Source organism: Grampus griseus, assembly GCF_964374135.1.
Source record: "Grampus griseus genome assembly, chromosome: 19".
Classification (NCBI taxonomy): Eukaryota; Metazoa; Chordata; class Mammalia; order Artiodactyla; family Delphinidae; genus Grampus; species Grampus griseus.
In genome coordinates this window covers 20,566,120-20,637,646 of record NC_139013.1, presented here as the reverse complement: position 1 = coordinate 20,637,646, position 71,527 = coordinate 20,566,120, and the positions used below count along the sequence as shown (strand labels likewise).

Below are 71,527 nucleotides of genomic sequence, written 5' to 3'. Positions count from 1 at the left end.
AGAGATGAGGGAGAGAGGAAGGAAAAGACTGAATGGAAATTCACCAAAATGTTTAGGGCAACTATCTCCTTAGAGCATTGTGGGGGATTTTAATTTTTTCTTTATACTTTTTCATATTTTCTAAATTATCCCCAGGAATCATGTATGACTTTTATAATCTGAACAAAACAATGCATGCTCTTTTAAAAGCACCTTGCTAAACTGTTGTGATTTAAAAGCCTGGATTGTGGAAGAGAGACTGGTATTTTGGACATCCAGGCTAGCTCTCATAGCGACTTGTGCAAGACAGGTTTCTGGGGGAACTGATAAGGGCACAAATGAATTAAATTCCACTATCAGAGCCACCTCTGGGTCTCAGGGGGTGAGGGTTCCAGAAGTCTTGATCCCTGTGCCAGCCTCTGGGGGACAGGGGCTGCAAGAAGAGATAAAAGCCAGCTTTATTGTTCTCTCTGAAAATCATTCTTGAGAATTGCGGTAACTGTCCCCATAGCCAGCTTATCAAGGGAAGGTCCCCTTGATGCCCTTTAAAACATGGCTGTGACCCCCTAGAGCTCCTAGCACATGAGCATGGTCCTATGATCCTATATGCAGCGTGTGGGCACCGTGCTCAAACTTAAAATTTACCTGGGGTGGCTTTTACATTTACTTCTCAAAACGACTCTGGGAAGTCTCAGTCTTGTCTCACAGTGGAAAAAGACCGAGACTCAGAGAAGGTAATTAACTTGGACAGGGCCACCCAGCTAATACATGGAGCAGAGTCAACAATCCAGGAGGCCACATAGAGCCCTAATAGTAGAATATTAGGCACCAGTGACAAACTAAGAAAAGAAAGAATTCTTGGATCAGGATGGAACGTTCCCAAAAGTCCTAAATCCACACCAAGAGAGCAGCCCCAAGTGTAGGGGCTGGGTGGGCCTATTCGGAGATTAGACTCTGGGCATTCCCATCCAGACACCAGTCCCCTGGTTCTAAGGGAGGGGTGGTCCATGTAAGTAAAAGCCCGCCCCCTGCTCCCATCTCCACCTCTTATGCTTAATTATCAGGCACTTAATGTTAATACATGAGATGTTGGAAAGGGCTAGATGAATGGGAATGAGAGAAATCCCAATGTGGTCTCCCATCAGTCTTTCTGGTTGCTCTTAACTCTATTTTCTGGAGAGGATCTGTTGTAGTCAAGCTCCAAACTAGTCATTTTTTACCACCATCAGCAAAAACACACAGTACTTAGAGGCCAGCATGGGCCCTTGTGCGATCCAGGCAGGAGGCAACCCATGGGGTGGCTATTCCCCAAAATTGAAAATGGCTCTGGAAAGCCCTGCGGGTTTCTGTATACCAGCCTAACTACCGAGGTCCCAAAAGGGAAGGGAGGAAGGCTGGAGCCTCTGGCCATCTCCTGACTTCCTTCCCAGGACCCCTGAACCTGCCAACACCAGGCCTTAGCCCAGTACCCATACTGGGTAACTTCATCTCCTCTCCCCATGGGGCAAGCTCCCTCTGTATACCAGGGTATCCTGGGGCCGAGAATATGCCCATGAAGCAGGTCTCACCCGCCACACAGGGGATTATCTCAAAGCAGCAGGAACAATTACTCATTGGCATGGAACTGGGAGCCTCTGGGGGCAGCACACACTGCTGTACACGTCTGAGGTTGCTCTCCAGATGGTCTGGGGTCCACTGTTCTCAGCAGAGCCTGATACCCCTAGGGCTGTAGTATCATCTTGACCCAAAACCAGGCTGCTTCTCCCTCCACTCCTCACACAGTCCTGCAGGGACCAGGCAGGAACAAACTGGGGACTCCAACTGGGGGTCCCTGGGGTGGTGGGGCAGCAGCCTAGAAAGCACATGCCCCTCTAAAAGGACAACTCCACTCAGGTTATAAGTGGGGTAGAAGCAACACCCCAGACAACTACATGTTACCCTAATGGTGGAATTCAGGCAGCAGCAGCAGGCTAAGGAGAGAGACAGTTGGGGGTAGGGGTGGCTGAGTTTTGACACATGAGAAGGAAGGACCCATCACGCCAGAACTTCCAATTTTTCAATTTTTATACGAAAGTACTCAAATTTGTAACAGTGGCAACTAATTTTAAAAGCTCTAAATCTGTCTGGACCAAATCAAACAAGTACACAAGTTGGACTTGTCCTCGGGGCTACCATCTGGCTTGTGGGCCGGCTAGTGGCAGGTCCAAGTAATATACAACCATCACCCCAATAATGATAATAGAAGACAAGTCTCACTTATTATTCACTTGCCGCCATTGACATCAGTTTATGCTAAATCAACCCAGTTAGGTAGGATCACTGGAACTTTCAGTGCCTCGCACCTGGTCCATCCCAGGTGTCAGCGGTGCTGGGGTGGGCGGGTCCACACATGCAGACACCCAGGGCTGCCCAGCCTCTCCACCCTCCTTCCAGAAGGCTGTCTTCTGGGGATGGAGGATGAAGTCTTCCAATGGGAAAGTTGAGCCAACTTTGGAGAGCCAACTGTCCAGAAGTGGGGTCCCCTGGAGACAAACTTCGGCCAAAGGGGGACAGGAATCAGTGGACAAATGCCTCAACCTGCTGGCTTTGGAGTGACAATTCTGAGGGCATTCTGCATGCTACTTTGCAGGGTCCCCAGCAGGAGGGAGCCTCGCTGCCCACAGCAGCAGCCAGCTCAACAGGACACTGTTCACTCCCTTTTCCTCTTCCTTCCTCTCACCCCCCCTCCACGCCCTCACACCTGCTTCCTGGCATCACCTCCAGGTGCTTGCCTGCACCCAAGTTCTTCAGTCAGTCTCTGCTTTCAGAGGAATCCAAATTAAGACAGATGGTTTGCAGATAAAGACGCTGAAGCTCGGGGAGGTTACGTAACTTGCCCAGAGCCACTAAGCTGAGAAAGGACAGAGCTGGGCTTGAATAAAGACAGGCTGGCTCTCAAGTCCTGCCCTTAACCACTGCCCACTGCCTCCTTAGAGAAAGTCAGCCAGTCCCTTTGGCCTCTCTCCCTCTAAGCCCATGGCCAGTTCTCACCTTGTGAATCTGAACCCCTTGGTATACCCAGGGGAAAGTGTCAAGAATGTAGCACACCCACCAAAAAGCAAGAGTGTCTACCCTGGAACTGGGCAGAACTGGTCCACTGCACACTCCAGAGGGTCCAGGAAGAGTCCAGTGGGAGACCCCACCCCCATGGGCTCAGGACACTGCCCCAGGCACCCTGGGAACTTACCTGCCTGCTCCCCCTTAGGAAGGGCCCACAGCACCCTCTAGGGACCAGCAAGACCCATTCGAGCCTGGAAAATCAGAGCTGAAAGAGGCCTGGAGGGCCTGAAAGCCTCTTTGCTCTACAGACAGGAAGGCTGAAGCCCAGACAGGGGCCCACTCTTCCCAAGACCGCCCCCCTCACCTCCACCCCAGGTTCTTGATGAACAGAAGGCACATAAAGAAGAATGAGTTCCAAAGGCTTTGCTTTCTCCACTACAGGGAGAGGCGGGTCTCCTGCTTCCCAGGACTGCACACTCTCTCAACTGGGAGGGAGGAGGCCAGGCAGGCCACAGCCTGATCGCCTCAGGGGCATGCCAGGGAAGCCAGGCAAAGTTGGAGAGACAGGGTCCTGGGCACAAGGAAGTCAGGGAGGGAAGCGAGGCTTCCCTCCCTGCAGCAGGACCCCGGCTAGGAGCCCAGGCCTGGCTGCAGGATTGGCTCTGGCACCCTCTGTGGAACCCTGGGCCCACGGGCTCCTCCTGCATCTGTTTCCCACGTACCCAGCAATAACCACAATACCAATTAAGCTTTCCCTTGATGCAGGCTTTTCCTGCATCACAACAGCCCAATGGCTCACTGCTGATTTCCCTATTTTAGAGCTGAGGAAACTCAGGTACAGAGTGGTTACGAAACTCGCCCAAGGTCACACATCCTACCCACAGCCCTGTGGGCTCTCTGATTCCAAAGGCCATGTGGGCTCCCTTTATTTTTAGAAAAGATGGTCTTAAAAGGAGCCTCAAGTCTAGCACTTTCAGGTTCCTTAATCTGCTGGATAATGGAAGAAGGAAAACCCTAAAATGTCTGTGTTGAGAGCCTGTGCAGACAAAACAGCCAACCCTGAGCAAAAGGGGCAGAACACAAGCTGAGGCATCCAAGGGGGCAGTGAGTGACAAGCAGCCAGGCCAGGTCCCAGGATGCACAGGTGGACACGTCACTGGGCTGGGAGCTAGGGGGGGGGCCTCAAACCTGGAATCCCTGGGCCTGAGCCCTGGGTTTGCCTGCAGACCCCAGGCCAAGCCACACCCTGAGGCCTAACGGGGTAAACCCACCTAAGGGCCTGAGCCCAAGCAATGAATTCTCGGCGGCATGAGAGCAGAAGAGTCGCTGTGGGCTGCGGAGCCTAGGGCCACACTCCACATCCCTAGGAAAGCAGAAGGTCATTGCCAGAGGGGCCTGCTCCTGGCCCCATACACAGCCACAGCAGAGCAGAACTGCTGTCGGCCACACCAGCCACCTCAGGGCTGTGAGTGACCTGCACGGCCTTTTCCCATGGGAGTGGAGACTTCTCCAGCTCTCCTACACATCCAACCCCTGCAGCCACGCCAGCCAGGGTCCACCATCCCTCAGGGCCCAAAACGCAGTCACTGACCTTAGTCAGGAGAGAAGTCAGCCCAGCCTCTGCTCTCTGCCCACCCTACTCCCCGCCCCCTGCCCCGCCCCCGCACACACAACCCGAGCATTTTAACCCCTTCACAAGACACACACCCCCAGCTCCTTTGGGGTCCAGCCCCTGGAGAGAGTGTCAGTCCTTCCCAGGCTTGACTGGCCCCTCCCCCACAGGGTGGGTGCAGATTCTAAGAAGGAGGGGAGGGGCTTGAGGCCTCACAGGCGCCCTCACCGTGGGACTGGAATCCCTCTTCTCTGCCTCCGGGCCTGGAGCTCTGTTAGCCAGGGCTCCGCATACCCCGCCCCACACCATTACCTGTTATCTTAGCCTTGGTCCAGAAAAAAGGAGGGGCAGACGAGGAAACTGTCAGCTCACACAAGTGAATCTCATCCATTTTGGTGAGGCCCTGTGAGTGGCCAGGATAGCTGTGCTGTCCCCGTGTTTCTAGCGAAAAGCCTGAGGTCAGACAGGGCCACGTTGCAAAGCTGGGCCTGGAGCCCAGGCTCCTGACACCCAGATGCTTTGTCCCTCCCTCCTGTGTGCCCCGGTCATCACTTGGTTGTTCACACATCCATTCAACAAATGCTTGCAGAGCACCCAGGCCAGACCCCATCGGGCACTGACCCGCACAGCTTGGATTCTAGCTGGGCCTCTGGACCGCCTTCTCCTTGGGGTCTCAGTGCCCAGAAAAGCATGCATGGTGCCTCTGGTCTGGGTCTTTCCCACTGGACCAGTCTCCCCACATGGCTCCATCTCAGAGCCAGCCCAGGGAGTTCTGGTTTGCAGAGACAAAGCCAAGGAGAACATCAGCTCCTCCATGTGAACAGGAGAAACCCTGATTTATTTCCCGGGTGGGGAGGATCTTGGAGGTGCCGTAGGAGCTCTCAGGAGGAAATGATTTCATGTCAGGGTGTTTCACTGGCTGGGCCACAGCACACAGATTTACTGTTCCAGGAAGAACGGGAACAAGGACTGTGATAAACTGTAGGCCGGAGGCGACCAGAAAAGGTATGTGGAGAGAGCTTGGCATCAGGAGAGATTTGTGGAAATTTCTTGAAAACAGAAAAGAGCCCTAGTTTAAAATATACTAAATAATTCCCACCAGCATATTCCCTTCCCACTGTGCTCCCAGGAACACTCTTCCACGTCCTCCCAAAATCTGGAGAAAGAGCAAGCCAGAGAGCCCGCCCTCCCAGGGGCCCCTCAGCACAGCGTTCCTGGCTGCTCCACAGCCTGGGGAAGCGACACTGACCATTATTTCACCGCAGAGCCTTTCCGTGTACCTAGCACATGCTTAGCGCTCCCACACACTAGTATTTATTGCCCACGTGGATGCTCTGAAGACGGCATCTCTATTACCTCCGTTTCCCAGGTGAGGAAACTGAGGTTGTGAGAAATTAAGGAATTTACTCAAGGTCACAGGACTTGGTTCATCTGACTGCAGATTGATTCTTCAAAGTGCTGTACCAGGCTGCCCCCAGCAGTGATTGAAGTGGCCCAGGATGAGGACCCTTACCTTTGAGAGTACTTAGGAGTCTCAGGATGGATGCTTGAGCGAGGGGGGCAGGCAGCCAACAGGCATCTTCTCTGTCCCTCAGAGCCCCTCAGTGTCATACCTAATCCTTCCCAAAGTCCATTCTAAGCCACCACTACATTTAATCCTGAGGAAGGAAAGAAGGTCTGTCCAGCCCCACTTTGTACATGATATGAGGGGGGAGGGCCAGGGCCTCCCGGCAGAGTGGACACCATGCCATGCCTCTGGTTCCAGGCAGTGGAGAGGAGGTATGGGGGGACTGCGTGGGCCCTGGCCTGGTGGAAAGTGGGATGGGGGCCCTAGGCCAGGCCACAGGCAGCAGAGGTGGGGATGCCTGGTGGGAGCCTGGCAGGTGGGGGCTCCAGGCGCTCCCAGCCTCTCTCCTGGCCTCATTTCCCCAGGTCGCAGCTGTGCTCCTTACATTCCTAGGGCCCGCTGACTGACTGATCTACCTGGTGCTGCCAATTCCAGCTCTCAGATGCCCCACAGGGAAGTGGAGTAGTGGGGAGGCCTCTCCTGGACCCATCATCCACTGAGCAGCTCACCCTTGCCTGCCCTGGGGCCTGGGTATTGAGGGAGGGCAGTGGGGCTGGGAGAAGCAGGGTGAACAGCCCGAGCCCATGGGCCTGGGCACTAGGAACCAGAGCTCTTATCCCTCCTGGACTGCCAGCTCTGGCTATACCCACTTCCACACCCACATGCTCCCTGCCAGTGCAGGGGCTGCCAGATGGGAGGTCCTGCCTGGCTCCCATCTGCAGGCTGGGTTTCCCGGGAGCAGACTGGAAGACTTGGCCCAGCCAGGCTGGCCTGAGCAGGACCCCCTAAGTCAGAGACCAGAGGAAAACATCCTGTCTGGTGGAATTTGAGAGGCCCTCCCAGAAAATCTCCAACAACCACTTAAATATGCCTGAAATGCACCATCTATGCATCATTTCTTTGAGTTATGCATGAGCCACCAGGCCCCCTCAAGCAGGAAGCCTCCGGTGGTGTCTCTTATCCAGCGAGATGGAAGGAGCAGCCCCCAGAGAGGCATGGGAGGAGGGACTATTCAGATGGGGAGAGAGGGAAGACACCTCAGCCTTCTTTCACCTGATCCTCCCTGCAGCCCTGCCAAGTCTGTGCTCATATTTTCACCCACAAATGGCCACGATGGAGAGGCAGCTGGAGTCAGAACTCAAATCTGGGTCATCTGACTTCTGAGCTCTTTTCCCACAAAGAACTGCAAGGAAGAAAGGATAAACAATACAGTAAAACTGGAAGTGAATAATAAATGTTTAATTTTTAAAACTTAATCCTTTGGAGCTTTTAAATTTTTTTAAATTTAAAACTCTCCCACAAAACTCTTGGATCAAATATTAATAGATTCTGCATGCTACTTAGAAAAGAACAACAAAGAGCTGTTCATATCACCATATCCCAAGCTATGGGATCCATCCAAAAGGAGACTCAGAGGAAAATTAATAGCTTTGCTTGGTTTCATTACTAAACAAGAATAAAAGTAAATGAACTGAGCATTCAATTCTATACATTAGAAAATAATAGATGAAATGTAGCATAAGAAAGGCAGAGACAGGAAGAGGCTTCAATAAGCAGGCTTCTGTCCTAACCTGAGAAGGAGGGATATCCAGGTTCCCACTTCATGTAAACATGGACGCTTTGCATAAAATAAAACAATATGGATGCTTGAGAGTATTTTGTAGATGATTTTACCAATAGAATCTGTTGAAATACACATTGTGGGATACTTCCTTAGATTAAAACTGTTTTCTCTGTAAAATATTAAATAGATGCAGCCCTTCAATATGAGGACCAGACCAGACCTTGTGAATGAAGGTTATCAACCCATATCCAGAATGACCCAGATCCAGCACTTTCTCTTGCTTACACTTTCTCTCTCTCTCTCTCCCCCCACACTTTAACTCCAGCTATCAGATGCAAAAACTAAAATGTCCTACATAAATGGTTCTTTATGACCAATACAGATTAATTGAAAAGGTGAATTGATGTTGATGAAAATGTTAAGGTTAATTCATGCTAGTAACTAATAATGATAAAATATTAACGTTATATTTTTTTTACAAAAATGTCTATGGGGCTTCCCTGGTGGCACAGTGGCTGAGAGTCCACCTGCCGATGCAGGGGACACGGGTTCGTGCCCCGGTCCGGGAAGATCCCACATGCCGCGGAGCGGCTGGGCCCGTGAGCCATGGCCGCTGAGCCTGTGCGTTCAGAGCCTGTGCTCTGCAATGGGAGAGGGCACAACAGTGAGAGGCCCGCAAAAAAAAAAAAAAAAAAAAAAGTCTATGGGCAGAAAAGACTATAATGAGGGCAGAAATTCTGAATCAGGTTCTACAGAAAGTCCAAAATGAGTGACTTTGAAGAACACAGCATGTTGCATGCGTGAGTTTGAGGAAGGACCTCGCCAAGTTAATGCCGCCTCCCCTGAGGGCATCCTGCACCTCCAGCACTAGCCCTGTCCTCAGGAAAGCAGAGCAAGCTGGCTCCCCGGCACCTGTGAGCATAAGTCACATGATTAAAGACCATGCATCTCCTCTTGGGCTTCAGTGTTTGTGATAACGGCTCCTCTTCCTGCAGCCTATGAACTGCCAAGGGCAGAGGCCAGAAACTGGGGCTCATAGGACCCTCCAGGAAGCCCACTATTATGTTTAGCCTAACGTAAGTACACATCAAAGAATAAATTCTGTAAAACTTTAGCACGACTGGAAAGATTCCACCCCTAGCATAAACAAGGCCAAAAACATAGGAGATGATGAGGAAGGAGGAGAGGAAGAGGAGGAAGAGATAAAGGGACAGAGGAAGGAAAGGAGGAAAGAAAGCAGCTCATTGTAGACAGATGGCTACCAGCGTTTACTTTGGACATCTCTGCCAATCAAATCTTAGGATCATTCAGTGTCCACCTCCACATTCCCAGGTCATTCTCATCCCATGAGATCTGGCCTGGGCCCACAGTAATGATTATCTCTATGATACATACATTTCCATATTTGACTATAATTAAATTAGTAACTATTTTATTTTTTACCAGTTTTATTGATGTGTAACTTACATACCATGAAATTCACAGAAATTACTTGTAAAGAATGCATAATGAGCAATTAGGAGCTGAGCAAAGTTATTGGGTGAAAAGGAGCTCTGTGAAGTTGCTTGGGGACGTGCGATTCAGACACACATGGAATCGGACCCTCACTGAGGAGCGGCTTCTGTGCACTGGACCCTTTGATGACCTTCCTGAGCAAGAGCAAGGGCATGTGGATTCCAGGAGGCAGATTCATGTTTCCAAGAATTCCAGACATTCCTGCAGGCTGAAGAGCCCCATTTCATTGCACAAATTATTTCTCTGAAAGCTGTTGAAAGGGATTGAGGGCTATAATTAGAATAATGCCCTGCAGGATTACATTCACAAATGTAATTGCATAACCGTTTAGAGGTAAATGGCGCCAAGAGAGGACAGAGTTTCTCAGGAACGCAGGGAGGGAAGGTACAGGCACTTCCTGTGGAGCAGCCCCTTCCTGATGCCAACTGAGCCAAGAGACAGTGGAAGATGAATCTGAAGATCCCTCACTCCTGAACCAGCTTGTCTTGGGCATCGGTCCACCACAGACTTCTCAGTGATGGTGTTATCGAACACAAGTTCACGTGCCCGATGCTCAGTGAGGCCAAACAAACCAAAATGATGGAATCTGGAGCAGAGAAAGGTTTATTGCAGGGCCGAGCAAGGAGAATAGGTGGCTGGTGCTCAAAAAACCCTGAACTTCCCAAAGGGTTTCAGCAAAGCATTTTTAAAGACCAGGTGAGGGAGGGGCATCCCAGGGTATGGGATCAGTTCATGTACAATTCTCTGATTGGTTGATGGTGAGGTAACAGAGTGGGTAACATTATCAATCCTTAGGCGCATGTAAGTCTGGCGGCTACGTGCTCATGATCATCAAATAGTTAATTTCTTCCATTTGATGGTGTTTTTTAGCAGCTGGAAAAGTCAGGAAATACACATGAGATACTATTATCTGGGTAAAGAGAGAAGCTACAGCAGAGGATATGGGGGAGGGGTCTGACCCAGGAAGCCCCAGAGGGTCCTGTTTGATTATAATGGGGAAACATTCAAATATGACCCAAACTGGAGTTTTCAACCAGCTCCCATTAAACACACCTCAAAAGAGATGATGGGTTTAGAATCCATCAGCTGCTTCTTATTGTGCTCATAGAAACCCCGTCTGTGGCACATACATGGTTGCAAGCACAGTGCACCTGGTCACATTGGGAAGGTACATAGAATCTGTTGTCTCTCCCCTGAAGCCTGGGGAGTATTCAACCCTTTGGAGATTCTCAAGCACTGTCTAGCTGAAGATAATGGATTGTTCCTATTTCATAACCGAGATCAACATGGTGACCACACACCTGGGCTTCCCAAGAAGTCCTGACCTCCTATCGCTTCATTCTATCTGCCGTGCATTATTCATATCTATTCAATGTGCCGTGATTTCCATAACTTTGTAAGGTAGTCCGTATGTTTAAATGTGCAACTAAGAAAAATACATTTTGTTGGTCCAAGTGTCCTAAATTTTGGCCCAGAAAAAAAAAAAAAAACATAGCTGTATAAGTAGACCATAGTTTTGAAAGCCATGACAATAAATCGCATTAATTTGGTCCCATTAATGTGGAGTATGTGTTAATCCCATAGGCCTAGGAGGAAGCTTAGCTTTGAAGAAAGAGTTTGCTTTCTAAGCAAAGAAGGATGTGAACAAACCACAGTAAGCATAACCTACTTAAAAGCAGATGTTTTTCTTAAAGAAAAAGGTGCACATTAAGTTGTACCTGCTTGGGAGTCCTAATCTCCCAGGTCACTCTTCACTTTAGACATCAACCGACCCTCCTACTGCGGAATTTGGAACTCCAGGTCCCTCACCCATTCCAGCAAGCAAGTGCTTCCTCCAATACTGAGTTAAGAAAAGGATGTGCCCCTGGAGATCCACTGAGGCCCAGAGAGGAGAAGGAACCAGCCCAAAGTCACACATCCTGCAGTTCCACCCAGTTGTTAGCACCTCAAGCTTTGCCTCACACAGATCATGGTTCTAATCTCAGCTCTGTCTCCTATGGTGTCTCTTAATGGCCTCCTTGTGCTCACCTATGTAAGGCAGATGAAGGCTGGAGCTCCCCTACCCTCTGAGGTCCAGATAAGACTGGTCCAAACTCCAACTCCACATTCTGTGAAGTGATCGCAACAAGATCTCTGCAAATCCTGTTCCACTGCACAGCCTCTGTTCCTACTGCATCAGCTCTGTCAACTTTAGTAATATAATAGTCAGATATTTTACCACCAAAAGCAAATTTATTTGGGAATAGCCAGAAGAATTGCAGTTGGGGATATGGAAACTATGGTAGACCATAGGCAAATCCAGAGAACAAGGAAAGGGAGCTGGCTTTTATAGGGAAAAGGAGGGAGTTGGGAGGGGCTGTAATAACCAGAGTCCATTGAAGGAAGCTGGGAGCCCAAAGTATGAAGGCTTCTCATTGGTTGGGCTGCTGCAGTCTCAGATTGGCTGGGCTGTCAGGGTGGAGAGAAGTTTCCTTCTTCCTGCTTGATAGTAAGGTGGGTTACACCTTCCTGTCAGGATGTAGGCATCCTGTGGGGGGGGGGGGGCGGCGGAGCGGGGCGGGAGGCTATGACAGCTCCCTCTACAGGCCTTCTTGACTCCAATTTTAGCTGAGGTTTCTTTAATTCCACAACTCCAATGGAATGCCTGGCCCATCTTTAATTCGCACACACCCACTTGCAAATGTGCTAGGCTTTGCTTAAGGGAGTCCTCTTAGGTTAGGTTCCCTAGCAGCACAAGAGGGGGCCAGATTTTGCACCCCCTTTGTCATTCAGTCATCTGCTGTGGGGAGCAGGGGTGTGTAATCAGCTTGGGGCAGTTCCCCCGAGAGGGGGCAGCAGCTAACATTCACAGTTTGGGGGTGGCGGTGTGAAGCAGTAGCCCAGTAACCCTGTAACTGGGTCTGGCCGGGCACCACCAGCATCTGCGACAGGGACGACATAGAATGGTGCTCTGAGGTTTCCGTCACAAAAACACAGCTCCATGCTCAGCATCAGACACCCAGTTCTTACAATGTCCCAGGCCCGCACCTCAGGGTGTCCCTCAGCCACACGACTCCACCTTCATACCCTCCTGCCCCTTTACTCCTGTTTTCCGCCCCTCTTTCTGCTATTTCCGCTCCCTCTCTGGAAAAAACAATTTTCATTTTCTTCTGTAGAACAACTTAATCATTCTTTTATTCTTCTGTTGCCTGAGCTGCTGCTAACACCCTCTGTATATGGTGACCACCATCCTGGTTCACCAGTTTTAGTACTAAAAGTCCCACATCCCAGAAACCCCTCTGTCCTGGGCAATGGAACACTTGGTCACCCTCCAAATTGCTCTTTCATCCACTGTGACTTATCAAGGCTCCCTCCCAAATGGACATTAAGTTCGGTGTTTGCTAACATGGCTAATCATCTTTTCTTTGGGATCAGGAATGAGTGGTGAATTACATCAAATGCTGCTTCAACCTATATTAAGAGACTCACATGATTTAATCTGCCAGTGAAGTGATTACATTAGTATATTTTCCAATGCTGAATGGTCCCCTGTTGCCGGAATAAGCCATAGTTGAACACACTATATGTTTCTTATGATCTCATTCTTGATTTGATGATATAGTAAAATTTTGTAAGTAACTTGTTTCTAAATGAGGTTCATCTACACTTTTCGTTTGCTGCCTGTGTCTGATGTTGGTGCCTGGAATAGACTCACCTTGTAAGCTAAGCTTGGGAACCTTTCCACTTTTCTCACACCCACTTCCTTCCTGCTCAGCCTGAGCACATGAGTGAAAAATGAAAGAAGAGAGATATTCAAATATATAACATAAGATATTTTCCTCAAGATGAAGAACTTAATTTTTGCACCCAAAAGGCACAACATGTTCAGGAAAAATTGTGTTAAAAGTGATAGATATCAAGAAACAGAATAGTTAATAAAGAGAAATAATTCTTTGTGCATTCATAGAGGAAAAAGTCATTTTCAGAAGGAGAGAGGTTCATGAAATCATACTGGGTTCAGACTTTTCCTCAGCAATTTTCAATCCAGTGGATAAGAGAGAAATGTCTACAAACTGCAGTGAAAATGTGAACCTAAAATACTATGACCATTCAATTTGTCATTTGAGCAAAAAGAGCAACAAACATTATGAAAGAACATGAAGGGACTCAGTAAATATAGCACCCAGGAACTTTTCTTTAAATATCTAATTGACAGTTATATATAGGCAAAGTGTATCCAAAGGAAAAGGAAACTGGAGAAATCATGATATTAGGGGAAACAATATAGAGAGGTGGGGGGGGGGGTGGTTTGGTGTAACCTGGGAGTCTCTAGAGCATAGCTGAGGAAAGGCAGCTTTAAAGGCAAGACTGTATATGTTTCAGGTTGTCCTTGAAATATAAAATCAAGAGACAGGCATTTCTTAGCATGGAGAACTCAGGCAACACAGCACCAATGATTCTTGAAAAGAAAAAAAAAAAACTATTTCACAATAAAATAGAACATCAAAATAGAAAAAAAATGTAATGGAAAAATAATGAAAAAATGACAAGCACTGAATATAATAAAATATAGAAATAAGAAACCCTGTAGAAGAGAATTCAAAAGTTATAAGCATAGACAAAGTAAAAGAATAACTTTGTGAATAAAAATTGGCAGAGAATCTTCAGAAGAAAAAAAATCTGCTAATTTCCTCATCTTTTAGAATCCAAAGGCAGCTCAAATTGTCTAGAACTGAAACATCCTTAAAATAAAATGACTCCCAGCTTATATTGTTTTTCGTAACTTTTTTTCTTAATCTGAGGCTCTCTTTTAGGAATGATGGATTACGAGGTAAAGAAATATAGTTTCCATTTCACTTCAGGTTCTTCATTGCTGCTATTAAATTCAAGTAAAATCTGACAATTTTATTTTTAAATAGCATGTTGAAATAATCTCATTTTATCAAACTTTATTTATGAATCTGTACATGTTCCTAGAGAGACATCTAGAATGACAACCACCTAATTTTAACAGTTATGCCTGGATGGAGAGATGTTAGCTCACAAACAGGACTTCTCTTTTCCTCTTCTTTTTTTTTGCCTCTCTCTTTTGCTTGAATTGTTTGTGATCATGCATTATCTTTGTGAAATCAATAAAGCCATTATTCATTAAAGGAAAGAAAGTAAGAGAGAAAGAGAGGGAGGAAGGCAGGGAAGGGGGATGGGAGGAAGGGTTCAGGTATAGAAATGTGACTCAAATTGGTTGATGGCACTCACTCCTACAAGTACTGCTAGAACCACTGGGGAAGGGGAAGGGGGTCTCTTTCTGCTTGAGCAGCTAACCTGGTCAGATGACAGCACATAGACAAAGGGGGCATCCACGTGGGGGAGCATGCAAGGGGATTAAGCTCAGAGAGAGGAAGGCAGATAAACACATAAAAATAGACAGCAGTTGAGCCCCTGGATCAAGCCATGCCTGAAACCTAAGCCTTCTGGTTACTGAGTCAACAAATTTCCCTCTGTCTAATCCAGGTATATAATGATTTTCTACTGCGTACAACTGCAAGCATTCCAAAAAAGCAGGCTTCGAAGGCCCTCCTAGTTTAGATTTGGGAATCCCTTTAACCTATAAACACCTCCCTGCTAAGCTCCTGCCAGTACTCCTGATTAAGTCTCAGCTGCACATCCTGTTCCCAAGGCTAATTGTCAAGTAAAGCAGTAGTAAGTGGCAGAGGCCCACTGAGCTGATACTGAGGTGGAATAGGAGGCTGCATGTGACAGTTCCCACATGACCAAGACACCACTCACCAGCCTCATCTAGACACTGCCCCGGCAGGCCTTACTCCGCTTCAAAAGAACTTCAAGGGAGGACTTCAGCTCTCCCACCAATTTCCAGGAAGAAAATTCTGGGGTGGAAAGCAGGAGGAATTTAGGCCAAGCATCAGTTTGAAGGTGACTTTGATAAAGATCCAGGCTGACTTCCCCAAGGAAGATGGTCCTGTGGGAGTGTTGCATCCTGTCAGCCACAAAGGCTGCTCTTGGTGAGGACAGTGAGTTAGGAGCTCGAGGCTCCCAAGGGTCCCAGAAATTGAGGAGGGGGGTGAAGGTGAGAGGCACCAGCCTGAACTTCCTCCCGTGGCCTGCCGAGCCCCACACTGCAATTCCTGGCTCCCTCCCTGCTTTCCTTGACTTATCATAGGGGCCTACCTCTACCTCGGAGTAAAGAGCTGAAATCTCGGAACACCTTCAGCCTAGCCCCCGGCCTAGCCCAGTGCTCAGAACTGAATGAACAAATGAATGAGTGAATGAATCAAGCAGGTTCTGTGTACCTGGCACTATTCTTGGCTCTGGAGATTCCAGAAGTTTAAAGCAGGCAGGGTCCCTGCTCCATGGTGCTCACATTCTTTCAGATCACACGTCTAACTGAGAGAAAGAGGCCATCTGGACAGGAGCCTGGTGTTGGGGACATCAGACCGCCTTGGGCAGTCTCTGCCAGTGAGAATTGCCCAGCCTTCTAACTAGTGCCAAATGTCTCCTGTCCAAGCCAGTTTCTTCAAGTGTCTGCCCCAGGAGACAGGGGCAGCTTTCCCTGAGCAGCAGAGCTGACGCAGGGAAACAGAGGGAAGAGACTTGGGGACAGGAGCCCAGGAGGAAGCAGCCCTCTCCTTTCCTGAGCTCCTATGGTGACAACTCAATCTGGTCTCAACTGTCTGTTTCAGCAATGGGCTTTTCCATAGAGTCCTCATGTGCAGGTGAGTGTCATGATCCATTTTATTGGAATCTAGAACCCATTGCTATGGCCAGACTTGGGTGTGACACTTCAGGGGGTTAGGGCTGGGGGGGCGTCTATTCAAATAAGTCCCCTCTTCCCCAGCAACCAGCCCTGGGGCTATGAGGCCAGAGGAGCAGGTCCTGAGGGACCCCTTCTGCAGGGCCATAGCACCCCCCTCATTCTCTGTATGATAAGAGGGCCACTCAGGTGCTCAAGGTCAAATAAGCTCAAGGAATTTCTATGTCCATCCACAGAGAGAGAGACAGCTGGCCGACCCTCCCCTTTAAAAAGTGAGTTGTGCGAGCTTCCCTGGTGGCGGAGTGGTTGAGAGTCCGCCTGCCGATGCAGGGGACGCGGGTTCATGCCCCGGTCCGGGAAGATCCCACATGCCGCGGAGCGGCTGGGCCCATGAGCCATGGCTGTTGAGCCTGCGCGTCCGGAGCCTGTGCTCCGCAATGGGAGAGGCCACAGCAGTGAGAGGCACGTTTACCGCAAAAAAAAAAAAAAAAAAAAAAGTGAGTTGTGCATCGAAGCATCCGAGATGTAGTGGGGGAAGGGATCTTGCTCCCCAACTCACCAATGGAGAAACTGAGGCCCAAGGACGGGAAGTGATTTCCCAAAGGTCATGTAGAACCTCCTCTGTGGACTCCTGGCCCAGTGTTCCTCCCTGTGCTGCAACCTGGAAGATGGTGGATCTTTTCCTCTCATACTGAACTCACTAAAACAACCCAGTTGTCAAAAATATCAGGTGCAAGAAGAGGCAAGAAGATTACATGCAAAAAGTAGCAAAATTTGGTGATTCTCCAAAATTTTCTAGTTATTTGAAAACTACTCCCTTCTCTAAAATTTCCCCATGCCTAACATGTTACCAAATTTTTTAAAGTCACAGATCAAATTGTTTCTGATATTTATTTTCAGAAGCTCCATGTCAGAAGTTGATGTTAATATTTCGTGAGAGACAGGCACAGTGGAACAAATGCAAAATCAATGTCAACTGTCTTCAGGGAACTACTCGAGATTCCAGACATCAGAAAAGCCTGATGCAAGCAGCTGAGGAACGATAGCCCCACAGAAGCGTGGGAAGATGGAAGGGAAAAGATCGGTTTCCGGTCAAGAGAAATCCTTTGATTGTTAAAAACAAAATTAGTGAGATTAGGCCATTTCTGAATGATTCTTCCTTCTTTAAAATCCTCAGCCCAAAAACAACACATTATAACACATTCAACACATTTTAAAGCAGGATGGCATGTGGTCAGACAGCAGGAGAGACTTCCTCAGTAAAGAGATGTGGAGTTCAGGAATAAGAAATCCAGTGAGGGGCTTCCCTGGTGGCGCAGTGGTTGAGAGTCCGCCCGCCGATGCAGGGGACGCGGGTTTGAGCCCCGGTCCGGGAAGATCCCACATGCCACGGAGCGGCTGGGCCCGTGAGCCATGGCCACTGAGCCTGTGCGTCCGGAGCCTGTGCTCCGCAACGGGAGAGGCCACAACAGTGAGAGGGCCGCGAACCGCTAAATAAATAAATAAATAAATAAGAAATCCAGTAAGGCTGATCAATGTGAATGCCCGTTAGCCCAGGGCTGGGAACTGCACACGATGGCCTCCCAGGGCACTTAGAAGCCAAGTCTTCCTGGAAGGCTGGCTCGGCAGGTATACAGTCAGAAGCCAGCTCTGGGAACTCGGGCAGAGGGAATGGTTAGAAAGGACCTGAGGACTCACAGACTCACCAGTGAACCACCTGGGCTTGGGAAATGGGCCAAGGTGGCTCCAGAAGTCCCAGCTGCAGGACGCACGCTCCAGACCTTAGTGGGGACCTAAGTGTGATGATGGCAAGATGTGTGTGAATGGGGAGCAAGGGGCAGATTTCAAATCAAGGGAATTCTGGCCCGTGGGTGTCCTCATCACAGCCATGGACCATCTGGCAGCCACGCCCCATACAGCTCTGTGTGCTCCAGTTTCCCTGCGTGTCAGCGACATTTGCTGGCCAGGCACACAGAGCATCCCCACCCCACGGTCCCAGCTCCTCCATCTGTCCAGATCAGGGTCTCCTCTCCCAGACAGTGCTGAGTGGGTGCCATGGAAGGCTAACCGACAGCTCCCCACCGACACCATTTCCTCTAACCATGTGTCCTGCGGCAGTTGAAGGGGCCACACCTCTTGTCTCCTTCGCTCTCTTTTCAGCCTGGTTTCCCTGAGGACTGCCTCAGTCCTTGATTGGATTGGGAGCTGCCTCAGTCAGAGAGCCCTTTGGTCATAAATGATGTTCACTGAATGGTTGAATTGGAGCAGATCTGCCAGGACGGGCCGATCTGCAGGACGGGCTGCAATGCTGCTCCATCCATCAGGAGTACAATGAGCAAGGGAGCCTCGGTGGCTGGACGAAGATGTCTCAATGTGGGTTGACAGGACCCAGGGTGACAAGTGACAGAAACACAATCCAAGCCAGATCCGGCAAAGAGGGAGGATGTGTGGGCTCAACGGCAAACCCCAGGAAGAGTGTGAGTCCAGAGGGGCCTTGGGGACGACCTGGGTCCTCAAGACTCTGCTCCTCTTCTCACTCTGGCTCTTCCCAGGTGAGCAGCATTCTGTCAGATACGCAGCCTCCACGCGGCTGGACCATGGTAGCCACAGCTGCCGGGCTCACAAACCCCCAGCTTTCGTAGGGATGACGGGGTGGGGATGGGGCTCTTCCCTTGGCTCCAGATCGAAAATTCCTCCTGGCTTGCTGGCTTGGTTCACATACCCTCACCCCAGGAACTGCACGATGGAGTGAGGGGAGAAGTTCTCCCAAAGAGGACGGGTGCTATTGTTAGAAAAGAGGCAAAGGTACCATCCATCCAAGCAAAGTGAAGGATGCCCATGAGAACCGGACTCCGCGCACACTGAGGAACCAGCTCCATCAGGGCTCCCACACTGGCAAGAGTTGGCCCTGGGTGTCAGTTATATACCCTCTATTATCTGGCCAGGGGCTTTTCCTGGCTCCATCCCAATCCGTGGAGCTGCTGGCAGCAGTGGAGAGGGGGTAGTGGGGCTCCCCTCCCCACATGTGGTCTGAACAAGGCCCTCAAAGCTTTACTGTCAGCTAAACACAATCAGCTCGCTGAGCATGTGTATTCACCAGCGGGGGCCACCATGACAAAACATCACAGACTGGGGGTAACAGACATTTATTTTCTCACAACTCTGGAAGCCGGATGTCCAAGGTCAAGGTGCCAGCAAGGTAGGTTTCATGCTGAGGCCTCTTCTGGTTTATAGGCAGCTGCCTTCTCTGTGTTTGCTCACATGGCCTTTACCCTGTGCTTAGGGTGGGGAGAGAGATCTCTTTTCCTCTTCTTAAAAGGACACCAGCCCTATAGGATTAGGACTCCAAACTTATGACCTCATTTAACCTTATGACCTCCTAAAGACCCTATCTCCAGATACAGTCACATTGGGTATTGGGAATTAGAGCGTCAACATGTGAAGCTGGGGGACCCAGTTGGGTCCATAGCAGCATACCAGGCACCAAAATGAGTGGGGCCAGTGGAAGATGCCTGAAGGCAATGTGTTCCTTATGCCCTTCAAGTCCCAGGCACTTCCCAGCCCTGGCACCAGGCTGAGGGCAGGTACACCTCTGAGTACACTTCCAGGCACACGGTCATGCGGTCAGACCCCACCCTACAAGTTGTCCTCCATCCTCTCCAACACTCTGACCACCCATGAAGCAGACCTGAGCCAGGGCTTAAGCTCCAGTAGTTCCGTTAGGGACTGGCAAGGAGCAATGCAGGATGTGGTAGTGAGCAGGTTGCTGCTGTGGGCAGCCCACTAGGAGACTGCAGACCACATGTCAGAGCTGTCCTACCCAAAAGGTGAGGAAGGTGGGGTGTTCATCCATCAATGCCCACTTGTCACTGCTGAAGGCTGCTCCTGGGGGCATCAATTCCTGTGTATCTCCAGGCACGTGCTCCATGGCTAGAGGGACAAGCAGGCAGAGTGGCAGGTACCCACAGCAAGAAGCTGCTGGTGAGCAAAGCAAACATGAGTGACAAGGAGATACAGGCTGGTCACTACACTCTCCAAGCAGACACCTCTATGGGGAGAAGGTAGGCACCCCACAGGGCTTAGTCTCTATGGACAAGCCCAGGACTCGTTCAAAAATGACCAAAAGCCACCATGGGGACCTGGGCGCCTCCCGAGGACTCCTGCCCTCCTGATGCGAGTGTGGGAAGCCGTGTGCCCAAGTTGGCTGCTCACAAGTGTCTCTTCCCTTCCCGGGTCTGTGTGCACAGCGGGACCAGGACAAAGACTCAGTCTACCGAGTTAAATCAAGTCAGATAATTCTCTTGTCTGCATCATAATTTACTTTCTTCAGAGGAGCACATTATGGCAAAATGTTGGGGAATTTTTTTAAAGAGAAGCCATTTTTCTCCCTAGTTTTATTTTTAATGAGCTAAGTGGTGCTAGTTTTTAAATTGTAAGAGAGAAAATACACACACACAGAGTAGATGACAATTTTAATTTTCAACAATTGTGATTGTGAATAAAGCTACTAATGGCTTCCACAGTGGTTCATATTCATTTGCCTAAAAGCCAAACCCCAAACTTCCATATTGAAGAATAAAAAGATGACTTGAACCATTTAGTGACGGTCTTGTGCATCTCGCCAGCCCTTCTCTGGAAAATCATTCTGTGATATACCCATTTTTCAGAATCATGAGATGTACTGGGGACCTTTACTGGGAAGTGGAACAGTTTGGGGGAAGAGGTTAAATTTAGACCCTCTGGCTCATGACCTGAATCAAGCATAAAGTGGGGCTCGGCCACTCCCTGCAAATGATACTCCACTGCCAAGAATATGAAATGCTCCAACACAAAATAATCAGATGGAGGGCAAGCGGCAACCAGCATGCTGTGGGCTCCTTTAAAAACAAGCCCCATGTTCCCCAACTATCTATGAATAGCTTTAAAGAATCTGCTCCTAATTTGGTCTTCTCAAATCAAGAAATCTTCCCTTCGGTTCCCTCCAGGGCCCGGAGGAAATCAATCAGTCAAGCAACGAAATTTATCAAGCAACAGGCACACTGTGGCCCAGAGCTCGGAGCTGTCTGCAGTCTGACCCAAGCCATCCAAAAGCCCAGGTCTGCAGGGAGCATGCACCCTTTCTCCAGCCCAACATCCTTCATGCTGCACACTCAAGCAGTGCAGAGACCACTAAGGGAGACCCCAGTGTTGGCAAGTCCCACCCCCGTCAGTACCCAAGAGCCCTCTGCTCCATCTCCAAGGGTCGGCTGGTGCACCAGATCCTGACTCCGAGCATAGCCCCCATTGGACTCTGCCAGTAACAGGCAGCTCATTGCTTCTCGGGGTGATTCTTCTCATCCCTGAATATCTACGACTATTAAACACACCTAAAACCCATCTCCACCAGTAGGTCTAATTCTGCTCTCAGGGGCCACGTATAGCAGATCAATTCTTCCTATTATAGTCCTTCAGCTATTTGAGGAGAGATGTCTGCCTGTCACTACAACTCCTCTCCAGCTTTGATACCTGGGTAGCAGGGGGCTGTTATGGACCCAATGCCAAGACAGGACAACTGAGTCTAGTGACATAAAGAAACAGGGTGGCTCTGCTTCATTTCTGGGCAGCACCCCCGAGTGCTCATGTATCCCCCCTCCACACCCCTCCTGCAGTCCCACACCTGCAGCTCACCTTCCCTGCACGCCATGCTCACTCCCACCCAGGGACGTCGCCAGCCCTTCTCTCCACACAGCATGATTTCTCTAGTTTCTACATTGCTATGTAGAAATAGTTTCCCATCTTTCAGGTCCCAGGTCCACAAGCAGCCTTCCCCAAGCTCCCTGCTAAAAGGTACCCCCATCATGCCCAGGCACACCCCTCTGTTTTTAATTCTCTATAGCAGTGAACACTATCTGCTTTATTTTTCTTCCTTTTTATTCACGTGTTTATTATCTATCTCCCCCTCTAGGATGTAAGATCATGAATAAGCACGGGGTAAGAACTCAAAAAATGGTTGTCATTTGAATAAAGAAAACAGCTTTCCAGGCAGAACAAACAGCAGCTGGAGCCAAAGCGCCCAGAGAAGCGGTAGAGCCTTTTGATTCTGAGCACGGGCTTTGAAATGAGAAAGATTCAGGTTAGCCAGCTGTGTGGCCTTGGGCAAGTTACTTGACCATCCTGAGTCTCAGCTTCTGCACCTGCAAAGCAAGGACAATAACAGCACATGCCTTCCATTGCTATGAGTGACGTGGTGTCTGGGGAGCATTTGGCAAAATGACAGTTCAGAACAAACTCTCCACCTATGGGGCTATGGTGAGTAGTGGGGGTGCCTAAGGAGCCCTGCCCTGTGGAGGGAGATGAGGCTGGGCTGGGCAGTGCGGAGGGGACAGCACGGTGGGAGGAGCTACCCAGCCCGTGGAGCTGAGGGTAGAAGAGCCAGAAATAAATGCCACCACTGAAGCCCAGACTAGGAACCCAGCCCCGACCCTGTCAGCTGTTTCCCACACTTCTCCTTTTCACCCCTTGGAAGAGCCTCAAGCCCACTGGTGGCATCAAAGTCAGGGAACGTGGCTAAAGGGGAGCAAATCCACAGCCATCTCATCTGCTGCTCACATCCCCCAGGAGTGCAGAGGCCAGGGAGAAAGGAGCCAGGCCCAGCATTTCAGACACAGCCTTCAGCATCCTTTTCAGGAGGCTCAACGGCCTCCCCCTTGGCCAGTGTTGGCTCCCCATGGGCAGGGCTGTGAAGACAGAGTGGAGGCCCTGGAGAAACGGACTCCCTGAGGACCCCGCCTCCAACCTCCCAGGCCCAAAGCCCCCCACAGGTCCTGGGCCAGAGCCAACGCACTTCCGTTGATTCCTGGTTCCCCAGGACACAGGCAGGATTGTCTGGCCTGCTGCAGGCGCCAAGCCACAGCTGAGGGGACAAGGCCCAGCTGTTCCTGGAGACAAGCAGGCAGCTTTCTTTCCACAAGAAAAGAGAACCTGTGTCCCCTGGGGGAAGGAGAGGAGCAGAAGGGAAGGGGCCAGGGCAGACCCAGGCAGGGCTGTAAACATCTCCTCGGGGTCCCCACTGTGCCCTGGAGCAGGGCCAGGAAGGGGAAGGCAGCAGGCGTCCTGAGCAAGCTTCCCAGCCTCCTCACAGCCGTGGGCTCAGCCCTGCCGGGGGCCAGACAGCATGCCAACAGGGTTGAAAGATGAAACTGTGAGCATACAAGCAAGGGCTTCTAGAAGGGGGGGCTCATTTATGCTGGGCCTTATTAAAAACAGCAGTAGCTTCTATTTAATGAGTAATTTTTAACTGGGGATAAAGACCTGGACAGATACTGCCGGAACTCTTCCAGTAGGAACTGACAGAAAACTGCACTCCAACTGGAGTGTACAAAGGAGGGTAATGGCCATGGAATTGAGGAGTCTGGGGGTGCACCTCCTTCCAAGTGTGGCTGCACCAGGGACTCGAGCAACTTCGTAGGATCAGCTGGGTGTCTGCTCTGCCTTCCCCCCAGAGGGAGGTGGCTCTGGCCATCTCCACAGCCCACCATTCTGGAGAACAAGGAGTGCTGCCCTCCCAGTAACTCTGGCCAGACTCCTTGTCATGACATGGACATTACCTCCAGCCAGGGTCCTGGGCATCCCTGGACCTAATCTTGTGGTCAGGAGCCAGAGTGTTCTGATTGGCAAGATCTGAGTCACATTTCTACCTCTGAAGCTGGGGAATGAGGTTAACTCCACTCATCCAATAAGGATAGGCCGTGCAAGAAAAGGCCATGTGGAAAAGCTGCAGGTTTTTTCCTTTAAAAAAATCAGCCATTGGCTATAAACGTGAACAGCATGCCAATATCACCCTTCCCCACATGGAGGGGGAGGGGTTGGGGGGTGCAACCTGCAAGAGTAGAGGGAATGAGGCTAACATGCAGAGAAAGAGCCTACAGAAAACAGACAAGAGTCCTGATAAATTCATTTGTGTCCCTCAATCAAGCTCTGCCTGAAAGCCATTCCAGTTATGTGAGTCAACAGATTTCATTTCATTTGCTTGTTTTAAATAGTGTGAATTGTTTTTCTGTCACTTGCAACCAAAATGAAAGTACGTTTAAATGCCTGCCCCTCCCACCTAGATGGTGAGCTCCAAGAGATGAGACAAGACACCATATCTTCTCCATCTCTGTACACCCACCACCTAGCACAGGGTTTGACATTGAGTAGATGCTTAAAGAGTGCTTGTTGGACTGGCCCCAGCAGGCTGTCGGGCGAGGCCAGGTTGTGTCGCTAAGGAGCTGGAGGCCGGCATCAGCCTCCCTCAGTGGAAGGAGCTCCCAAATATGGCTGCTTTCAGGATGAGCCCCAGTCTCTCTGCCTCAACCGGAGACCTTGCAAGACCAGCAGGTGCAGCACGTGGGATCTTCGTTGCTGCCTGCGGGATCTTCAGTTGAGGCATGTGGGCTCTTCGTTGCTCTATGTGGGATCTAGCTCCCTGACCAGGGATCAAACCTGGGGACCCCTGTACTGAAAGTGTGCAATCTTAACCACTGGACTGCCAGGGAAGTCCCTGTTTGTTTCATTTTTAAAAATAGCTATTGGCTTCCCGCTTTGCCGCCCCACCTGCTCTCCCGCGGGCTCCGCCGGCCTTCGGACTTCTCCGCGCAGCACAGCCTAGTTTGGACACCTCCCTCTAATGGCGGGAAAAGCGTTGGGGACACGACTCCAGATAGTAGCCGTGTGGAGGACAGGCTCGTGGTGCTCCAGCCAGGCATCAGGCCTGTGCCTCTGAGGTGGGAGAGCCAAGTTCAGGACACTGGTCCACAAGAGACCTCCCAGCTCCACATAATATCAAACGGTGAAAATCTCCCAGAGATCTCCATCTCAACGCCAAGACCCAGCTCCACTCAATGACCAGCAAACTACAGTGTTGGACACCCTATGCCAAACAACTAGCAAGACAGGAACACAACCCCACCCATTAGCACAGAGGCTGCCTAAAATCATAATAAGGCCACAGACACCACAAAACACACCACCAGATGTGAACCTGCCCACCAGAAAGACAAGATCCAGCCTCATCTACCAGAACACAGGCAATAGTTCCCTCCACCAGGAAGCCTACACAACCCACTGAACCAACCTTAGCCATTGGGGACAGACACCAAAAACAACAGAAACTACGAACCTGCAGCCTGTGAAAAGGAGATCCCAAACAGTAAGTTAAGCAAAAGGAGAAGACAGAGAAACACACAGCAGATGAAGGAACAAGGAAAAAAACCCACCAGACCTAACAAATGAAGAGGAAATAGACAGTCTACCTGAAAAAATATTCAGAATAATGATAGTAAAGATGATCCAAAATCTTGGAAATAGAATGGAGAAAATACAAGCAACATTTAACAAGGACCTAGAAGAACTAAAGAGGAAACAAGCAATGATGAACAACACAATAAATGAAATTAAAAATACTCTAGAAGGGATCAATAGCAGAATAACTGAGGCAGAAGAACAGATAAGTGACCTGGAAGATAAAATAGTGGAAATAACTACTGCAGAGCAGAATAAAGAAAAGAATGAAGAGAGTTAAGGACAGTCTCAGAGACCTCTGGGGCAACACTAAATGCACCAACATTAGAATTATAGGTGTCCCAGAAGAAGAAGAGAAAAAGAAAGGGACTGAGAAAATATTTGAAGACATTATAGCTGAAAACTTCCCTAATATGGGAAAGGAAACAGTCAAACAAGTCCAGGAAGTGCAGAGTCCCATACAGGATAAATCCAAGGAAAAACACACTAAGACACATATTAATCAAACTATCAAAAATTAAATACAAAGAACAAATATTAAAAGCAGCAAGGGAAAAACAACAAATAACACACAAGGGAATCCCCATAAGGTTAACAGCTGATCTTTCAGCAGAAACTCTGCAAGCCAGAAGGGAGTGGCAGGACATATTTAAAGCGATGAAGGAGAAAAACCTACAACCAAGATTACACTATCCAGCAAGGATCTCATTCAGATTTGATGGAGAAATTAAAACCTTTACAGACAAGCAAAAGCTGAGAGAGCTCAGCACCACCAAACCAGCTTTACAACAAATGTTAAAGGAACTTCTCTACACAAGAAACACAAGAGAAGGAAAAGACCTACAATAACAAACCCAAAACAATTAAGAAAATGGGAATAGGAACATACATATTGATAATTACCTTAAATGTAAATGGATTAAATGCTCCAACCAAAAGATATAGATTGGCTGAATGGATACAAAAACAAGACCCATATATATGCTGTCTACAAGAGACCCACTTCAGACCTAGGGACACATACAGACTGAAAGTGAGGGGATGGAAAAAGATATTCCATGAAAATGGAAATCAAAAGAAAGCTGGAGTAGCAATTCTCATATCAGACAAAATAGACTTTAAAGCAAAGACTATTAGAAGAGACAAAGAAGGACACTACATAATGATCAAGGGATCGATCCAAGAAGAACATATAACAATTGTAAATATTTATGCACCCAACATAGGAGCACCTCAGTACATAAGGCAAATACTAACAGCCATAAAAGGGGAAATCGACAGTAACACAACCATAGTAGGGGACTTTAACACCCCATTTTCACCAATGGACAGATCATCCCAAATGAAAATAAATAAGGAAACACAAGCTTTAAATGATACATTAAACAAGATGGACTTAATTGATATTTATAGGACATTCCATCCAAAAACAACAGAATACACATTTTTCTCAAGTGCTCATGGAACATTCTCCAGGATAGATCATAGGTCACAAATCAAGCCTTGGTATATTTAAGAAAGTTGAAATCGTATCAAGTATCTTTTCCGACCACAACGCTATGAGATTAGATATCAGTTACAGGAAAAAATCTGTAAGAAATACAAACACATGGAGGTTAAACAACACACTACTTAATAACTAAAATATCACTGAAAAAATCAAAGAGGAAATCAAAAAATACATAGAAACAAATGACAATGAAAACACAACGACCCAAAACCTATGGGATGCAGCAAAAGCAGTTCTAAGAGGGTAGTTTATAGCAATACGATCCTACCTTAAGAAAAAAGAAACATCTCAAATAAACAACCTGACCTCACACCTAAAGCAATTAGAGAAAGAAGAACAAAAAAAAACCCAAAGTTAGCAAAAAGAAAGAAATCATAAAGATCAGATCAGAAATAAATGAAAAAGAAATGAAGGAAACGATAGCAAAGATCAATAAAACTAAAAGCTGGTTCTTTGAGAAGATAAACAAAATTGATAAACCATTAGCCAGACTCATCAAGAAAAAAACGGAGAAGACTCAAATCAATAGAATTAGAAATGAAAAAGGAGAAGTAACAACTGACACTGCAGAAATACAAAAGATCATGAGAGATTACTACAAGCAACTTTACGCCAATGAAATGGACAACCTGGAAGAAATGGACAAACTCTTACAAAAACACAACTTTCCGAGACTGAAGCAGGAAGAAATAGAAAATATAAACAGACCAATCACAAGCACTGAATTTGAGACTGTGATTAAAAATCTTCCAACAAACAAAAGCCCAGGACCAGATGGCTTCACAGGTGAATTCTATCAAAGCTTTAGAGAAGAGCTAACACTTATCCTTCTCAAACTCTTCCAAAATATAGCAGAGGGAGGAACACTTCCAAATTCATTCTATGAGGCCACCATCACTCTGATACCAAAACCAGACAAAGATATCACAAAGAAAGAAAACTACAGGCCAATATCACTGATGAACATAGATGCAAAAATCCTCAACAAAATACTAGCAAACGGAATCCAACAGCACATTAAAAGAATCACACACTATGATCAAGTGGAGTTTATCCCAGGAATGCAAGGATTCTTCAATATATGCAAATCAATCAACGTGACACATCATATTAACAAACTGAAGGAGAAAAACCATATGATCATCTCAATAGATGCAGAGAAAGCTTTCAAGAAAATTCAACACCCATTTATGATAAAAACCCTCCAGAAAAGAAAGAGGGAACTTTCCTCAACATAATAAAGGCCATATATGACAAACCCATAGCCAACATCATCCTCAATGTGAAAAACTGAAACCATTTCCACTAAGACCAGGAACAAGACAAGGTTGCCCACTCTCACCACTATTATTCAATACAGTTTTGGAAGTTTCAGCCACAGCAATCAGAGAAGAAAAAGAAATAAAGGGAATCCAAATTGGAAAAGAAGAAGTAAAGCTGTCCCTGTTTGCAGATAACATGATACTATACATAGAGAATCCTAAAGATGCTACCAGAAAACTAGTAGAGCTAATCAATGAATTTAGTAAAGTAGCAGGATACAAAATTAATGCACAGAAATCTCTGGCATTCCTATACACTAATGATGAAAAATCTGAAAGGGAAATTAAGAAAATACTCTCATTTACCATTGCAACAAAAAGAATAAAATATCTAGGAATAATCCTACCTAAGGAGACAAAAGACCTGTATGCAGAAAATTATAAGACACTGATGAAAGAAATTAAAAATGATACAAATAGATGGAGAGATATACCATGTTTCTGGTTTGGAAGAAGCAACATTGTGAAAATGACTCTACCACCCAAAGCAATCTACAGATTCAATGCAATCTCTATCAAACTACCACTGGCATTTTTCAAAGAACTGGAACAAAAGATTTCACAATTTGTATGGAAACACAAAAGACCCCGAATAGCCAAAGCAATCTTGAGAAAGAAAAATGGAGCTGGAGGAATCAGGCTCCCTGACTTCAGACAATACTACAAAGCTACAGTAATCAAGACAGTATTGTACTGGCAAAAAAACAGAAATACAGATCAATGGAACAGGATAGAAAGCCCAGAGATAAACCCACGCACATATAGTCACCTTATCTTTGATAAAGGAGGTAAGAATATACAATGGGGAAAAGACAGCCTCTTCAATAAGTCGTGCTGGGAAAACTGGAGAGCTACATGTAAAAGAATGAAATTAGAACACTCCCTAACACCACACACAAAAATAAACTCAAAATGGATTAAAGGCCTAAATGTAAGGCCAGACACTATATAATTCTTAGAGGAAAACATACGCAGAATACTCTATGACATAATCACAGCAAGATCCTTTTTGACCCACCTCCTAGAGAAATGGAAATAAAAATAAAAAATAAACAAATGGGACCTAATAAAACTTAAAAGCTTTTGCACAGCAAAGGAAACCATAAACAAGACCAAAAGACAACCCTCAGAATGGGAGAAAATATTTGCAAATGAAGCAACCGACAAAGGATTAATCTCCAAAATTTACAAGCAGCTCATGCAGCTCAATAACAAAAAAACAAACAACCCAATCCAAAAATGGGCAGAAGACCTAAATAGACATTTCTCCAAAGAAGATATACAGACTGCCAACAAACACATGAAAGAATGCTCAACATCATTAATCATTAGAGAAATGCAAATCAAAACTACAATGAGATATCATCTCACACCGGTCAGAATGGCCATCATCAAAAAATCTACAAACAATAAATGCTGGAGAGGGTGTGGAGAAAAGGGAATCCTCTTGCACTGTTGGTGGGAATGTAAATTGATACAGCCACTATGGAGAACAGTATGGAGGTTCCTTAAAAAACTACAAATAGTACTACCATACGACCCAGCAATCCCACTACTGGGCATATACCATGAAGAAACCATAATTCAAAAAGAGTCATGTACAAAAATGTTCTTTGCAGCTCTCTTTACAATAGTCAGGACATGGAAGCAACCTAAGTGTCCATCAACAGATGAATAGATAAAGAAGATGTGGCACATATATACAATGAAATATTACTCAGTCATAAAAAGGAACAAAACTGAGTGATTTGTAGTGAGGTGGATGGACCCAGAGACTGTCATACAGAGTGAAGTATGTCAGAAAGAGAAAAACAAATCCCGTATGCTAACACATATATATGGAATCTAAATTAAAAAAAAATGGTCATGAAGAACGTAGGGGCAAGACGAGAATAAAGATGCAGACCTACTAGAGAATGGACATGAGGACACGGGGAGGGGGAAGGGTAAGCTGGGACAAAGTGAGAGAGTGGCATGGACATATATACACTACCAAATGTAAAATAGATAGCTAATGGGAAGTAGCCGCATAGCACAGGGAGATCAGCTCGGTGCTTTGTGACCACCTAGAGGGCTGGGATAGGGAGGGTGGGAGGGAGGGAGATGCAAGAGGGAAGAGATATGGGGACATATGTATATGTATAGCTGATTCAGTTTGTTATAAAGCAGAAACTAACACACCATTGTAAAGCAATTATACTCCAAGAAAGATGTTAAAAAAAAAAGAGTGCTTGTTAAATGAATGAGTAAATATTATTAATGATGATGAAATTTTTGTCACTGTCCTCTGCAAACTCCTAGAATTTGTAGAACATGTTCATCTATTTCACTGCACCTGAACATACAGTATCTTCCCCAGCCCCCACAATGTCTCTGGGACTCAGGTGGGGCAGCTGGCCTGGCGCCCTTTCTACAAGAATGAGGGCTGAGGAAATTACCCAGTCTTCTTTCCTCAGGGACTGTCATTTTTTGTGTGCTGATTAAGATGTCTTGGAGAGGCCCGTTCACGTTACTAGAGAGCCACCTTTTGGACAGGTGGTGTCCTTGCCTCCTCAGAGGGTATCCCCTCTCCAGGGTCTCCCTGCAGAGCTAGTGAGGCACACAGGCACCCACTGATGTGGGGCTCCTGCAAAGCAAGGCAGGCAAAGCATCGGACATGTTTTAAGAGTGAGATGGAAGTTGTTAGCTCCCATTTTAATTTAACAAGCCCAATTTTATAAATAAGAGTAAATTTTCCCAGGCTATTATTTCTAATTATGCATTTACATCAATTCACATTATGTGGTTGATGAAATGTTAATACCAAAGGCAATTTTCTGCTGACGGGTGGCATGGAGAAGAGCTTTCTTCCCATTACAAGTCAATATTTTTGGAAATAATTACCAAGTTGCTCACCAACGTCTGCACTGACTAACCCAGTAGCTGCGTCTACACAGCCCCCAACTGGAGATACTAAGAGGGGAAATCCCCCAACGGAGAAAGAAGGAGGAGACCAAGGACAGGAGGAGCTGAGCCAGGGACCCTGGACAGCTCCAATTGCTGGCCTCTGCTGGCAGAACAGGCTTCCCTCAGCTCTACCCAGTACCAGAGCTGTGCACTTGGCTTATGTTACTAAATCGCTCCAGAACTCAGACTTTTCATCTGCATAATGGGAATGATAATAGTAACTCTCCCATACGGTGTTAACGCATTCATGCCTTCATTCATTTATTTGTTCAGGAAGAATTTATTGCAGATCTACTCTCTGTTGGTACTCAGTAAATGGTAAGAATGATTATGAGGAAAAGAAGGAAACACACTGGACTTCCTGACAGACCAGGCTGGTGGGTGCCTCTCAGTCCTAAGTGACAACACATCTCAGGACTGACGGAGCCTTGCAGGAAAGAGCCAGAGGCCCACCCTTCAGCACAAAGACCCAGCAACTTCACAGAGCTTCTTTCACAATAGAGGCAAATGCTAGGTGCGGGAGACCTCAGCATGGTCCAGGGATGCCCAGGCCAGTTACTGAGACAGAGATGACCACCACGTTCGCAGCAGACCAGGCTTGTGGAGGGAAGTCATGAGCCTCAGGTGGACATCATGAAGATCCTTTGTGACATCTACATGGAAGCCCACAAAGACAAAGGACCACCTCCATCTGAGCCAGAGAAGAGGGCCTGGGACCAAGTTGGGCAGACTCCAACTCAGCAGCTTGACAAAGATGAGCAGCCAACAAGGAGACTGAGGGGGTGTGGCCAGAGCAGTGGGAGGGAAGCCAAGAGACAGTGTTGCAGAAGCCAAGGGAGCAAGTGCTTCAGGGAGAAGAGCATGCCCAACCATGTTGAATGTGCTAGAAGGTCCAGATTAGGACTAAACAGTGTCCCTTACATTGGAGAATCTTGAGGCACTGAGGTATCTTTTTGGGAGCCATTGCAATGAAGGGGTGAGGCCATGCTGAGAAGGACTGGGCAGCAAGGACACAGACACAGAGCTGCCCCAAGGAAGGGAAGAGAGAGGTGGATGGTGGCCTCTGTGGGCCTCTGCAGGAAGGCCTAGGAACAAGACATACCATCTGCCCTCCCTAGCCTGAGACCTTCCATCCCAGGAGCAGGGGGACAAAGCGGGCAGCGCAGGACCTATAGGCCAAGTTCCTCCTTCCTGTGTGTGAACCCAGCTTCCTCATCTGTAGAAGGGACAGGAATTCTAGACACAGGGTTGCTGGGAGGGTGAAACAAGGGAACAGAGCCTGACTGGCACCAGCTGCACTTCCCACCCCTCCAAGGCCACTGCTTCCCTGCAGCCAGCACCTCCCCAGACAGTCTTTGGGCTCAAACACTCTGGCGCCAGCACAGGTAAGAGACCTAAGCAACTGAAAAAAGAAAAAAGCCCGATTCAAGAATAACATTCTCACCTGAACTTGAAATGGAGAGAAAATTCAGGTGAGTCTGAAAAATCCACAAGTGCCGTACCTCATAGATACCTCCGGTCTTACAAGCGTCCCCACAGCTGGCACAAGGGTGTCAGTGTCAGTCCTGCGTCAGTGTCTCCACAGTTCCAGTGGGAGGGTGAGGGCCACATCAAAAGTGTCTTGCCTCTGGGGCTTCGGCTGGGACTGCTGACGAGGCATACTGGACCCCGGGGTCAAATTTAGCCTGAAGACCCCGTAGGGTTTATTTTTGTTGTGAAATCAACTTTTAAAAATTAGATTTTTCATAAAAGCCTGGATTTCTAGCTTCATCTAAAACACTAGAACATCAGGCCTCTCAGGGTCTGCACTGAGCAGTGCCCCCCACCAAGGTGGGGTGTGACAGCGAGGGCTGCCCTGTCCTGGGTACTCCCCAGCACCTCTGGGACCAGCTGCCTCACCCCTTCCTCGTCTGCCTGGCCCCGCAGGCCGGAGAATCCACATGCTGAGCTTCGGGCCTCCAAGAGAGGCCTGGGACTCAGCATGAGGGTTGAGGGAGTATCCATGCTCTGCAGGCAGGTGGGCCCTCTTCTGGCCACCCCAAGCCTGTCCAGAGTCCCCATCCACTCCCTTAACCAGAGCCGCCAGGCACAAGATGGAACGGCCCAGAGGAAGGAGGAGGAAGGGAAGCTGGCTCAGATTTGCAGTCCTTGGAGAGAGGAGAACCATTAAAAGGAGAAGAGGAAGGAAGAAAGGAGTGAGCTAGAGTCAAGGAAGGGAGAGAAAGAGGAGGAAGTGAGGGAGGGGGAGGGGAGGCAGGACAAGGAGAGCAGAGTCTCCTGCTTCCTGTTCGCCAGCCCCCTGGCCACAACTTGCCTCCCTGCCTATGTGTGTACCACACACATGCTCCACTTGCACACACACTGTGCACACAGTGTCTGGGCATAGGCACACCATTTACACACACCCATGCTGTCTGCTCACACCAGCAGTCACTCATCCAGGCAAACACTGCCCGTGCGCACAGAGGGCAGTCTGTGCACAAGTGCCCCATCCACACACACAGACACACACACATCCTCCCTGCACATAAACACACCCAGCACGTGCCTACCACCCCTGTCCTGAGGGCGCAGCCTGGGACTCCAGTCTGTGGAAGAAGGGTTGGGGTAGGAGGTCAGGCCCATCGGAGACTTGTGGAGACAGAGGCTGCAGGATGTAAGAGGACGCGCACAAGCGATAGGGCCTGGCCATGCTGAAGGCGGACGTGGGGTGGGCTGCCGCCCCAGTCTGAAAGCCAGGCCCAGGACTGCAGGCAGGTGTGGGGAGAGCCATGTTCCTTCGTCACCCCACCCCGGGTTACTCCAGGTGCACGCTGCCATTCTTTCTTACCACGGAGCACTGCCAGCTCCTCAATCAGAGCCCCAGACATTTCACAGCTATACCAGCCCCTCAACCTGGCCACCCTGGTCTCCCTCCACCACCCTCAGCCGGGTGGGCTCTGGAAGCCCTCCTACCTCAGAGAAGGCCCACAGTGGATGCTGCTGCGCTCCCGTGGGGCCAGACCTCCCCGTCCCCGCACCAGGGAGCTCCACACGTACTCAGAGTCCCTGTGCCTGCTCCTCTGTGTCTAGGCTTGATTTTCCCCCACTGGGCCATGCACACAGCAGGTGCTCACTAAACGCTTGCCAGGCTGAGCTGAGTCTCTAAATACCACCTCTCTAAATGCCACGGCACAAGATCAAAACCTGACAAAAATTCTTGCACCCATACTCCACCCTGGAATGAGTAGGACTGGAGAGGGCAGGGCCAAGCCAGAGAGAGGAGGAGAGGGGCACAGGCTAGTGAGGGTCGGGGCCTGGGGTCTCCCCAACTCAGACCTCTTCCCAAACCAAGAATCTCATTCAACAGTTTTGTTCTGGTTTTCTTGGAAAGAGAAAAATGACATTTTGAAACATGACTGTGAAAATTAATTTAGGTCTGAAGCATCAAAGACATTTTGTAAACAAAACCAGGGCATTTTGTGGCTGGCCACTGCCTGAGTTTAACCCCCCAGGTGCCTTGGCCCAGCCATGAGTCCCCACAGGGAGAAGCAGCCACACCCATCCGAAACCGCTCTCCTGGGGAAAGTGTGGCCTGACTCCAGAGCCCAGGGGGACAGAAAAGTAATCACACACGTTCGAAGCCTTGGCAGCCCCTGGCTCCCCAGGCAGGGTGTCCTTTTGTCAACTTCGGACAGGGACACAAATCTACCTACCATCACTCTGGATTGGCCTTGATTGGATCAAAATCCCATTGGAAAACAGGGGTGGGGAGACAATAAAACCTCCAGAATTGATATTAAACCACTGACATTTCACAAACCGAGCAGCACACTGGCAGCTGCCAGTCTAACGGCAGGAGGAACTCTAAAGGGGCAAGTCAGGCATGAAGGTCACCGCTGTGCTGTGGAGCCTCTCCCAGGCCCAGGCGTTAGCACCGAGGGGGCAAAGGGCTTAGATGGCCAGGGTGGGAGCCCCTGCGTGACAGATCTGTCCCTTCTGCACCCTGTCTGTGCGCTTCCCCAGGTGCACTCAGGCAGGGGACGTGAGCTGACCTCCAGAGTCTCCCAGACCAGACGCTCTGAGGCTCTGAAACCAAAGATGATGTTGAACTCAGAACTTGTGCCCATTCCCTACTGTACCTACTGTAGCCCCAAAGTGGGGAGGGGCCACCATCTAGTATGAAACCGGGAAAGGTCCTTCAAAAACAGCCTGGCTCTGAAATTCTCCGTGAGCCGTGCAACTGCCCGAGCTTCCTGCCACATGCCAGGCAAAGTGTCCAGGCAGGTACAGACAAGCGTTCTTTTTCTGCAGATAACTCCACTTGGGCAGGAGCAGGGAGGCAGGCTGAAATATGGTGCCACCAGGACCCTGGCACCGGTCCCTGCCGCTACAGTGAGCCCTCCGGTTCACTCCCAGGCTCTGCCAATCCCAGGCACAGACCTTCGTGTGCTGGCCTTGAGGGGAAGCAAGAAGAGGAAGCTCTGTCCAGAGGTCAGGGAGCCCAGGAATTCACTCCAGAGATGGCATATCCCCTGCTCCCTCTCAGTGCCCCCATGCTGTTGGCAGACGTCACCGATCCATGACAGCACGCTTCCCTGCAGAACCCGGCTGTGCACCCCTGCTCTCCTCAACCAGAGCCCCAGCAGGCACCACCACCTCACAGGAGTCAGCCTGTGAGATGAGAGCAGGTCTAGGCCTTCCTGAGAAGAGAGCTTAACCCAGGCACGATGGACAAAACGCAAGGGCAGCCAAGGGGAAGGAAGAGACCATGAAGAAGGCTTACTGGAGGAAGAGGGTCTGGCTGGCTGGAATCAGCCAGAAGAGTGGGGTGGACAGGCAGGTGAGCAAGCCTGAACTGCTTTGGCAGGACCACAGGGGGCTGTGAAACGGGACTCGAGTCAGCATCCTGAGCTCAGCCTTGGGGCTTCTAGGTGGGGCCAGAAGTGAGCCTTCCCCCAGACCTGCAGGGGCTGCCTCAGCCCAGGATGGTCTCAGTGACGGAGAGCCCTGCTGCTTCCCCTCGCCCTTCAGAGCCAGTCACGACACCAAGTCCAGCACCACTTCAGCCCACCCTGCAGGGAGGGAGAGGGAGCCGCCAAGCACCCGGGAGCCTCCTGTGGGCCACAGTGCCTCTCATTGGCCCCAAGGCCCCCATAGTATGCTCTGGGCTGAAACTTCTAGGTGGTGGCTCAGAAGGATGTGGAAGGAAAGATGCCAACACCTTAGGGACCTGGAAATGAAGCCATCTGTAAGCCCAACTGGCATTTCCTGAGTGGCTCCTGAGACCCAGAAATGCAGAGGATACCGGACCATAGTCATCAGCATAAATCCCCCACCATGACAATTCACAAAGCTGCTTCCCAGACTTCAGCTCATCACTTCCCACAGCAGCTCCAGGAGGCAGGGATCCTGGTGACCTCTGACAGGGGGAGCTGAGGCTCAGTTCAGCATGGCAGAGAAACAGCCAAGATTCCCAGCTTTGACCATCCCAGCACTGCCTCCATAGCACTGTGCCCCAGGCCTCTGGGCTCTGTGCCTGTCTTGGTTCCCTGACTACATGACGCCGAGTCTTCAGAAGGCTGACTGGTCAAAGGTACTGGGAGGTCACCAGAGGGGTCACCTCTGGCCCCCAACAGCATCTCCAGTGGAACCATCAAACAACAGCTCGCCAAGGGGGAGATTCTCATGGGTCTAGAGAAAGCATTGGAGCCAGAGACCTGGCCGGCCCCTGGTCATTATTAGCCAGCTCCATGTTTTCTAATCACCATCCTCACCATGAAGGTGAAGAACACTCATGGGGAAATGAGAGTTTTATCTCAAGCAGATCGATCCACTCAGATCCATCTGCCCCAGCCTCTTAATTCTCCATAATGTCAAAGCAACTTTGGGTTAAGTATACAGTCTGTCCTGTACTAAATTAAACTAATAGATCCAGTGGGAAATAAAACCCCAAGTGTATTGCGAATATTAAAAACACACAACTCTCCATGGGTCTGTAAGATTTACTCTGGCAAATAATTATGTACATAACACACACAAAGGCTATAATAAAATCCATTAGAGAACACTCAGCTCTACTTATCACCTCCCCCAATAACACCATCCCTCCCAAGTGCCCAGGCTCAAGGAGAGCCAGTCAAGACCCTGAAATCCCCCATCCAACATTGTCACAACACCAAAGTCAGATAGGCATGTACTTTAAAATGTGAACTGTTGCTGTTAGTACTACATCCCAGGTGCTGAGTGATCTGCTGTAAACACTTTATCTTAAAATCAATCCTTCTATTCACCCTCTGCAGTCAGCACGGCTGGTATACCCTTTTTACAGATGGGAAAACTGAGGTTCCAAGAGGGCCAAGGCAAGACCAGGATCTGAACCAAAGCCCATCTGACTCCATAGCCCTGGACACCACCTTGCTCTGCTTTGTTTTGTTTTGCATTTGTCTTAATTTTCCATTGAGCAATGGATAGCCCAGGCCATGAGGATGATGCTCATCAGAGATGGTATCTAGAGGCCCTGGAGCCTGCCCACATACTACTATTCCTGCCAACCCTGGCCTAGCACCATGGGCATTTCCATGGAAGGTGGGGGAGGGAGAGCAGATAGGGCAGAAATTAGAACCCATATTGCAGTTGGAGAACCTGAGGCTTGAGGGCTTTCCCAACCAAGCCCAGAGGTCCAAAGACCTCAGCAGGTCAAGGACCCAGGAAGGATAGGGTGAGGCACTCTGCTGGGGACTCGGGCACCATGTGGTTCACCTGAAACCTTCACACCTTTTTTGGGCCAGGTGTGCTGCTCTTTTGTCAGAGCCAACTCTCAAGTGCAAAGGGAGTGGAGAGAAGAGAACAGTGACAGGTGAGGACTCATCAAAGACCCCTCCTTGGAGCTGTGTCCAAACAAGGAGCGGTCTGTGGCAACTGCCTTGCACCTGCTCCCAGCTTCCAGACCTTGTCCATCTTTGAGACCTCCAGTTTCCCTGCTCCCACCCCTACCTCATGCTGCCATCAGGGTCAGATTTCCTCCTTGTCACCTCCAAGCCCAAAGCCTTAGCCTGTCCTGTCCCTCAACTCCACCCGATGATGCTGTCACTGGACTCTTCTCTTTGTCCCCAGACCTGCCACCTCCCATCCTTGCACCGGCAGCTACTTTGGGATGCTGACGCACCCAAACCCCGCGCCCACACTCAGTCAAAATCCTGCTCTGCGCTCAGGGCTGAGGAGTTCAGGAAGTCTTCCCAGGTGGGATCCACCTGCCACCTCCCTGAAGGTCCCCTGCCAGGGCTGGGGTCACTCTGGACTGGATTTATATTCCCACTGGGCTCTGAGCCCCACTCTTCTAGGCCCAGAAATCCTTACTGTGGCTACAAGGCCCCGCATGCCCTCACCTGCCTGCCCCGCCTCCTAGCCCCACCTGAGCCCCTCATTCACCACGCTCTGCTGCCTCATACCCTCCAGCCCCCTTTACCCTACCCTTGGCCTCGGCATTTGCCACGCCTTCTGCCTACAGCACCCTTCCTCTCCCAGGTCTTTGCCTGGCTGACACTTCATATCTTCCCTGACCACCAGGACTCCCACTGTGTGTGTCTGCGTGTGAGAGCATGTTCGTGTGCGGGCTGTGGGCTGCACGTTACACATCACTCGCTGAGAGGATAAGGCTTAGTTCTTGTTTCCTCCTTGCGGGTGTGTCTCTGCCCCCTTCTGGGCTGAAATGCAGGCAGGATGAAATGTAGGCAGGATGCTGTGGGCTCCCCAGCACCGGGCACACAGTTAAATTGGTGCCCACAGATATGCACTGGCTAAATGAATGAGGAGGTTCTCAGGACACGCTGGCTAAATAAATGTTTGAGGTGAAACAGGCTCTGCCTGGAGTTTCTCTCCCTTATTCCATCTCTCCAGACAGTCTCCAAGTCCCAGCAATCCTGTCTCTGACAAGCAAACAAATAGCCCCAGGCTCAGGGAACCCAGCGTGGTGACACTGACACAGCATCCATGGGCCAGACCCTGGGGCCTGATAGCTATGGGTCCCCAACTGCTGCCAACCCAGAACAAGCTGACTGCAAGCCAGGCCCACTTTGCGGTGTGCACACAGGCAGGGGCGGGCTCACCTCCCTGGCGGCCATGAGGCCTGTGAGAGCAGAGGGCCCTCTCTTGCCTCTGTGCCATTCAGGGGCTGACGCCCCACTGTCTTTCTCCTGGAATTCAGGGCAAAAGAGGGCAACAGGAACCCGAACTGTGAGCTTCCCCACTTGCCCTCCCCGCCTCGGAGGCACTCCATCATCAGCTCCCTCTCATCATCCAGGACAGAGACCACCAGGGCACAGAGAGGGCCACGCCACTGCCACCCCCACCACCCCTCAGCTGCAGCAGCTGACCTGAGGCGTGCCCTTGGAGGGGAGTCTCCTGGGGCTAGACTTCAGGCCTTTATCCCCTGACACTAATGGCAAGTGAATGACTAAACTGGCCAAAAATAAAAGTCCCCATAAATCTGATCTTTTCCTTTAAGCTGTAGGGTACACAGAGTGTGGCCGGGATTATTGATGGAAAAGTTTATGGATGGACTGAATCTTAAAATCAAAATACATTACGCAAAATCAATGTTGCTGTACGTGGTATGGGGAGGACAGGAAAGGTCAGCCCAGAGAAGACTATCGAAACCAAAACTCCAAGAGGGCCTGAACATTAAAATAAATTTTGAAAGTGAGTTCCAGGAAAACCATTTACTCAGGGCTGTAATTTAAGGGTGCTTTCATGAGAGGCTGGGCAGTCTTTCTAACTAGCCCTTTTGAAGCATCTTTGAGAGTCCGGTGAATTCATCCACAAAATGGTATTGACAAGCACCGATCAGAACAGCGTGTGCTGACGGTGGGCGTGAGTTAGAGAGCTGAGGATGGGCACAAGCAAGCCCCCAGGCACTGCCAGACCGTGGGTCAGGTGGGTTGAGTGATTATTGATCACATTACAGGAGGGCTCACCTCCAAGTCCCTATACACAGCGGTTCTGAAGGCATTTCAGAGCCTGTGGATGGAGAGAGGGAGGGAAAAACCTTGTAGCCCAAAGGATGGTTGTCACTACCTACTGATGAGCACTCAGGACTGGGGATGCAACGGTTCTGAAATGCTCTCTCACAAATCCATCTGTGGGAAACCAGCTTCATTTCACATGGCCAATATTCCCTCTAAACAGGGCATCTTTGTGGAAACGCAAGGGACACTGGCAGTTGGTAGGGTTGAGCAGCTGTGTCCCCAGAGAGTAGTTTTCCTTAGGAGAAGCAACACACATACTCCATCACAGATGCCTTCCTTAGAGCTTCCAACTGAGACCACATCCCACCCTGACTCAGTGAGAAGGAACTGGCTTCCTTGCAGGAGCGGGGGCCAGCCAGGCATCGGCAAGGACTGGTGGGGGCTGCTGCCTGGTTTCAGCTCACTGATCCTCCAAATGGCCAAAGGGCTATAGGTGAAAGAGACAGAAGTCCCTGCCCTGCCCATCAGGAAAGCAGGAGCAAAGCACTGCTTCTTGACACTTCCTAACAGTGCTCCTGGTTCCTACATTCACGGAGCCCTACGTGTGGGTCAGCCCCAGCTGGGAGTTAAAGACACAGGGAAGAAAGATGCAGCCGTGGCCTCACAGTCTACGAGACAGGACAGAAGAGCAAACAGACCCTTTCGATACAGAGCTGCTGTGCACCACTGAAAAGCAGGGAAGAAGATGCACAACTAGCTCAGACCTCACCAGGCTGCCATCAGTCAAGGCGGAGGGGCCTTACCTTCTATACCAACTCCAGGTACAAGGACCACAGTCTCACCTGGGGTAGGGGTGTTTGGGTTAAGAATTAGGACCCCAGAGTAAGACAGACTTGGGTTGAAGCCTTACTTAGCTGTGTGACTTTGGGCTAATTCCTCAAGCTCTCCGAGCTCAGCCACCACATCTCTAAGATGGGTGAAATCACAGTGTCTACCCACTGTTATAGGGTTTAAATGAGCTCATTCATTCACTCCACAACTATGTATTGAGTGCCTACTGTATGCCAGACCCTATTCCAGGTGCTGGAGATACATCAGGGAACAAAGCAATCAAAGAGCCCCACCTGAGTAGAATCTACAGCCCACAAACAAGAAACACCATAAATAAGGATATTGGGTCGTATGTTGGAAGGAAGTTAGCGCTAAGGAAAGGAGAAAAAGAAGAGCAAAGAGGGATTGGGAGTGCTGGAGGTGGGGGGTGGAAGAGTGCAAATTGCAATATTAAAATGGTGGTCCCAGCAGGCCTTATTGAGAGGTGACTTCTTAACAAAAATCAGAAGAACGTGACAGAGTTAGTGAACCAGGTATCAGAGGAAGGATCATCCCAGTCAGACGAAACACCTGGTACAAAGGCCCTGGGGGTGGGAATACACCATGTGAGTGGTATTGTAGGAAGGAGGCCAGTGTGGCTAGAGGAGTGTGATCAGGAAAAAGACAGAAAACATGAGATGAGGACAGAGGAGGTGGAGGTGGAAGGCAGATGGTTTGACCTTATCAACCACTGCACGGTCACTGATGTTTGTCCTGAATGAAAAGGGAGCCGCTGCAGGGTTTTGAGCAGAGGAAGAATAATCTGAATTCTGTTTGAGAAGGATTGCTCAGTTGTCATGTTGACAACTAATGCATGGAAAGCGCCTGGTACATGAAGAGTATGTAAAAAAGTATAGCTATTATTCTTATTAATAATAACACCAACTCATGCAGTGGGAAAGAAACACCTTACCCCACAAGGTGGTACAGGTTTACAAGATTCACAAACCTTAAAGTAAGCGAGGTATAACTCCCTCTAGCTGCAGGAATTCTCCCCATGCGCATCCCTGATCACTGGCCATCCAGCTTGACTTGGAGCTGGTATCAGGACAGGAGATCGCTGCATCTCCAGGCAGGCCACTGCACAGCAGGCAGCTCTTGCCATCATAACCCTGCTTGAACTCAGTCCCCAAATGAATCTGCTTTCCTACAATCCCACTGGTGTCCTGAGTCTGTGTAGTACAGTGCAAGTCTGCCCCCTCCCTTTAGAAGTTGAGGACAGCAATGGGGCCCTGCAGGGTTTTACATTAAGCTATCCAAGGGTAGTTTCTAAAGGAAGGTGGAATTACCAAGGGAAAGTCCCCTCTTGGGGTGTGGGGGTGTGTGGGGGGAGTTGAAAGGGCAGAAGGCAGCTGGCAACTGCTTCCTTGGGGCACCTGGAGAGAAACTGTAGGAAGAAAAGGAAGTCCCTAGACATTCCTCCCTTCCTAGCCAGAGACCTTGGCTAACAAGGGCTCAATAGATGAGCAACAGTGGTCTGAGTGGGTAGGAATGACTCCTTGGCCCAGATGAGATGCTGAAACCCAGGCCTAGGAGGGGTAAATGGCCCTGCCCAGGGCACCCTGCTGGTAAAGACATGGCTTAGAAAGGGCCTGCGGCTTCTTCCCCCCCCCCGCCCCGCCTCCCCCCCCCCCCCACCGTGAGCATCCTGGACCAGGTCAGCTGCTGGTAAGTATTTGCCCAGTCGTTTTCCTTCTCCTTAGCTCTTGGGGAGCCCTCTGGCAGAGCCTCCAGGAAGGTTAGTGAGCAGGGATAGCAGCCTCGTGAATCTGCAGGAGCTCCTCTCACCCCAACCTTAGGTCAGAGCTAAGAGGTTAGAGACCAGGGATAGCGACAGAGATACTGAAATCCACGGACTGGGGTCTCCCTTGAGGAAGGGAAGCAAGAGAGAGCCAAGCCGAGGTGTGGGAGTCGCCCCTACAGCAAGGTGCCCCTCCAAACCACAAGCCCACCCCACGCTTCCCTTTGGGGACCAGACTGCACCCCCGCAGACGGCTGAGGAGGGAGAAGGCTCCGGGTGAAAGCTGTGAGAGGTGCGGGTTGCGGGGGGATGCGAAGCCAGGGGATGGGCTCCGGAACGCGGCTGTGGACCCGACCTTTGCCTCCTGCCTCTTCGGGATACCCCCCTGCACCTGGTAAAGCGAGGGCCGCGACCCGCGAAGAACAAGTGGAGACGCAGGGGTCAGCGAACAAGGTGCAGGAACCCCACCCCGCCCGGAAACCTCCGGGGCCTTGAGTTGTGCCGGGCGCTCCCCCACCCCACCCCACCCCCGCCGCCTCTGCCGTCACTCACGGCTGCTGCTCTCTGGCTCGCTCTTGCGCTCTCCGCGCCACTGGCACCTGCTCGCCGGGCGCTCTGCGCTCACTTCTCGTTCGCACACTGCAGACTCCCGGCGCTACCGCCGTCACCCAGCCTCGTCCCCGGCCCAGCACAGCGCTCCGCCCTTCTCCCGGGCCCACGGCGCCCACCCATCCGCCATGGCCTGGGCCTGGGACAAAGAGCGGGGCAGCTTATTGCCCAAACCGGGGTAAGAAGTTGAGGGCGGGGGTCTGCGGAGAGGGCCTCGGAACCCGCGGGGCGCAGGGATAAGCGGCTGTCTCCGGCTCTGGAGGCTGGAAAGAAGCAAGGGAGAGTTTTGGTGGGAGGACCCCCAGCCAAAGCGGGTGCGGGGCGCAGCTGCGCTCCAACCAGAGAGACTGTGGTCCCTCCAAGCGACCGGGGTGGGGGGGGGGCGCTCCGGGGCGGGGGCGGTGCCTGCTGTGGAAGGGGAGAGGAGGGGAGGGGAGGGGAGAGGAAGAGAGGGGAGGGAGAGGAGGAGAGGGGAGAGGAGGGGAGAGGAGGGGAAGGGAGGAGAGGGGAGGAGAGGGGAGGGAAAGGGAGGGGTGATGCAGCGGTGGAGGTGGCACAGTGCCCAGCCACTGACAGCCCCCTCCCTTTCTCTTTCCCCTCCCCCACTCCTGCCTCTCTCCGGCTCTGGGTCGGCCACGCCGGACCCTCTCTCCCCGGTGCTGCGCTGGGTCGGACGCCAGGTCTGCGCGCCGCGGCTGAGCGCCCACTTGCCTTACAGAAAGAGCCGAGGAGGGACCGGCGGAGGCGACAGCGGGAGGGCTGGGCGGGAGCCGGAGGAGGTGGCAGTCGGGAGCCAAACCAGAAGGAAACTGAGAGGCAGAAGCTCACGGCTCCGAGGCGCACACTCTCTTGGCCAGGGATGGGTCCCGGGGCGGCCCAGCCCCTGACCGGCCCGCCCGGCAGAGACTGAATTGCGGGTCCCCATCGGTCCAGTGTATAACCAGAGAGAGGGAGGCACGGACCGATCGCCAGTAGCCTCCCGGCGGGACCTCGCGTTCTGCGCACCCGGAGCAGCGCCCCCAGCCGGAGCCGCGCCGGGCAAGCCGGCGAGGGAGCGGGGCTGATTGGCGGCCGCCGGCGGCCGGGGGAGGGAGCGCCGCGCGGGGCCATGGCAGGCTCGGAGGCGTCCTAGCCCGAGCCCGAGCCGGATCCGAGCCCGAGCTGCCGCCACAGCCGCCTCTCCGCGCCCGCGCTCCCATCGCCGCCGCGCCCCCTGCGGGAGATGGAACAGAGGAACTGGCTCGGTGCCCCCGGATACCTGCCGCCGTTGTTGCTGCACGCCCTGCTGCTGTTCGTGGCCGACGGTGAGCGCGGGAACTTTGCTGCCGCTGGGGGCTCGGGGGTCCTTGCCGGGGCCGCCAGAGCCAGCCTGCCCTTGTCGCCGAGGAGGAGGAGAAAGAGAAGGGGAAGGCTTCACAGTCTCCAGCAATCCCGGTGTGCAGCCCGGGCCCGGCGGGGTAGGGGGTGGAGAGAGGCAAAGGGTCGCCGCATCGCTGGCGCCCGCGCCCGGGTCGTTCGGAGCCGGACCGGGGCTCCAACTGCGGACAGGCTGCTTGCGGGGTGCCGGGAGCTGGCGCGCCCCAGCCTGGCTCTGATAGTGCGGCCAGGAACGGGGAAGAAGCGTAAGCCGCCCCTGCTGCCCCTCGCGAGGGAAGCAGCCTGCAGCTGTAGCCGGTCTCCCCTGCGGCCCGGCAGCTGCTCGACCGAACTTTGCCAGCGCCTGGGCCACACTAGTAGCTGGGGGGTGGGAAGCACACGGCCAAGCGAGCCGGGGACCGACCGTCTCTCCTGGGGTTGCCCCAGGCCTCCGCCCCACAGCTGGTCACGCCTCTCTCTTCCCCCGCCCCCAGCTACATTTACTGAAGTCCCCAAAGATGTGACAGTACGGGAGGGAGACGACATCGAAATGCCCTGCGCGTTCCGGGCTAGCGGAGCCACCTCGTATTCGCTGGAGATTCAGTGGTGGTACCTCAAGGAGCCGCCCCGGGAGCTGCTGCACGAGCTGGCGCTTAGCGTGCCCGGCGCCCGGAGCAAGGTAACCGGCCGCCCACGCGGCGCCCGTGCTCACCCGGCTCGTGTCGGGCGGCTGGGGTAACCCAGGCGAGGAAGGCAGGGTGCCGCCCTGTGGTGCAACCCATTTCCTACCCTCCCCATGCCCACAGCACCTTCAACAGCAGCATTTGTTACCCCCAGATCCTGTTAATTCACTTCCTTCGCCGGAAACCTCCCCGAACTCCACGCCTGGCCCCTAAGAAGCCGCACCTCATCCAGTTCGCCTGCTTTTACTGGCTGCGGGCCCAGAGGCTGATGGGTGCTGGGTGTTGAAAGAAGACCCCTTGCTGGGGCCGGGCTTTCCCTGCCCTCTGCCACTTTGAGGTCCCCAGGGCACAGGGCCAAGGAGTTAAGCTCCTCTGGGCTGCGTTCCAGAGGCCGGCAGAGCACGGTGTACAGGTTACCTCCAGCCCCCGCTGGATCAGAGGGACTTCCCCCACTGCCCATCTGCCTCTTAAACCACAGTCTCTAGCACTGGCGCTCTCTCATTCCCTCTCTCTCTCTCTCTCTCTCTCTCTCTCTCTCTCTCTCTCTCTCTCTCTCTCACACACACACACACACACACACACACCACCTACCTACCCTCTACCCAGAGTCCCACCCTTAGTTACTGCTCACGTCTCCCACTGGGTCCTGTCCAGATACACCAGCCCCTCCATCCAAGGGGTTTAGAGAAACACAGCAGGGAATGAGGATGCTCCTCCGGAGGGAAATTGGCCTTTCTTCCCACCGGGTGGCAATCCAGCCTCCCCTCTTTGGCAGGCAGGTGTGCTAGGGCAGCCCCTCTTTGGCCGGGCGCCATGCTAGCTGCAAGCCCTGATTCCTTCAGGGTAAAACTCCTGAAAATCCTGATGTCCTTCGTGCCCTCAGCTGTGGCTACCTCCCGAGCGGTTTCGAGTCCCAGCCCGCCTGCGGAGGATCCTCCTGCAGGAGGCTCATCTGAGTTCCCTGAGCCTGAAGGCCGACAGCCTAATATCTCTCTCTCCCTCTTTGCATTTTAGGTAACAAATAAGGACGCAACTAAAATCAGCGTAAGTGTTGAGCCCAGCGCGGCCCGCGGGAGACCCCTTCTGGCCGCTTTGCGCCCCGCAGCTTCCTCCCTTTTAGAAAGGCTCAGCGGACGTGCGGTGTAGGGCCCTACTCGCAGCCTTGCACTGTCGGCTGCTTGGCGTGTCGGGGCGCCGTCTGTCACCGGTAGCGGATAGGGTTCTCTTTCGTGTAAATCAAGGGTCCCAGGCCTGAATCTCCTTCCTCCTCTGTACAGTCACCTGTAAAATTCTCCTTCAGTCTCCTTGCCCTAGCTGCGACCGGTGCTTAGGCTTGTGGCCCCCACTCGTGCCCTGCACACACCCGGCGCTCCGCTGCAGCCCTCTCCTCCGCCTGGGTTGCGGGTCGCGGTGCCGGGGTGTTGTGGGCTGGCTTGGGGAGTTGTGATAGGGGGAGGAGTCTTGCCAGTGTTGGGGAGGAGACGTGCCCAAGCTTTCCCAGCTGGAGCATGGAAGTATCAGGGCCTGGAGACGACCAGGTCTTATGCTCGGTTCAGAGGTGACGGTTCTCTGGGCGCTCGGTGAGGGCTACAAAGCTGTTGCTCCCTGGCGTCTCCACCAGGCGGCAGGGAGATGAGCTTTTTCCTGAGCTTCATGCTGCCGCGGAGAGGCAAGTTCATAAGTAGCAGGGACAGAGCGGGTCGGCAGCAGCCTCTGCATCACCTGCCTCCTTGGGAGGGCGGAGGGTTAGCTGAGAAGGGCTGGAGCCGGGAGCAGGTTATACCTGTTATGCGCACTCTGAGGGCAAGGCGGCTTTCCTACGGACACCACCCCGGTCCACCGGATTCTAGAATTAAGGAACGTTAGTGCGAGTAGATGTGGAGGACCGGACGTAAGGCCATACCTCACAGTGGATGCGGGGCCGAGCCTGAGGTTTCTCCAAGGTGCCAGAGGGAGGAAGAAGGGGTGGGTTCTGCGGCTCTGAAGGGAAAGCTATGGGAAGACGCGAAGGTAGGTTTGTATGAGCAGTGGGTGCAACCTGAGGCACTCCTTTAAGATATGGGGCAGCTGGAGACTCGATGCAATGGGCAGGGCCACCCAGGGTCCACTCAGAGTTGGGAGCTCCATACCACTGGGGAGCCACGGGGGTGAAGGAAACCTGAATCGTGATGATGGGCAGAGCCGGGTCTGAGAAGTGTTGGGGTGCTGTGGCCTGGGAGCGCCCTGCGGGGCTGGGCACAGCTGCACTACGCTGGCCAGGAGCGCGGATTACGGGCCTGCCCATCCCGGCCTCTGACCCCAGCCCCCCGCTCTCTTGCAGACCGTGCGCGTCCAGGGCAATGACATCTCGCACCGGCTGCGGCTGTCGGCCGTGCGGCGTCAGGACGAGGGCGTCTACGAGTGCCGCGTGTCGGACTACGGCGACGACGACACGCAGGAACACAAGGCCCAGGCGCTGCTGCGCGTGCTCTCACGCTTCGCGCCGCCCAACGTGCAGGCCGCCGAAGCCGTGTCCCACATTCAGAGCAGCGGCCCGCGTCGCCACGGTCCCGCCAGCGCCGCCAATGCCAACAACGTCGGCGCCGCGGGCCGGGCCACCTCGGAGCCCGGCCATGGCGACAAAAGCCCGCCTCCCGGGAGCCCTACCGCCGCCCCGGGTCCCGGAGTCCCCGAGGCCGCCGCCAACTCCGCGGCCCACGCAGCCGCCACCACTGTCGCGGCCGCGACCGCTGCTTCCTCAGCGTCGCCGCCACCCCGTGAGGCGGTCCTTCTGCGCCAGAGGCACGGCTCGGGTAAGGGCGGCGCCGAGAGGGCGCGCTCGCGCGGGGGTGGCTCTCGCCGGAGGGGCGGTCCAGCTCGGGTAGTTTGCGGATGCAGAGTCTTTGGTGGTTCATCTGGGTGCGCCCGGGAGCGTTTTCCGCAGCCTCGCTTCTGCGCTCTTCCTGCTGTTTTCCTGCCTTCACTGTTGGCCGCTTGGAGCATTCGGGACGTGTGTTTATGAGTGTGCGCGCTGCCCAGCCAGCGACTTCCCGCTACACACGGGCTGGAGGGAGGGGAGCCCTCCTTGCGTTGGGAGAACTGAACCCTGCGGGCTGCCCTCCGACGGCAGTGGGCCTGCTTTTCTCCTGGAACCCTTAGCGCCTAAAGGGTGGGCACTAGCACTCAGTCTAGAGTGAGAGGAGGTGGTTACAACTCAGGTCTGGTAAGTCTGGCTGGTGCCTGACTGGACTGAACAGACATACTTTGTTCAAGCCAACAAGGGTGGCCTGGCTGTGTAGGCTCTGCTCTCCTTGGCTACCTCCAGGCTGGTCCTAGACACAAGCTCTGCTATAACTCACCACTCCAGTCTGCTTTAGGCCCTCGTGGTGGGGGGTTGGGGGTGAGGATGGAGCCCTGCTATTGTTAGAAGGGCACCCAGAGGTTAAGGCCTGCTCTCCTAGGGAGCTGAGAGAGTTGGGGGAAGGGGAAGGGAGTGATGTTGAGAAGGGAGTCAGAGAACAGAGAGTGAGGACAATGGACTGACTGCAGAGCAGGCAGGTCTGGAGAAGGAGGGGCTGCTTAGCAGTGGTGAGGTTTTATGGAGGGTGGAAGGGCCTACTGCCCAATGTGCCCTTCCTCCCAAGGCATCCCCTACTCCCAACTCAAAGATGGGGCCTCAGAAATGAGCTCAGCCCCAGTACTCACTCTCTGTGTCTGACTTTAGGCTCATCACTCCCTCTCAGTTTTGTTTGATGCACAGTCCCATAGAGAGCATCTCTACTGTCCTTGCATCACTGGGAGGCTGGGCTCTGGGACAGTCGTATATAAACCTACTGGGGGGCAGGGAGCACACTGTCATGCCCTACTCTCATGGTTCTTAAAGTACAGACCACCTGCCACCAGCATCAGCACTTTATAAGGATGCAGGCTCCTGGGATCTCCTGCTGAATCCGAGGAGACAGGCATCCTAGCCTCCCTCCCTGGCTGATTCTTAAGCCTTCAGACCCTGCCAGTTGTCTTCCACATCAGTTCAGTTGTTTCTCACGAAGTTATACTCCCTGTGGGAGCTTCTCCATGTGGCTCAGACTGCTGGCTACATCTGGAGGCCTCGTCCCCCTTAGGGTCCACAAGACCTTCCCCCAGACTGGGGGGGAAGGTGGGTCAGCTGGGAACTTGTGGAGGTCCTCTCCCCAAACTCCCCCACCTGTCTTGGAGCTTTCCCCCATATTAGTTTAAGATAATACCAGTTTCTGTGCAAAACCTCAAAATGCCAGAGGCTTAACACAATTCAAATGTATTATTTCTGGTTTACATCACGGGGGGGGGGGGGGGGTGGGAGGAGTGGCTCTGTTCCATGCAGTCATTCAGGGACTCAGGCTGACAGAAATTCTACCATCTTTAAGAGGTGGCTTCCAAGCTCACTCTGGGCATCAACATACAGCCCACAAACAAGGGAAAAGAGAATGGAAGCAACTCTTCTCAACCCAGTTCCCTGAGCAAACCAAGCCCTAGGGCTCTAAGGCACACATTGCATGTGATGAATTGACTTCTTTCTTATGCATTTAGAATGGATCTAGTTATCTGTCATTCTTGTAAGATTGAGAAAATGGCCACTCAGATCATTTTGGTAGGGCTTAATTCTCTCAGAGAAAAGCTGATATGGGGAACGACAAAGGAAGTTTTTAAAGGCCAGGCCTGGTAAATGTTAATTCCACCCTCATCCATTGGCCAGAACTCAGTCAGATTGTTCAACAGATGCAAGGCAGGCTAGAAAATGTCCTCAGCTTGGCAACTGTTATCCAGCCTCATCTATTCAGGGTGGAAGAGGAGCCTGAATCATGGGGCACGTAGCCATCTCTGACTAGCACACAGTACGTATACTGGAAAAGCGCTTACTCACTTGCAGGGTGACTGGCTTAGTTGATGAAGAAAACACCGTTCTGCCCCATCCCCTTGGGCACTAGCAAGTAAACATGTGTGTCTTGAGCTGGAATATTCCTCTGGGATATCCCCTAGACCATGAGTAGAGCGGCAAAGCAGAGGATTTGGAAGGCCAGAAGCCCAGATATGCATTGTGCCTCCTTCATTTACTGGCTGTGTGACTTTAGGCAAGTGGCTTACCATCTCTGAAAGTACTTCTTTCAGAAATACTTAGTAATCCCTGACCTCAGAGGGAACTCAGAATGGAAATTGCTGTATAAGGCTCATTGTTATCACCAAGGCCATTATCTGCTCTGGCCAAAGAGGAGAGGTTGAGGGAGATGAAGCTGAGTGGCTGGTGGTTGGCAAGCTGTGGAGGGCCTTGAATGCTGAGTGGAGCAACAGGGATCATTAAAGCCTTTGGTCAAGGAAGCGCTATGTGAAAAGAGATCATTCCTGCTTGAATCTCCCTTGCCCCCTGGCCAGAGCCTGACCCCCTGAGCCTAACCAAGGCTGACCTGACTATGCCTGCCATGGCTGGTCAGATGTCCAGTCTCTGGGCTCGACCACAAAGAGGCTCCACGGTAACTCATCGCTATAGCAGGAACCCAACCATGGAAGGTGGCATGGACAGTGCCCTTCTTTCTGGAAGGTCCTCAGGTTAGCCCAGTTCTGATGGCACCTGCCAGCCACAGGACAGCATATTAATGCCCACGTGGATAAGGGCAGCAGCCCAGGCAGGCGACTCCTCTGCCCTCCCTGGAGAAAGCACAGCCAGCTGGGCTCCCACCAGGGCTGACAGGGCAGCGCAACTAGGATAGGGGTCTGGTGGCCCCTAAGGTCTCTGTTGCCCCAAAACCATTGCTAGCTCCTGAACAGGCCAGTAACCATGCAGACATATCTCAGAAAGAACCCCAAATTTCTCTCCATCTCCAGTTTGGAAGGCCAGTAAGGTGGGGCCTTCAGCTGGAAGACCAAAAGGCTTGTAACCTCCACTCTCCAGGTGAGCTCTTGGGAGAATCACTGTGCTGTGGACCCCTCTGTGTCCCACTCTGGGCATGGAGAAGTGGATTAGAGGACTTCTAATCCACAAACATACCTGAATGGCTTGATGCCAAGGAGGGACCCATACCATCTTAAGTGCCCCATCTCGCCTCACCACTCAAGGCTGCCAAGCCTGTGGGCTGTGGACGGAATGAAGACTGCAGACTATGTTATGAGTCACAGCATTAGTAACCTTTCTATAGGGCTGTGTTGTCGAGCAGTGCTTGGGCCTCCCGAGCCTCCCTGGGATGCAACAGCCCAGCCAATCACTCAGAGCCACCACCAGCGTGAGTCAGAAAGGGAGCTCGAGGCAGTGACCTCAGTCTTGCTCCCCCCGCCCGCTGTCCCCACTCTCCTCACTCCACTCTCAGTTCTTAGCAGCTTAGAGGGGAGGGGACGAGGAAGGACTATTGCCCCTTGGTTACCAGGCAAGGGTGTTTGCAGAGTATAGCAGTGAGGATGCTGGCGAAGCAGATGGCACACTCAAGCAGAGTCATGGAGGAGACGCAGTGAGAGTATTTTTTAAAGGTGTGAACAAGGTTAGGACAGCTAAGGATGAGAACTGGTCCCCAGGGCTAGTAGCACTGAGAGCCATTGGTCTAAAAGGGCCTGAAAGGGGCAAGGGGAGGGAGCAATTAGCAGAACCCAGAGAGGTTAGCTGGACGGAGAGGCCTCCCTGAAAGAGCTGAGGCCTTGGGAGAGGGACACAGCCGACCCACAGTAGCCCAGCAAGAACCTCACTCTTCTCCTGCCCTCCAGTTCCCTGTCAGGGCCTCCCATTGGCCAAACCTTCCTGGGCATGGAGGGTAAGGGTACCAGGTGATGCAGGCTATACAAGCCAGCTTCCAGGGGCTCAAAGCAGAGTGGAGAAAGCTGACGGGTGGATCTGGAGGGACAAAGGGAATAACCCAGCTCTCAAGGGAGGAAGATGAATTCTGCCCCACCCCAACTCCAAGACAAACCCAGAACTGAGTTTCTAATTAAAGAGGTCACATAAGGCCTGGGTTGAGTGGATACACTAGCTGTTTCAGATTGGCAACCTCAGAGTTGGTCCCAGCCCACCTCCCCAGACAATTGTTAAGCAATTGCTCCTGGGAGGAAGTCAGAAGCCCCAGACAACACTGTGTTGCTGTGTTTTTTAAGCAAGCCTCTTTACTAACGCTAGGAAAGGGATGAGGGTACTTACTCAGAACTTCATACTTTAGCTACCGCACAGCCAGGCCAGAAAAGCCTTCCTATGCTCCATACATGCCCAATGTAGCCAAATACATATTTGCACTAAAAGTTTATGTGCAAAACTCATTCATTTCACATCTCATTTGTCAAAAGACATTTTGATATTTGTGCTTAAAAATAACATGGGCTAGATTAACACAGCAGAGCCAGCACAGGAGATTGGGCTCCTTCTTAGCCATGTTCATAAATCTGACTCCTAATTAATCTGAACACTGAAAATATTTCATGAACACTTTGTTGCTGCCTGCCATTTCCGGGAAAAAAAAGAAAGAAAACAAAACGGTATCTTCCAGATAAACCCTTCTAGCTGGAAAGTTGCCACAGTGAAGCCAAGTGTGGCCTTAATAGAATACAGTTTGCAGCTGAAATGCCTTGTATGTTGGCAAGAGGTTCCCCTCTGCAGGGACCTGGGGATCAGCTCTGTGGCGTGTGAACCTATAATTAGCCTTGGGGCTCCGGCTTCGAGAACAGCCACCATGGCCCCTACAGAGAACCAGCTGGATGTGGCAAACTGCTGCCTGGTGCCCACACAGAGAACTGGCTCTCAATATCTCAATTAATAATGAGAGAAAGACAACCAAGGCCATAGGTGTGACAGCTTTAGAGAAACTGTTACTGCTGGGAGCCATCAAGAGGAGCATCCTTGGGTGTGGCCATGGCAACCGTAAACCATGACCGAAGGGGACTGTGGATAAGGTGAAGGCACTTACTCTCGACCCATGCCCCTGGTGGATGACAAAGCTGGCGGAAACAATGCCAGTGTGACCAGGGAGAATCTCCTTGCAGTGGGAAGGGTCTCCAGCTAGGCCAGCAAGCCAGGCGGCAGTCACCTGGTCTTCCCATCTCCCTAGGCCCACAAGGACCTGAAAACCATCACCTTAAATAAACAATCCACTCTTCCCTCAAGCTCTGATGTGACACAAGGATCATAATTAAAGAGAAAATAAATCTGGCAAAAATCGTCCCAGAGAAGAGAAAGTGAGGCTGTCTGAGCATCCTGAAAGAGAAAATTAAAGGATTTCATAAAGGAAATGGCTGAGCCTCACAGCTGACAGGAGGCACCCACATCAGTGGCAAACGTGTGTGATTATCAACTACATGGTGTCCCCTCCCTCGTCTGCCAGTCCCATGGTTGCCATGAGCAGGAACCAGTGATTGCAGTCACAGACTCAGCTCAGAGCATCAAGGGCACCCGTGGAACTCCAGGACAAAGCTGTCTGTGTCAGTGGAAGTCCCGAGGGAGGATAGCCCCAATCCAGCTGAGGCAATCAGAGGAGGCCTCCTGTAGGCAGTGTGTGATTTCAGGCTTGAAAGAGGCTCCTGGGGCTTTGTCCTCCTGCTTAGGTCAGTCCTGGGGAAGTTTCTGGAGGCCTCTCTTTTCCTCCCCACTCTGTGCCCCATGGATTGAGAAAGTCACACCAAATGGAAGGGCCTTTGTCCATCACCGAGCAGTCAGTCGGCTCACTGTGCGGCTGTTCTCTCAGCATCAGGGAGACCCCAAATTAAGGACGAAACAGCTGCACTAAGGATTGTAATAATGATAAATAATACTTGCCTTTCACTGAGTACTTAGTGTATGCCACACACACATCTCACTGATGTCCCCCCTTTCTGCAGTTCCCCATGACTCTTTCTGCCCCACTTCATCCAACAGTCCCCTCCCCAGAGCCCAGACCCTTTCTTCAGCCAGGGTGGCAGCCCCCTGGGAAGGGCGGAGAGCCAGGCTTTCTAAGTGTCACCGGGAGCCGAACCCACCAAGAAGCTTCTCATTAAATATGCCAGGCACACATTTTAAAAGCTCTGAATATTAAGGATTCCCCAAGCATCCGTGGGAATAAGTGAGGTCAAGAGCTTTTGTAATATGATATTGATTACTTCTGCCCCATGTGGACAGAGGCAAGGGCTCGGCTGTGGGCTAAACCTCTAAGCTTTATGGCAGATGCCAACTTGGTTTTAAGACACCTTTGCGGCACAAGGAAAAAAAAAGTCTCATCTTTTCTATTCCCCCATGCTTTGCTGACGGTTACTAGGCATCTCTTGGAAACTCCAAAGCAGTGAGAAGCTTCATTTTGTCTTATGTAAGGGCTGCAGGAGAGTTTAAGATTACAAGCAAACAGGCCCAGCACCTACAACTGCTGATTCCTACCTCTTCCTTATGAAGGATGACAAACCTCCTCCCCTGGGATGTAGCTTCTGGAGGAAACAGCCTGCTTGGTGGTGGTTTTGGTGTTCTCAGGGAAGGTGTGCTATAAATACAACATGGATTACCCAGTTCGGCCTCCTCTGGGTTAGGGTTTAGCTGCCATTGAACAGAGAGCCGTGCAAGCGGCTGCAAGGGGTGCTGAGCAGCAGCGAGGGTGTGAGGCCGACCGGGACCTCACTCGGGCCCCCTCTCACGCCACCCCCTCCATGAGACAGCCCTTGAGGGGCAGGCCTTGTGAAGCCTTGTCCCTGCATCTGCAATCCTGGGTGAGGCTATTTCTGGAAAGTACTGGTTGTTCCATTCCATCCTTACCACCCCCCAGGCTGAAATATCAAAGCTACTCTGGACTGGCTTATGGTCTTTGTGGTTCAAGGAGAGTGTTTTGGGGGGCCCCACCATTCACCCACTCAACCACGCCCTCAGGCTCTGCTCCGTCCATCTCAGAAGTGACCACCCTTCCAGAGGGCTACTCATGTGTGAAGGCCAGCTGTGAACAGGGCACCTCCCGAGTGCACCCAGCTGGACACCCAGCACTGTTAAGGGGGGAGACCATGGTCAGTCAGGGCCTAGACAAGATCTCTTAAAGGAGCTGCCCATGATGGTGGAAAAAACAAAACAAACCTGAGAGAGGCTGACAACAGTTCAGGAGAAAGTGTTACCACTTTTCCAACCACTTAATTCTTCCTCTGCATCTCACACATTCAGCTAGCTGTTCAGCTAGCTGGCTAGTAGGCAGGCCAGGGTTTGAATGCCAACCAATCTCCCTATTTCTGGGACTTACAGAGCTCCAGCCACCCAGAAGTCACAGTACATGCCTCATTCTCTCACCCTTCGTAAGTACTGTGCTTCTCATTTTCCACATGAGTCCAGCTGCTTGCATTCGAATCCTTGATCCAACGCTTCCTGCCTCCCACAAGCAAGTTCTCACGCCTGTTATCATCTGGATGGCACCAGTGACCGGTGCCAGAAGGCGAGGGGCGGGATCAGAGGAGATAATCCACAGAAAGAGTGGAGCTCAGCACAGGGCCTGGCACCTAGAAAATGCTCAGTAGATGCTGATCTTATTATCAGCGTTATTCGTGGGAATGGCACTGACTGGCCAGGGTCGTTTCATGAGGCCTAGGGGCTCCGATCTTGAGACTTCGCTCTGAGACGTGTCTCCCTCTATGCACTGTGCATGTCATGGGGCTAAAGGAGAGGAGCTGATGGAGCTTCAGAACAGAAAATGCCCTCAGATTGCCAGTGGCTCAGTGAGATGCTATTTTTGTCCTTTCTCCCTCCGTGCCATTTGGAGGGGGGAGGAAAGGAAATGGGGCTGATGCCACGTCCTCATCCTTGTGTGGTGGCGGCTATTTTGCATGAGTCAGGAGCTCCTTGGTGAGCAAGGACAGGTTCACTATGGTTCCTCGTGTCCCACCTGCACATTGCACCATCACATCTGTGCACCTGGACCCCTAGTGACGGTCAAGCAGCCAAAGAGCCTCCAGGGCCGGCCTAAGTGGAGAGGAGGTGCCCAGTGTCCTCCTCACTGGGACTCTTAGCATACGAGAAGGAACCACTTGTGTGGGGAGGCCGGCTGCCCCGCAGGGATGGGCGTGTCAAGTGATGGGGCTCGGGCCACTGTTGCCGGCTCAAGCCTGCACTGTCTTCCACCACGTGCTCTTGCATTTTGTCTTTCATATCCATACCTGCCTGGATCCCTTCGCTGTGGCTCACTGAGCCTGATGACTGCCAGTGAAGGTGCTGCTTGGCACCCAGGGACCAATGGGGAGAGGGTAGGATGAAGAGCGGGCTGCATGCAGAACCAGGAGGCCAGGACCCCTTCAGGCCCCACATGAGGCTCATCAAGAAGGAGGTCTGCCTGCCTTTAACGGATGGATATAGCCAAAGGTCCAGAGCCCCTCCCTCTGCTGCCACCCCCCCCCCCCCCCACCGCTGCCTTCGGCTCTCCTCAGGAAGGTCTTGGTTTTCTTTAAGCCAGGAAAGCCCAGCTGCAAGGTCAGTCCCCTTACAATGACACTTATTACAATTGATTATCACACAAATGCCGCTTAGCCCAGAGAAAAGATCCTTAATAAACCCCCGGGGAGATGGAGCTGACATAGTTCCAGGGCTCATTCTGAGCTGGGGTAGGGGTTCCTAGCTAACTATATCTGCTGGCTAGGGCCAAGGGGTGGGGGCTGCCCAGGGCATCAGATAGACCCCACCTCTGCCTCAGGGAGGAGCTGATGGCCCAGCAGTGGTGGCCAGACTGAGCAGCAGGTACTCTGAGAATGAACTCAGGGCTCAGCTGGGACACAAAAGGGGCTCAGAAAAGGTGCAGCCAGGGTGGGTTGGTAGTGGGGGATCACTCCACAGAGGGAGGAAGTCTTCCTAACCCTGCAGCCCAAGGGGTCTCATCCATCCTGAGCACTCAGAAGGGCCCCACTGCTCTCTTAGGCCCCCAACGTTTCCCTCCTGTCCTGGAGTCAGTGCCTGACTGAGCACCCCATCCAGACTGATGCCCTGGGAAGGCAGGCCCAATTCTTTCTCATGTCTGTATCCCTACCACCCCACATTCACATTCACTGGGCATGGCACTGGTTTGTTCAATCATTCATTTACTCGTTCATTCAGAAAATGTCCATTGAGCATCTTATGTGCAAGAAATATGCTAGGCACTGAGAACACAATGTGAATAGGACCAACAAGGTCCTGGGAGTCAGAAGAGGGAGAGACAGACATTGATCAAACGGTCACATAGCAAGTAAAAATTTGCATCTGTTGCTGGCACTCTAAATGAGGGACCCATGGGCTATGGGAACTAAGAATAGGGGGATGTGACCCAGTCAGGAAAGGGTCCCTGAGGGAATGACACTTAAGCCATAATCTGGGAGATGATTAAGAGTTGGCTTGAGAAAGAGAGAGAGTAGGGCCTTCCAGGAAGCAGGGACAGCATGTGCAAAGGTCCTGTGGCAAGGCCTGACAAAGAGTTACTATGACTAAGGCAGAGAGAGCAAGAAGGGGTGCAGGGGGAAATTAAAGTCAAGAGTAGTTCAGGGGTTAAACCCCACAGAGATGGAGGCTTTGGCTTTTGGCAATGGATGGGGAGCAAGTGGCTGGCAGGGCATGATGCTTTTTGAAATGACACCCTAGCTGCAGTTGTGGAGAATGGAGAGGTAGCAGCAGAGTGGATGTGGGGAGAGCACTTTAGAGCCAGTGATCCAGCCAAGAGATGGCAGGGCTGGGACTAAACGTTTGGATGGATGAGTGACGGGATGGATGGATGGGTAGCAAAATAAGTATCTGATGAGTGAGTGAAGGGAAGGATGTGTGACTGGATGACTGAGGTTGGGGGTGGGTGGGAGGAAGGATGAATGGACATGTGGATGGGTAGATGGATGGAAGGAATGTGTGGGAAAAGGGTGTAACTGGGTGGATGGATGGGTAAGTGGGGGATAGAAAGAAGGATGAGTGGATATGTGCATGAAACACGGATGGGAAGTTGAGTGCATGCGGCATGCAAGATGGGCCTTGCAGGAGGAGTGGGGTTGGGGCTGCAGACGTGCCTAGGGTTCACATTCCCCACACCTGCACTCTGCACACTCAATCCACGTCCTCCAGGAAGGGGAGGCCACAAGGAGAAAGGTCCCAGGTGGTGGCATGGCACAGACTGACTAGGCCCAGAATTTCATGCCAGGTCATGCTTCTGCCTGCTGTCCCAGGCCACAGAAAGGACGGGTAGAGCAAGGGGACACAGCCAGTCCCCAGCCTGCCCCAGATCCCCGAATCCCTCAATCTTCAGAAGATACCTCTGTCACGCGCTGTTGAGGGGCAGGAGCAGGGGACCCCTCCTTCTGCTGGACACTGGGCACTCTGGTGGATGTAGCCTGGCCAAGACTTGATGACTATTGCACATGTAAAAGTTAATATAGATATATTTTTTCAAGCATTTAAAAAATCAAATCTCCAGGTGGGCAGATGAATAACTGTAGTCACGTTAAAGACTAATGTAACAAAAAATACACAAGGCAATAATTCATAATGCATTCTATTCTACAGAGTCATATTTTAATGTGTGACATATCCTGGGCAGCTCCTCTGTGCTAATTTTTTTTTTTTTTTTTTTTTTTTTTTTTTTTTTTTTTGTGGTACGCAGGCCTCTCACTGCTGTGGCCTCTCCCGCTGCAGAGCACAGGCTCTGGACCCTCAGGCTCAGCAGCCATGGCTCACGGGCCCAGCCGCTCTGCGGCACATGGGATCCTCCCGGACCAGGGCACGAACCCGTGTCCCCTGCATAGGCAGGCGGACTCTCAACCACTGTGCCACCAGGGAAGCCCACATGTTATAGAATTTTCAGAGCACTATCCCTGGGTAATTAAAATGTGTTAACCTTTTCAGTTAAATTGTTTCTGAAGAAAAGTCCTCAGTGTGAAACAGAAAGAAATATCCAGGTGTCACCGAGGTGGAATCTAGAGGAAGGAACTGCTGTTGTGTCCTTGCTGTGCTGGCCTCAGGGACCTGCAGCCCTTCTCCCCTAGCCTTGAGCTTCCAGTCTGTCATTCCTGCTTTTTCTTGGCCAGGCCCAGCTCCACTGAGTGGGACAAGGGAGACTGAGGCCTGGACCCACACAAAGAGAAGCCTGCACTGAGCAGGCATTAACTGAGTGTTCACTGTTTGCCTGACCTGGGGAATTTGGGGCACACTCTGCCTCAAGGGACATAAAGGCTATGGAGGGGACAAGTGGGATTTAAACAGGGCTGCAATGCTCCAAAGAGGGGAAGGGACCACTCACTTGAAGCCCTGACAGGTCTCCCTTTCCCCATCTGTGTAATGGGCACCCCAGCACTCCAGCATCTACAAGTCCATGAGTTTTAGGTCTGGAAGGGGCCCTGGAGAGTCTCTAATGAGTGGTTGCCAAACTTTGTTCCTTGGAACCCTGGGCCGCCAGCCCTACCTCCAGCTTCAACCAGAGCAGTTCTGCCTCTAATTTTTTTTTGGGGGGGGGGGTTGTGTGGGTTTTTTTCCACACCGCCCAGCATGTGGGATCTTAATTCCTCAACCAGGGATCGAGCCCACACCCCCTGCACTGGAAGCACAGAGTCTTAATCACTGGACCGCCAGGGAAGTTCCCCCTCTAATGGTTTTAAATATTGGGGTTCCACGCAGCATTTAGCTTGAAAAAGGAGTTCCACTGCTTTAAAAAATTTTAAAACAACTGAGTTAGACCAAATATTTATATATATATATACATGCAAATATATAAATATATAAATTATACAAAATATACAAATACATTTTTATATTTTTATGTATATAAATTTTTTTCTCCTAAGGGAAAAATTTGAAGTGGTTTATAAAGCTGCACGTGGCATAATAGAACAAAAATTATTTAATGAAGAAATTGGAATAAAGGGAAAATGGTGAAATTCATTTGAGAAAAGGTAGACAAAGAGATGTGTGTACACAGTCTTGGGCAGTTGAAAGGTCAGATAGCGATGGGCCTCCAGCCCCAGAGTGTATTTGGAGATACAGCTTGTGTTTAAGATGACAAACATGAAGCATCTGGCCGATGCCTGGCGCACATCATGCCTGCTTAGACTGCTGGGGGCGTCTAAGAAAGACTCCCATTCATTCGTTCAACAAATACATTGTGAGCACTGCAGGTGTGGGCAGCGTGCTAGGTGATGATGGGTTTACCCACTGGCAGAGGAGACAGGGGAGACAAGTCCCGGCAGGATTGAAGCTGCTTCCCTGAATTTGCAATTCAAAATGATCATTCACCACAGGACTTGGCAAAAAGAGGACTCTACCCCTGTCTTTAGATTTACAGTCTAAAGACAAGTAAACCGCAGTGGCTGCCCAAACACAGCCCAGCGTAAATGTGACTTGCTCCGGAGCCCATGGGACAAAGGGAGCCTCCAGCAGGGCCAATCCAGCAGGGCCAAGGAGGACGTGGTGTCTGAGGGAGCCCCATGGAGGGGAGGGGCAGGTGGTGAATGAGAGGACAGGGGGTAAGCAGTGTGGAAGGATGCTGGACCCGGAAGGGAGAAGTAAGGGTGCAGGGGGGCTGAGGAGGGGCCCAGTGAGGAATTAGGTCTTCAGCCTAGATGAAGCCTCTAGGGGTTTAGCAGGGCGGGGGTATGATGTGTACTTTGCATTTTAAAAGGGCACTCTGGCCTCTGGCTAGGCAGTTGCCTGGCTAGTTGGGTTAGTGGCTGTGGAGAGCCCAGTCAGGAGTACTGCGCGGCCAACCTGAGCGCTGATGTGGTAGGAGGGAGGGTTAAAGGACCAGGGCAGGGGTGGGCCTGGGGCAATGTGGGTCAGGGCTGAGAAGCCGACAGATTAAGAGCTGTCTTGGAGGTCACCTTGTGGGTGTCTCTGGGCTGAGCTGCAGAGGATGGGTGGGTTCTGGGCAGGAGGGAACAGGAAAGGGCTGTCAGCACCAACAAAGACCTGGCGGGGCAGGAAAGTGAGGGCACGTGTGGTCTCTGTGCAGCAGCCCTGTTTGCCTGGGTCTTGGGGCACCTGAGGCAAGTGTGGAGGCAGGTGAGGCAGACCTTTCCCCGAGGGTAAGGTCAGGAAGGTGTCCTGGACTTGATTCGAAAATACCAGGGAGTAAACTAGAGATAACTCCTCTACTGCCTACCAGCTGTGCAACCTTAGGCAAGTCACTTTACCTCTCTGTCTCACCTGTGGAAGGGCATAGTGGTTCCTACCTCCCAAAGCCTCCTGAGAGGGTTAAAGGAAAGAATTCTCTCAGGACCAAGAACAAAGAACCACAGGCCTATTTGCATCCCGCAGCCTCAAAGTTTAAAGAATATGAATGGGCAGGTGGGAGATCCTCCCCTGAAGACGAGGCTCAGAACTGAGAGAGACCCCCCCCACCATCCCTGCCTGGGAAGTACCCTGATACTGTGGTCGGGGCTGCCCTGGCCCTGCAGACACCAGCCGCCTAACCGTAGGGAAAGGCCTGTTAACCATTTTCATTAAGTGGCACCATTAAAGGATCATCTGGGGCAAGACTTCATTTCAAAGGAATTAAGAAGCTGGAAAGGAGCTAGCAACAAAGTTGACCACATTAAAAAGCCATTATAAATGTTAAAATCCAAAAAAAAAAAAATCTCATTCCCATGCTCTCTCCCTTAGAAGCAGCCTGGAGCTGTGGTCTAGCCGAGGCACTGTGGGAAGAAGAGTTCTGGCTCTTCACCCCTGAGAGTTGGTGTGTGTGGTGGTTACGTGTGTGGACAGAAGCCAGATTGTCTGGGTTCATGTCCCAGATCTGCCATTGATTTTAGTGTGGCCTTGGTAGGGCTGCTAGATTTAGCAAATAAAAATATAGGACACCCGGTTAAATTTGAATTTCAGATAAACAATCAATAGTGTTTTAGTATAAATATGTCCCATGCAATATTTGGGATAAATATATACTTAAATTATCAGTTGTTTATCTGAAATTCAAATTTAACTGGGCATCCTGTACTTTATCTATCAACCCTAGGCTTTGGGCAAGTCAGTTTACCTCTCTGGATCTCAGCTTTCCCATCTGTAAAATAGGGATAAAATAGTAATTCCTGCAGTAAAGAGAATGGGATTTCAAATAACGTGCTTGCCACGGTGCCTGGCCCCAGCAGGAGCTAGCCAGGTTTGCTATCATTATCCTGAAAGTGCTTGGCTTGGTCTACTTGAGCCCCGGATGTGGGTGGGGCTGCTTGCTGGGGGCAGAGGAGGGGAGGAGGCCTGGGGCCAGCCCTCTGGCACCTGTGGTTCCACCATGGCTGGAGAGGTAGGACATGTGAGGAAGCCGTTTATGGGGCTGGGGGAGAAGGGGACACGGGCAAGGGCCATATGAACACAGACATTCATTTGTGCCAAGCCCTCTGTGTCTGGGTGCTCAGAAAGGGCTGCCTGGAGGAGGCGCACTTGTTCCAGGCTTAAGGTACAGGTCAGACCCAGACAGAGAAAAAGGAGGACTCAGTGGTTCTGCAGGGTGAGCCTGGAGTGCACTCGAGGTGCTGGCAGGGAACAGTGGATCAGAGCGCATGACTGGTGGCAGAGGAGCAGTGAGGGTGAGGTTGCTGGGGAGGATTACGAAGCAGCCCCAGCAGTGGCACTGACATGGTAGCACTTTCTCCTGAGGGCAGAGAGAACCCATTGAAGATTTGCCCCTTAGGGATAGTTATCCAGGTGCGTCAGAAGGTGGGAAATAGGCACGGGGTGGCGGTTGAGGCAGGAAAACACTTTAAGAGGTCACTGCTGCACTGGGGCCATGGCAGGGGAGAGGGCACAGTGAGGCGTGGCTAAAATAGGCGCGACCCCTGTGTCTGCCCCCTTTCAGCCCGGGAGCACTCAGGCTCCTCCCACTGCCTAGACAAGGAGGCTGCCCGTGGGCATCACTCCCAGTAGGCATGCTGTCACCCACCAGGAGGACAGCTTGTTCTCAAACCCAGGAGCCAGCTGCCTAAGGCTGGGGTAGGACAGGCCAGCAGAGCAGGGTCAACACAGGACTGAGGGACCCACATCTCATCCCTTCTCTTGCATCTCCACATCCCACACTTCCAATTTCCTTTAAAACCCAAGGCCATTTGTTGCTCCTAGTTTTTGCCCTAGTTACCAGCGCACATTAATCTTATGGCAGAAATTAATTCTGTCCAATTCCATTAGTGCTTGATTATTCCTTGCTGACTCCCTTTGAATAAATATCCATGAAGAGGCTTAAATTAAAACATCAACAACGGAAGTAGCCTCTTCCAAGGTGGCATCTTCCCACCCAGCTGCAGCTGGGCCACCTGGCCTAACCAGCACAGCGTGCAGGGGAGGGCAGAGAGCCAGAGTAGGATGGGTGCAGGTGGCCATCAGGAAGCCAGGAATGTCAGGGCAAGGAGGGCTAGCTCCCCATCATCACACAGTGGTGTAGGTTTGAAGTCGGCTTGAAAGCCAGGCCCCCTGGATCCCACACCAGAGCTGGCTCCGAGGTTGTAAACTCAGTCAGCCACAAAGGGCCAAGTGTGGGGGATGGAGGTGAGTGAGGCGGGTTGGGAAGGGAGGCCTGACTGTACAGGGGGCCAGGGAGGTAACTGGAAGCCTCCCTGTGCCCAGCTGAGGGTCAGGAGAGAGCAGTGAGAAGGAGATTCCTGCAGAGAAGACAGCTGCTGGTCGTGTAGCTTGGTGACTAAGCAGGCCCAGAGCTGCTGTGTCTTGGGCCTTTCCAGTAGACATTCGGATCTGTGCTTTTAGGTAGAAGTCTCCCACATTTTACATGTTGGATTATAATTTACAGTTTTTAGAGCTCTGTGTGCACCAAGTCAGACCCTTCTGCAGTCCGGATTGAATCGTCAAGTGGCGACTTGGTGCCTTTCTGTTGCCCCTGGGCTCTGTGACCTTACGCATCTCCCCTGCAGATAATGGCATGGTGCTAACCGTAGCCAAGATGACTCCTAAGAGCTCTCTCTGTTCTACTCCACAAGCCCCTGCAAAGCACAGAGAGACTCCTTGTACCCTGGCCCCAGGAAGCTCCAAGGGGAGCCTTCCTCTTTGGCTGGGCTTGGCCACCACCACACTCACAGCGTGGGTCCAGGATGGAGCTGGGTCAGGGCTGAGGGTGCAGGGCCAGTGATGGGAACAAGGTGTAAGAGCTGGTCTCTACCCAGCTGCCCCAGGCAGACAAACCGTGGTTTCCATGATAAGCGGATGTCCAAGTCCAGCCCATAAAGGCCAGCCAAGCTCAGACTGTTGCCACTTGGGAGGTGTCCATCTTCTCTCATTCTCAGATGGCAGCAAAGGAGGAAAGGAATAGAATCCAACATCCACGCTGAAAGAACCTCATCCAGGGCACTCCATCCACTTGGTTTTCTAACTTTTTTAGCCAAAAAGCACTTATTCAAAAGACATGTCATGACAGCACAAAATGCTGAATGGACATAAGTGGGCTTGCTCTTCTTGACACAGAGGAGGGGTCTGTCCTCCAGACCCTCATCATAGTCCTGATGTTAGGATATCCATGCTTACCGGTGGAGTGGCTTTGTCCTCTGAGACTGGACTAGTTCTCTTCTGGCTACCTGTACTCAACATGGGAATATTCTAGTGCAGCGCTGGAGGGGGCAAGGGCAAACCCACAGAGTGAACCTCCAAATTTGCTTAGGTCGTAAGAGCAGAATCAGCCCGTTAGCCATTCCTGCATGTGGAACCAGACCTCAGATGTATCTTAGTTTTACTTACTCTTCTCAAACCTGAAATAAATTTTTAGTTTTTAAGCTATAGCCAAAACAAACAAAACAAAAAAATACAGCCTTTGGGCAACACCAGACTCTGAGGGGCACTGTTTGCAAACTCCTGACCCAGATTGGCCCCTTGGCTGCAGCTCCCAGGCCTGCAGTGGGGAAGCGGAGAGGCTGCAGCTCTCTCTATCCACAGCCTGCATGACAGGTGCTGCAGACCACAGCCGGGACAGAAGTTACCCTTGAGACCAAGAGAACCATCCGTGATCCTAGAAGCGTGGGCTGGGCAGGTGGAGGGAGGGCAGTGTCTGTCCTGGCTAGCCATCCTCACTGGTCAGCTGGGGAGCAGCCCACCACGATTCTGATGCCTGCAGAGTGCAAATGGTCCCCTCCGTGCCTTCAGGCCTGTAGGAGTCCAGCTACCACCTCTGCATACCCCCAGGAACCAGACTCACAGGCTTGGCCTCCAGACAATGTGGGCAAAGTGCGGATCCCAGAGGGTGTCTGGAGCCAAGCCTCCTCCTTCACTTTCATCACTAGGTGATAAACGGCCCCAGAGGTTCCCTGTTGTTTTCTAACATGGTCTTTGGAGTTTTGCCATTGCTGGGTAAATAGAGAAGCAGGATTTTCCAGTGGAAGCTGCTTGGACTGGCGCCTTTGCTGTGCCCATGGGTCTGGGTGAGCCCACATTTTTGGGAGATCCTTTTAAATGGCTCTGGCGTGAGTCTTATCCCACTCACCATCCACATGATAAAAGTTTATATTCGCAGAGCAGCTTTGATTTCTTTAAGAATGATTAACAACATGGTGATATTTGTTTCATATAAAGAGTGAATCAGCTACTACTCCATCAGATGCTTCCCTCACCTCTCAAGCAGACTGATTTTCCAGCTTAACCGTGACATAAGCAAGCTTCTGTGTGTTGTAGAGCTGTCCCCGGTACGCCTTAGGAAATGGGGAAATAGATTGTTAGCAACCAGTCATCACAGCAGCCTCCACGTCCTCGGGAACACCAGGAACACAGACCTCTCCGTGCCGCATGATAAAAGAGGCCAAGATAGGGGGTCCTGCCTCAACTGAGGCGCCAAAGGCACCCTCCTGGCCCCTGCCCTGGAGGGTCGAGGTGAGCCCTGACAGCAGTGGGCAGTCCTAGCTTGCTCCAGGAAACAGTGAGAACAGGGACTAAGGCAGCAGACGCTGAGGGGTCGGGGGGGAACAGCCAGGTACTAGACAATTGTCAGTGGCCCTCCAAGTGGATAGTATGTGGGGAGGGGGACAGTGGGCTGCCAGACTCCTGCATTCTAACCCATTCTGATGTGGAGACCCCTCTTCCTCCAGGAGCAGCCTGGAAGCCAGTCTTCCTTGGTCTGCCCTGGCTCATTTGGGTATCCGATGGGTGATGTAGCAAGAGGTTCCAAAACCTGAGTCCTCCTTTGCCCTGAGGTCCAGGCATGTCGGTCCGTCTTGAAAACAAATGCTTGGGGAGATAGTTTCCCCTGCTTATTCTATCTTGGAAAATGTTTCTCTTAAAAGGAGGACAGGGCTTCCCTGGTGGCGCAGTGGTTGAGAGCCTGCCTGCCGATGCAGGGGACGCGGGTTCGTGCCCCGGTCCGGGAAGATCCCACATGCCGCGGAGCGGCTGGGCCCGTGAGCCATGGCTGCTGAGCCTGCGCGTCCGGAGCCTGTGCTCCACAACAGGAGAAGCCACAACAGTGAGAGGCCCGCGTACCACAAAAAAAAAAAAAAAAGGAGGACAACCCTCAAAACTGGTTCTTCTCCAACACTTTTCAGAAAAGGAACTGTGTTGCCCGTTTCATTGACATTTTATTCACTTCCAGACTGTTTGAGGCCCTTTTGTTTACATGATTGTATCTATCAATGAGCTTTTGTTGTGTAACACGAGACCTAAAACTTGGTGGCTTTGGTGTGACACCACAGTCATCTGTTTAGGTCATGATTCTGCGGGTCAGCTGGATGTTTCTCCTGCAGGTGTCTGTCAGGCTCATTCATGCATCTGTGGTCATCTGCCCTTTCATTTGGGGGCTGGTTGGTCTAGAGGGACCTCTGCTAGGATATCTCCTAGCTCTTACCCTGCAGCAAGCCAGCCCAGTCTTCTTCACATGGCAGTGGGTGCCAAGAGCCACAGAGAAAGGGCAAGCCTCAGTGCACTTTTCAAGCCTTTGCTTGTTTCACATTTGATACTATTCATTGGCCAAAGCAAGTCCTGTGTCCAGCCCCAGCGTGAGTGTGCAAGGGCACTATCATAGAGTGTGGACACTGGGGGCAAGTAGATGAGGGAGGATGGGGCATTTGTAGCCATTTTTGAAGTCTGCCACTACGATCTTGCTAATCTGGACCCCAGCCTGGTGAGACATGCCCTGCACATACTCGTTTCCTGGAGCCATGCATATGCACATCCCCATTTTATGGAGTGTGCCACAGGACCCAGAGAGGTGAAGGGTGTTGCCCAGGTCACACAGCAACCTGGCCTGGAAGCTGTCCTGGTGCCAGCCCACTGCCCCATACCACCTCCCTTAGTCCCCTGTATGGTGATGCTGGGTCAGAGAGAGGATGAAGTACCACCCAGGAGCCAAACCTAGCTCCCCCCACCCCCAGACATCCACCAGCAGAGACACTGAAGACCCTGGTGTCCACCCTCCCCAGATATTGGCCTCTGGGAGCCACCAGTCCCATCCTCCAAGCCCCAGCTGCTCCCCCCTTGGCCCAGCACAGTGGCAGACTGGTTGTTTCAATCCAGGGTCTTTTAAAAGTCTCGTGCAATTTTTAAAAATTTTAAATGTGAGTAGGTGAGACTGTAATAGTGGAAAAGACAAGTCAACAGTATTTGGAGGCAAATTAAAATTTCTCCTCCCTTTTCCTGTGCCCATCCTTCTGCAGTGTTCACCTTGCCTGGCTCGCAGCCCATTTGCCATGCCTCCTGCCCCTGAGTGCCTTGAGGATCTGGAGTTCTATTGCACACACACATCTGCTTTTAAATGCCTCACGTGCTTGTTTCTGTCTCGCCTGCATGGGCCTGAGTGTCAGGGTTTGCAGGAGCAAAAAGATCGGCACCAGGAGATGTGGAAGCCGGTGGGCCCGGTCTGGCCACATGAGCCCTGTGTGCCCAGGAGCCAGTGCTCTGCTGGCTACATCCCTGTTTCCATGCATCTGAGCCTCGGTGAATCCACCCAGGCATCTGGCCATCCATCAACTAGTCCGTCACTGCATCCACCCTCGTCCTTCCCAGAGACACAGGCAATGAAGAACAGCAAAAGAAGACCCAAGTCTTTGGAGTGACCACACCGTGGTCCTCCCCAGTGACAGATGGCAACAGGCAGGATGTCAACTCGGGCCAAGCTGCACGGAGGGCCAGGAGTGACGACTGTGTGAAAAATTAATACCCCAAGGGAAGGTTAGCACGTTTGGATTCTCCAGTCCTTGTGCTTCTCAGTGGGGGCTCAGAACTATGTGCAGAAATGATTGACCTTGGATAAGACAGGCACGGTGGATGGTCTATGCCCTCTTTTATTTCAGATCTTCAAACACAACCCTTGTTTTTTGAAAATGAACAGATGGAATCCTGGCATCTCAAGCCAGAATGGTCCTGGATCATTTGTCCAACCCCCTCCTTGTACAGAGGGGAGACTGGGGGGCAGGACACAAGAATGATTTGGGATTGAGGGAAACACCTTGGATAGAAAAGACAAATGGCTCTTCCACCTGGAAAGGGGAGGAAGTTGTGGGTTCAGGCCCAGCCTTGTCAGGGAAGCCACAAATCTGGCCAGCCTGGCAGCAGCTCCTGCAGGTGGCTAAGTGGAAGTGGCCACAACCTCTGTACCATCTGCTTGGCACAGGCAAGGGCCTCCTGTGTCTCTCCTCCCAGGTACGGAGCTCCAGCCCAGCTGGCTAGGTGGGGTGAAGGGAGGACAGGCCTCCATATGTTGCAGGTGAGCAGGGTGGGGCTGGAAACTGCTTCCATGGATGCAGCCCGATTCTATGCAAGTTAGTAGTGATGTCCCCAGGGTTTGGGCAGTACCTGGGGCGTGCACGGTGCTTCTACACTGGCTCCTCTTGGTAACCCTGGAGGGAGCATCCCACTCCCAGGTGAGAAGCCTGGAGTTCATGGGTAGGCTTTCGCCCAGTTACACAGGAGGCCTTGCAACCAGATGAAGACCTTATGACAGACAGATGGGGAGCTGAGCAGGCAGCCCAGGTGAGGAGGAGGAAGGCACGGTGTTACCATCCCAGGAGTGGGCCAGAGGCTTGGGTTGGAGGCCACACTGAAGGAGCAGATGGGAGTGACCTCCCAACAGGACAGTGCTTGGGTCACTCCTGGGGGGCCCTGGCCCACCCACCTCCACCAGCCAGTGATTGCTGAGCACCCCACTGTGACCCCAAGGGCTGGACTGACTGTTTGTGGAAAGGACTCATGCACAGACATCAGGATGCCTCAAGCGGGATGTTTGTGAATGCAAAACTGTGCAGTTCAGGCAGGAGTTGGAGGGGCTGGAGTTGTGTGCAAGCACGGAGTCTCTCTGGAGGAGTGGGGAGCTGGGCCTTAAACACTGAGGCCACTTTGCGGCGTAGTCTTGCGGGTGGGGGTGGAGAGGGAGCATATTGTCTTCCTATTCAACTAAAATAACGTTTGGATTTTGGATCTACTATCTAGCGCACGCCCTTCAGGCAGGGGCACCCCTGTGTCTGACCACGGTCAGCCCCTGTGCGGTCGGTAAATAGGAAGCGAGCGCAGAGCAGCTGCGTGCCAGCTGAGTACCAGCTGGGTGCTGACATCAAGAGCCCAGCCGGGGGAGGGCTCATCCTCTCCCATCTGTGCATAGGCCACTGGGTTCTGGTGAATCAGGTGTTAACCCTGTCCCTCTCTCGTCCCCTGCAGGCACCGGCCCTAACTACGCCGCAGACCCACTCCTGTCCCTGCTCCTGTTAGCTGTACATAAGTTCCTCCGCCTGCTGGTGGGCCCCTGACAGACTCGCCGTCCTGCGCTCCTGAGTGGGCCCACGTGGCTGCCCAGTCCCTGGGTGAGGACTGCGTCGCCAGACAGACGCAGACAGACTCAGAGAAGCATGACCAAGTCCACGTGGAAAATAAATAAATCATATTTTTGGGGAAGTTACACAAATGTAGACCACCTAAAATAATGCATCTAGTTTCCAAATAAGATGGAGTTTGGACCATGCAGTATGCATGGGATCAATGATTTCTCTATTTTAATGTATTTTTCTTTTCTAAACTTTTCCTCCAAGTCTTCATTTTGCACGAACTGTTGAGCAGTTATCTTTAGGATACTATGTAAAAATGTTGGGTTAAAGCCTTTCTGACAAAGCAAAATATTTTTAGTAGATTATTGTGTTTAGGAAATTTTTAATTTACTTTTTCCTTTGGGGGCTTTTCTCTTTTTTTATTAAAGTAAATTATTTCTTTTGAGACATTTTGATTAAAAAAGATACATCTTATCATAATTAAAATTCACTGTCAATAATATTTATTTTTAAATAAAGATTGGAAACAAGGTCAGACACTTGTTTATAAACTGTATTGTATAATGCTGAATAACAGTTGAATAAAAAACAACTTTGAAATAACCTTTCTACAGACATGTATGAATGTTAAGCCTTGGTGCCCAAAGCAGCCCGAATGCTGAACGCCATGACCTCATGGTTTCTGATGCCAGCTGCACCCTCGGCTGGCTGTGGCCCAGCCTGGAGGACAGCTCAGGGCACCCGGCCAAGGCCACACTGAGTAGACCGGAGTGCTTGCCCAGCCTCTGCTAGGCACAGGGAACCTCATGGAACCAGGAGTGAAAGGCACCCCCGGCCTGGGTCCTGAAGGAAAGGAGTTCCTGTCCTGGGAAGAGGTGTGATATAGATCAAGAACCATTCTCTTCCCTTTTGGCTTAACTCTTTGTGCAAATGCATTTGCCCAGTTAGAGATTATGCACCCAGGTGTGATTACCGTTGTTGGACTCACTGCTAGTTTGAGGAGAGCATCTGGGGAGAAGGTGGGGCATTCCACACTCTTTCTTCATGCATCCAGAGATTGCTTTGAGCCTCTGAAATGTGTGTGTTTGGGGCAGGTTACACATGTCTTCAAGAAACAGACAGGCTCTAGGCTCAAGATCACATAAAGCACCAGATCCCATGGATTCGTTTAAAACCGAGCCAGTTTTTAGACAAATGTGCTTGTCACTGATGTTGCTCACCAAACATCTCTATCTCTTCACTGGCTGGCACGTGATTAGGACTGTGCCTCTTGGTATCCTGTGTGGGATACCAAGAAGGTAGGGCCGTGTCACCAGCTCTGGCCAGCGAGTTGTGAACAGAAGGGGCATGCACCATTTCCAGTCCCAGACATTGGTTTGCTAATGCAAGAAGCATTCTTTTACCCTAATAGGATGACTGGCAACTTTCAAGACAGTAAATGCTCTGCCAGCCAAGGTCCCAAGTTTCTATGATGGGCAGAGCCTCCTCTGCTGGCCAGCACTGGAAATGCAGCATGATGAGGTATCAACCTTGGCTGTTTCAAGCCACTGAGCTTTGGAGTTGTTTGTTATTGCAGCATAATCCAGCCTATCCCTACTGATTTAGCAAGGTACTGCCATATTTATTTGAGAGGAAGGAGAAAATAAAAGTGAGTTTGGACAATCCTACATGTGCAGAGAGCCCC

At 51.4% G+C, this 71,527-nt stretch overlaps 1 protein-coding gene across 1 annotated transcript; it reads left to right on the top strand.

The window, feature by feature from the left end:
- Positions 1–44,450: 44,450 nt before the first annotated feature.
- On the top strand, positions 44,451–69,828 carry VSTM2B (V-set and transmembrane domain containing 2B; the record flags this gene model as incomplete). The annotated part of the gene is made up of 5 exons (XM_082677959.1): positions 44,451–44,532; positions 45,079–45,263; positions 46,282–46,311; positions 47,588–48,059; positions 69,740–69,828. 5 exons carry the CDS (start codon positions 44,451–44,453, stop codon positions 69,826–69,828), a joined length of 858 nt encoding a protein of 285 aa, XP_082534085.1.
- Positions 69,829–71,527: the final 1,699 nt, after the last annotated feature.